The following is a 72,089-nucleotide window of genomic DNA, read 5'->3' as shown; positions in this document are numbered from 1 at the left end:
ATCACATCCATGAAAAGTAGACCGACTCCTGCCTGCATCTACTACTATTACTCCACACATCGACCGCTATCCAGCATGCATCTAGTGTATTAAGTTAACGAGAACGGAGTAACGCCTTAAGCAACATGACATGATGTAGAGGGATAGATCCAATCAATATGAAGAAATCCCACCTTTTTATACTTAATGACAACAATACAAATACGTGCCATGTCCCCTTCTGCCACTGGGAATAAGCACCGCAAGATTGAACCCATTACAAAGCACCTCCCCCATGTCAAGAAAAATCAATCTAGTTGGCCAAACCAAATCAATAGATCGGACATAAATACAAAGCTATCTTAATCACGCATAAAAGAGTTCAGAGAAGACTCAAATAATATTCATAGATAATCTGATCATAAATCCACAATTCATCGGATCTCAACAAACGCACCGCAAAAGAAGATTACATCGAATAGATCTTCAAGAACATCGAGGAGAACATTGTATTGAAGATCAAAGATAGAGAAGAAGCCATCTAGCTACTAGCTATGGACCTGTAGGTCTGTGGTAAACTACTCACACGTCATCGGAAGGGAAGCAAGGTTGATGTAGAAGCCCTCCGTGATCGAATCCCCCTCCGGCGGAGTACCGAAAAAGGACCCAACATGGGATCTCACGAGGACAGAAGCTTGCAGCGGCGGAAAAATATTTTTGGTGTGCCCTCTAGTATATGGGGAATATTTGGATATTTATAGAACAAAGATTAGGGCTAGAGGAGCACCAGGGGCCCACAAAGCTTGGGGGTGCGCCACCCCCCTAGGGCATGCCCTCCGAGCTTGTCGCCAACTGGTGCCCCCTCTGACCTCCTCCCGAAGGTTCCTGGGTGTCTTCTGGTCCAAGAAAAATCCTCAAAAAGTTTCATTCCGTTTGGACTCCGTTTGATATTGATTTTCTGTAGAAGACAAAAACAAGGAAAAAAACAGCAATTGGCACTTGGCACTAGGTTAATAGGTTAGTCCCAAAAAATGATATAAAATAGCATAATAATGCATATAAAACATCCAAGATGGATACTATAATAGCATGGAACAATAAAAAATTATAGATACGTTGGAGACGTATCAATCATCGGCAAGCCTACCACCCTAAGGTAGACCGCCGGAGGCTACTCCTTCCTTCTTTCCCTCAGGAGAGCCTTCTTATTCTTCTGAAATTAGACTGACCCAAATTGTAAATTCATGCGACTTACATATATATAGCTATTGTGATTTACTATACACGCATACCACTATTTTATTGAGAAAAGCTAACAATGCAGTTAGAGCATCTCCAACACGGACCATCGAATAAACCGCAAACATCCAGACTAAGTTGTCCGGACGTACTTTCTCATCCAATTAGGATCCCTATTTGTCCGCGAACGTGTCCACACATTCATTTTCCCGCAAACTGGCGGAGGTTTGCACATGTCGGGACTGCCGCCACGTACACGTCCGACAATGTGGCCCACCCAAAACCACCTCGTGCGCTGCACCCTCTCCGGCACGATCGCACCTCGACTCCCCTCACTGCATTAATGCCGGCCCATAGGGGATGCGACCGTTCAGTCGAGTCAGCATTGAATCTGCCAACCGTCCGAGAGCATCGCCCGCGCCACATACCAGTCTCCGCACCAGTTTAATGCAAGAATAACATGACTAGACGGGGCAATGGGACGACTAGCTACCACATTAAAGCTAGTTGACCATCTATCCGCCGGCCGGCATTAAACATGCGCGGCAGCTGAGAAACCCACTCTGGTGTCTGCATTGAAATAACCCGCCGCTTGGCCTGGCTCGCGCCCACTATTTACACGTGACCAAACATGGCATGATCCGCGTCGCACCCTGTCTGCCTCCCTTCCTCCTTTGTGCACCACTTCCTCCATGAGGACGAGCTCTAGCACGTTGTGGGGGAGCCTTTCAATGGAGCGGAAGCATGAGTTGGTCGGCCTTGCGGCCGGCAGGAAGGCTCGTCGTGCACGACGGATAGAGCCCGGCTTGTTGGTGAGCTCGTCGAAGGTGAGAAACAACGACCGATAATGGAGGAGGCATCTGAGAATGAGCCAATGCCCAAGCCCGTGCTAGTCCTTGCCGGCTTCACTGTGGAGTATGCGCAGGCGCACTTCAACACCGTCATGGTGGAGGTGCAGCCGACATCGCCAGTGTCTGCGTTTCGGCTGGCACAGGAGGACCAATGCTACAACCTCAATCTCCGGCGCATCACCGGCGGGTGGAGGGGAAAATCTATGAAGAGTTCGCAAGCGAGGAGGTCGTGGAGGCCATGGTCGCGGAGGACCCAAACTTCGTCAACATGCAACAGACGCTCTATGAGGCTGCGCGCAGCGCTCGTGCTGGCTGCAACGCGATCGTGACTGAGGTAGACGTGGAGGTGGTCGACTCTGGTGAAAGGGTTTTTCCTCCCTAAGTGATTTTGGTGTTGATGACAACGCAATTTGTGGTCTAACTGTGTGCTAGAGGTACACAGGAATATTGGAAAGTGGCATATGACGGTTAGGTTCCGCTCTGAAAGGAAAAGAGCAAAGACAGTGTTCTGGCGATTTTACTTTCTTTAAATCATTGGAAATCGTACTATTAAGAGGGGTCCGCATTGGAAGGGATGGATGGAATCAAAACACATACACGAAAACAAATTTCCACCCATGATACGTTCCCATTCTTTCGAGGAGATCCTCAATCTAATTCTAAAGTTCCTGTTTTCACTACCCCATTGTATTGTGGTAGCAAGTGGTAGTGCTGCTCCCCTAGCGAGAGCAGTACTGCTGCTAACTGCCCCAGGCCGATAGTACTGTCCGACACACCAAAAGTATCGCCCCCTATGGATGCAGTACTACCAGACCAACTGCATGACCGACTACCACATGGGGTGAATCCCCTTAGTTTTGCGAGTAGTACTAGGGCGGTACTACTACGACAGTACCACCTATTTTAATTCAGTCGGTACTATCGGACACCTGAGTGGTTGTACGGCTCAGACGTTGTAGTGCTACCCTAAAGGGGGATGTTGTAGTGCCACTCTGAGGAGTAGTACTACTACCTAGGCATTTTAGTGCAACCAGACTACGGTAGTACAGCTCTCCGGAGCGGTAGTACCGCTTAGTGCGAAAATTGTGTAACGATTGGATTTTTGAGGGGACTATAAATAGTAGATCTTCTTCCCCAAGTTGAGTTACCCCTTTGCTCTCTGTCCTCCATTGTTTCCCAAAGTTTAAACTTTATCGATCTCCCTCCCTAGCCACTCAAACTTGTTGATCTTCTAGGATTTGAGGGAGGCGACCTAGATCTACATTCCACCAAAGGAAATTTGATTCACCCCTACTTTCTCTTGTAAATCCTGTTACTCCTGGATGTTTGGGCACCCTAGACATAAGATGTCATCTAGAAGCTTAAATCACTGTTATGGAGCCTTTGTGGTGTTGTTGGGAGCCTCCAATTAAGTTGCTGAGATTGCCCCAACCTTGTTTGTGAAGGTTTAGGTTGTCGCCTCCAAGGGCACCTCATAGTGGAATCGTGGTACCTTGCATTGCACGAGGGAACGAGAAGAATAAGGTGACCCATTGTGGTGCTTGGTGAGCATCATGCTGCCGCACCTCTCCAATGGAGACGTACCTCCCCAAAAGGAGGGAATTCCGGGAACTGCACCATCGTCTCCACTTGCGGTTACTTCTTTCCCCCCACTTACTTGTTGCAAGCTAGCTTTATTGTTTATCATTTCAAGCTTGTTGTTTGTTGCGAGCTTGGAATATAGGTTGTCCATTTAGTTTCACATGTAGATAACCTATATTCTTGTTGTATCCCTTAAAATTGAAAAATATATTAAAGATTGTTAATCACTTATTCACCCCACTTTAGTAAACCATACTGATCCTTTCATTGGTATCAAAGACTCGTCTCATTATTAAGGGTTTTACCTCCTAAAGAGTATGGCCGATGAGGAGGGCGACGACAGTGAAATCCTTGTCATTGTGGCTAGTACTTTGGCTACTAGAGATGAGTTAAATGAAGTCATGAATTTACTTAAAACATTTGTGGTTGATGAAGTACAAGCCATGTTGGATAAATTCTTGAAATGTGTTACTAAAACCAACACCATTCTCGAGGTAATAATGAAAGTTCTTAACTCCAAAACACTCAAAGAAAGAGAGCTAATGGGTTGTCACCTAATCCTCCCAAGGGACGAATGGGTTTGGTGCCAATTCCGCGGTACCTCCACCTATGACTTTTGGTCCTCCCACCTTCCCCACGCCTCATATTAAGCATTGTGGCCCTCCTCCCTTGATAGATACTTCTAATTTTACTAAATGGATGTTTCTTATGAAGTCTCACATTAGTATCTTTTTGACTCAATTGTAGAGAATCATTGAAGAAGGGTTCAACCCCTATGGTCCAAGAAACTTGACACCCAGATAACTGGTAGACGAGCAACTCAATACGTCCACTTTGTTCGTCAGTGAAAAGTCCTCGTCTCCTGAGCACCTTCCTCACATCCGTCCCTTGGGATCATCTCAACACTTTGTTCAAGGGCAGCTCGAGCCTTCATTGTTCCAACTTTGACGTTGTTTAAGATGAAGACGACGAGTTTGTCATGCACGAAGAAGAGACCCCTAAAGAGCTCTACTGTAGATTGATGACCCTCGCGGTTCCATTGTGGGGCCATGGGAGTAAGGATTTGGATGACAGTTGGAGCACTTCTTCCGTGATTCGCCAAAGACCGGATTTTCACTCCATGTTCTCTAGTCATGTGTTGTATGACTTTATCGCCACGGGAATATCGAGCAAGACCACCAACAATGCTCTTGATCATGCTCCTGGGGTGGAAGAACCCAACCTTGCATTGAAGGCCAAAGTGGTGCATGTTGAAGATACCAGAGAAGAAGAAAAAGAGGAGTGTTGCCCTGAAGAGACTAAATATGCTCTCAATGAGCACATGGCCCTAGCTTCAAGAGCTTTTTGGGGAAACAAGAGGAACCTCAATTCCAACAACTCAAAGGAAAACTCAAGTTGTTTCAAGCCAAACGGTCAAAGTGTTAGGAGTTGTTGCAATTAGACTTAGCTACTTGAATAATTAGAATGGGGTTTTTCATCTCCTGAATGGATCTATATGTTTCCCAACACTTCAGTAAAACACTTAGCTCGTCCAAGTTCTGATCATGTGCCATGTGTTCTTTCTATTGAAATTGTAATTCTTGGATGTAATCTATTTAGATTTGAAAGTTTTTGGCCATCCCACCCGGGCTTTATGCAAACAGTTCAAAATTCCTGGAATACTCCAATGAAAGCATCATCTAGTGCCACTCTCATGCCAGCTGAATTTAAAAGGCTTAGGCATGCCCTGAAGAAATGGAGTAAATCGATTTATGAACTCAGTTTGCTCCTGGATAACAACAACAGAGTACTTCTTCAGTTGGATGGGTTAGAAGAACTACGTCAGTTAACTATACTAGAGTCTAACTTCTGAAGGATCCTCAAATCCCATATTCTGAGACTTTCAAAATATTAAAATGAATATTGGAAAAAAAACTTTGCATTTTTAGATGGGAAGTTAAAGGGGAGGAAAATACAAACTATTTTCATGCATGAGCAACGGAACGGTACCGGCGTAATTCTATTCCTAGCCTCAATAATTCTCTGATCATGTTGATTCCCAAGAAGCTCATTCCAGAGAGAGTGAATGATTTCCGTTCTATTTTTCTTTCGAATTGTGTGCTTAAAGTGCTTACTAAAATCCTTGGTAAGAGACTTTAGAGTTGGATTTGAAAACTTGTTCAATGCAATCAGTACGGTTTTATCAAGACTCGCACTATACATGAATGTTTAGGATGTGCATTTGAATATCTATATCAGTGTAACAGTTTGGAAATAAGATTGTCATTCTCAAGTTAGATTTTCAGAAAGGCATTCAATAAATGGAGCACTCTTTCATCCTAGAAATGCTTAAATTGAAAAGATTTGATGATTGTTGATGCATGTGGATCAAAATGCTCCTACATTCCAGTTCCTCCCATGTACTGCTAAATGGAATTCCTAGAAAAGAATTTAAATCTTGGTGAGGTGTTTGTCAGGGTGATCCCCTGTCACCACTCTTGTTCATGTTGGCAGCAGATTTGTTGCAATCCTTGGTGAATAAGACATGGTTGGAAGGTCACATCATCCTTCCCATCGATCAGCCTGCTTTGGAATACTTTCTAGTTATCCAATACGCTGATGACACACTTCTGATTCTGCCGACCGATCAAGTGGAGCTTCATACGATCAAGTCTCTTTTGGATTCCTATGACAAAGCTGTGGGTCTAAAAATTAACTTCTCTAAGTTTTAGCTGATGCCCATTAACTTGAATATTGAGCGCTCTCAAGATCTGGCTTTGGTTCTTGGGTTCCAGGTCGGTATTATGTCGTTTACATACTTAGGGATACCATTGGGGACCACACGTCAAACAGTTTCGTGAGATAATGCTGTTGGTTGATCACATTGAGAGACATCTAACATAACTGTTGTCTGGTTATCCTATGGGGCAAGAGTTCAATTGGTTAATTCAGCGTTATCTTCTTTGCTATCTTTCGCTATGTTTGTACTTAAACTTCCACTCAAGTTTATCAAGATCTTTTATTGTGCAAGGAGGCATTGCAATTGGAGGAAAGTGGCCGGTTAGGATGCCATAACTCACTCACTTGCAGCCTGGGACTTCATATGTAGACCGGAGAAGAAAGGGTGCTCGAAATCATGGGCATAAAGGTGCTAAATAAGGCATTACTGCTAAAATATTTACATAAATTCATTCATAAGGAAAAGGTGCCTTGTGCATGTTAATTTGGAATGCTTATTACGATGCCACACCACCACATGCAAAACCCATTTGTGATTCTTTATGGTGGCGTGATATCCTCTCTCCTTGATGGACATCTACAGAATCACTATGTGTATGCCTATGGTTGGGGACACTAATCTTCTTTGAATGAATGTGTGGCATAACAGTGAACCTATCATGCACTCCAATCAATACTTGTTTTCTTTTGCTCTACATGAAGATGTGTCGTTGGCCTAGTTCCATGAAGACACAAATCCAGGAACACATTTTTCTCTGCTCTGCCAGTGGAAGTTAGATGATTTGTACCAGTTGGTGAGTGCCATGCATCTTGACCCTCTTGCGAAAGATGATTGGATCCCGTGTTGGGGAGAGGTCAAGTGTAAACCTAGAAAATTCTACAAGTTCTACTTCAGAAATGTGACTACACCAAATACATCACTATTATCTAGAGATCCAAGTGCATTTTGAGACATGAGGTTTCTGCATGGCTGATGTTGATGGATACAGTTAATACAAAGTACACGCCCCTCGGGCGTCAGTTTTATGGTGATGACCACACCTGCTTCTTGTGTGCTTCTGGGGATCTTAATACCAACATATATTTATATTTTGAGTGTGAGTTTAGCTCTAACTGTTGATGCATCTTGGGGATTCAATAGAACACGTCTCTCTACATGCAATACATGATCGACCAAGCAGTTATCACATGGCCCATCCTCTGTTCAAATAATGCATGATCTTGTCAGCATGGAACCTTTGGAAATAGAGAAACAAATGCTACTTCGATGGAGCCACTACCTCCCAACAGGATTGGTTGAGAATGTTGAAGGCAGAGGTTGAGATTCTCAAATTAAGAGTTAAACCTAGACTGTCATCCTTCTTAGAAAATTTTATCCATTCTCTTTCAGTTTTGCAATCAGTTGCATTCCCGTGGTAATTTCTTGCTTGGTGGGGTCAGTAATGGCAGAAAGTTTCATCATGTTTGGACTTTGTTTGGTATGGATTTTCTGAAAAACCAAAAACATGCGGAAAATAACAACTAGCACTGGGCATTAGGTTAATAGGTTAGTTCCCAAAAATGATATAAATGATATAAAAAGCATACAAATTGATAATATAATATCATGAAACTAATAAAAATGATAGATACGTTGGAGATGTATCACTCCTCCATTTGGATCTCTTTGGTCCTCCAACCTATGATAGTCTTGGTGGGAGAAAATATTGCTTGGTTATTGTTGATGATTATTCAAGATATACTTGGGTGTATTTCTTTAAAAATAAAAGTGAGACTCGCTAAATCGTGATAGATTTTGCCAACAAAGTTCAACGTCAACACAATGCAAAGATATTGCCAATAAAAAGTGACGATGGCACTGAGGTCAAGAACTATACCTTGGATGTGTTTCTTAGTGATGAGAGGATCAAACATCAATATTCCAATGCGAGGCGTAAAGTGCAAGATAAACTGGAATATTGTGTGCCATCCCATGGATCTCGATGGCGTTGGCGTCCTCAACCTGGAAAAGTTTGCCAGTTGTTAGGGCCATTTCTTTTGGTAGATTTTTTGGGCTTCTAGAATAAGCTAACCATACCCAACTTGTTCTAGAAGCCCAATCAAATTTATTTATTTTAGAAGTCTACTGATTAAATAATTAGCAGGCTTCTAAAATAAATAAATTTGGTTGGGCTTCTAGAATAAGCTAGGTAGGGGCATATTATTCCAGCTTATTCTAGAAGCTAGCAAAAGAACTAGCCCTAAGATTGAGACAAACTTGGTATGAGTGGAAAGTGACGTCCAAGATGTGGGTGGGCATGGGACCCTTATAAAACGAATGCCATGGACTTGTTCTACGTGTTGACAACTATCACATTGGAAACGAAGCATGTGCACCGTTCTTTGAGTCCCCATGGTTCCACGGGAAGAAACATATGAATACCCCCCTCCCCCCCCTCCCCCGTCCACCTAATTTTTGCGGCCTCAAAAGGGAAGATTTGGAAGGTGAAAGAGGTAATGCACGGCGACGCTTCAATATCAAAACTCAAGGTGCCACATGACTTCACCATGGCCCACATTCAACACTTTATCACACTTTGGAAAATCTTCGGGATGTTAATAAGTATGATACATTAGAGGATGACAATTCTTTGGAAGCACACAAGCAGTGGCGAATATTCCGCTACTTCAAAGATGCAGTTCCTCAATGCAACTTACACGTCTATGGACAAGACCATGCGGAGGACATGCACCCTCCCCTCCCCGCCCCCAAGGAAGTTGGTTGGTTGGCTATCCAGAATAGGATATGGGTCGTCGGCCGTTTGGCCAAGCTTGGGTGCGACAGTTGTGGGCTATGTCCATCATCCAAGCAAGACCAAGAGTCGGCGGTGCATCCTAGCTACAAGTGTCACAACGCACTGAGGTTATGGAGGATGGGCAAGGGGTGGTTACATCTTGATAGTATTGATACCTACAGATGGGTGATAGAGAGAACAATGAAGAATTGGTGGATTAACATGTCTAGAGAGATGAAGCCAAATAGAAAGGTGATAGCATCTATCACCATGCTCACCAACTGGACCATATGGAGTGAAAGACAGATTTTTCGTAACTAAAGCCCTTCACCTCCGACACTACTACAAGCTATCAAGAAGGAAGCAAGCCTCGGGATCATCATGTGTGCAATGCGTTTGGAAAGAATCATGCCAGGAGAGTAATGACACTGTTGTAACATTTTTTTTCCTTCTACTCAAACTCTCGTCTTCTTACTTAAATAATGGATACGACGCGCCTAACGACTTACTCTCGTTACCCCTTATCCCTAGGCAGCTAGGACAAACTTTCCCCTGCAGGCTTCACCGGCGAGTCCGTGGATTCGCCTCCCCTTCGCCTACCACCCCGGCGGTCGGTGACGGTGACGGGAATCCCGGTGCTTCTGCTCTAGTTGGTAGTTTAGGTTAGGGTTTTTTAGTCCCAGCGAGTGCGGTGCTCGGGGAAATAGTGACGCTTCTTCTTCGATTTTGTCTTCGGACTTCGATCCTCCCCGAGTTCGTCTGTCTGGCTGTGGTCAACGGAACTTCTGCGTAGATTCCTGCCATCTCCTTGGAGCGGCGGTGTTATGATTTCTCGTCATGTGGCGAGATTTGCTGTCAGATGCTTTAGATTTATGCAAGGGTTCAAAGGCGACGACACGGCTCCAGGCGCTGGTTCTTAGGGGCACGTGCACAAAGACTTCCTGCCTGTCATTGAAAAGGTCAAGCCGACTCCGGTAGAGGAGCGGCGACAACGGCACGTCGGCAGTTCGTTCTGGCAGCAGTAGCGGTCGTTCAGTGGTTTTGGAATCTCAATGTAATTTTTATTATGTTTAAGATGCTTTGTACTTCCGGTGAACTTTTATAAAAGATTTGATCCTTTGCGAAAAAAAGTAAAACTTAATTAATGGATGAGGTAAATATTTTGGCCCTGTTTGGGAAAGAAAGAGTCGGTCACAATGAACTAAACAGACATTAGACCAACATCAGACAAAAGTAATGATAAGAATATCAGATGGACAGGGTGTATAATTCACAGCAATGATTTTAGAAGAATCTCAGAAGCTCACTCTGTAAATTCGTAAGCATATCATCTTGGGTTCTGATTTAACTCTTCAAGTTTTATGAAAGGTCAGCCGAAAGCACAAATGAACCAGCGATGCCCAAACGAGTCGAGTGCGGAGAGTTTCATACTTGTGGGAATGAAAGTGAGAACAATAGCAACAATCCTAATGGCAACATACAGATCGAACAGAATCACTATCTCTATCCCTAGAGCTGTGCTTCCTCAGCCTGTACAGAGTTCCAAAATTCCCAGTGGTATTCACAACCACTGAGTTTTCCCAGGATCCACCCCCACCATAATAATCCAACCCATGCCTCAAAATGCCGAGGAAACAGCCCGAAAAGAGCTACGAAAGAGAAAGAACAGGATCCCACCTTAGTCACCTAACTATATCACTTATTTTACCACCGATGAATGGCCGCGAAAATTCATGCTGTCAGCTTGCATAAACCCCAGTGCTGCCCTTGGGGAATATACCTTGGCCTGGCCCGAGGATGGACAGCGGGTCAAACCGGTTTTTGCGCTCCACGAACCGCTCCCAACGCGGGCCAAAGTGTTGGTGCCAGCCAGCCGGAGTTGGATGGTGAGCCAAGTACTGTTTTGCGCCGATGCGCACTCCGGCGGTGTCAGCTATGTGGCGATGACGGCGGAGAAGCTCTTGCAGGCAGTGGTGGGAGCATCCTTCATCAGGGTTTGCAGAACGGAGAATGCCAACCACGTACATCACCTGCTCCGTGGACCCGGAATCCGGTAGCACAACGGATGTGTTAGTGCCCCACCTGCAAGATTAACAGAGTAACAGTTAAATGATATATCTCAGCAACTGCCAGATCATGACCTGGATAAGAACACAAGGAGAAGAAAATTATATAGTTGACATCCTGCAGTTCGGTGTATCCTGACTCAGAAATGTCTCTGTTTAAATGTTTATAGAGACAAGTCTACACTGGGCCTATTAAACTAGTTCAGTACATTGAACATGAACCGTAGGTCACAAGCTAGATCTTTTGCTAAGGCTCAATCAGCTAATAGTTGACTTGTTTTGAAAGCCATCTTGCAGGTAAACTAGTATAAACTTCTTGGTAGAAGTGACACCTTGCAAATACTTGAATGTGAGGTCAATGAATCTTAAAACATACAGAATGTGTGACTTGTGAACAACGTTATGCATCAAAGCAAATAAATTTGTAGCTAGTCAAATATTAGTTTTATCCCAATTAAAAGAGCTTACATGCTGATGTTTGACCTGGATGGCAGTTATTGTTTATAATGCATTGCGATAAGCTTATCTTATCTGAGCGTAAATAAACCAAATTGCATTTTTTTAACTTCAGGACAAATCTCAGTTTCTTTTCTTTTAAGGAGAGAGCAAGTATCTTTGCTTACATATCTCCCTGTAATTAACAAAGGTTTGATCAAATAAAGAAGATGCCACTCATTGAGCCAAAGCTATAGTTTGAGTTAAATCATACAATGCTGGCGACAGATGTCATTCTATTTGAAGGACCCACAAAACATGAAACAATCATTCACAAGCATGCAACAATCGACCAACAAAGGCACTGTAGGTGTGGACTTTCTACCAGAAATATTGTAGACATACATAGAACTTTCCAATAAGAAGAGTTCGCAGCATTAAACAACCGACCGATCTAATATTCTCATTTTTGTGTGTGTGTGTGTTGTGTCCAATGTTAGTACAAAGCAGGGCTGCAACTTTTCTGCCCTCTATACCCACTCCATAGTAAAGGCGAGTGAGCATTTTTTATTTCTTATGAAAAGAAGAGTGTTGGGACCAAGATGCCTGTATACTAATGAAGACCCTAAGTAGGCGGCTAGGCGCACAGAAGGATACATCACACATCATTTATCAAAGATAATACGTTCTCTTCCAGACCTTTACAATATACTGTACAAGAGAACACACCCAAATCATGAATGCTATGCATGAAAACCACAGCAGGTGCTACCAAAGAAGAGCAGAATGGTGCCCCACGTAGAAATATGGAATAAATGATATGTTCTCAGGCCTGTACTGCCTGCTATATCAGTATAGATGGTAGAAAATGGGGCAGCATGCGAATGCCAAAAGGGACTATCTCATGCCCGGTGAGCAGAGCTGATTAATTTCTCAGCACTTTGGTTATACAGAAAAGAACTCGTTACTAGACGAAAATGATGCGGAGAAAGGCTTGTCCAACTTGGACTGCTTGGAAGCTAACGCAGCGGTCACAAACAAGGTTAGTTAAAGAATCGGTAGATAATATTTTCTTCTATAAACAATGCTTCCACGTATTGATGTGCCCCCCAGCCCCAAGTTGCGATATCTTAATGTAATGTCTACAATACATTGCGTTGATTAGGAGCACACACAGCTTACTTGTCTCTGAGGAGTGGATAGATGAGGATGAGCCCCTCAAAGTTATCCGGTGAGATGTTGTCCATGAGAAGGTCCCTCAGGTCCCTGATCCCGGCCTTGGGCACGAACATGTTGAGCCACGGGTGGTGCACCTCCCAGAGCCCGCTGCTCCTCAGGCTCATCTCCTCCATCCTCACCCTGTTGAGGAAATCAAAGTAGGACACCTCCACACTGTACAGGTGGGACGCTATGTGGCTCATCTGCACTGAGATGGCTTCCACCACCTGAAAATAAACACATGCACACACACTCGATCATTCATTCCCAAGCCTTGACAAGTACACAGAAAAAGAAAAAAAACTTACCTGTTCCACATTGGTATTCTTGCGCTGGTAATCATGAACCGCAAACTCTATGCAGTAGTAGATCTTAGGACTGCCCTTGGTGCCAAAATCTGGGCTGAAGTCCATATTTGCAGGGAAGGCGATGGAGGAGCTGTGAAGCGACTGTTCATTCAAGACGATGAAACCTTCTACGTAGTCCACCATATCCGGCATCGACACCAGCAGCTCCTGGTCTTTGGTGAAGGTGCCGAAATCGTCGTAGAAGGCCCTCACCCACTTCACCTGAATGAAGTCGATCCAAAACCCGATTAATCATCTATGCATGGCACAGGCTTACAATACACTAATGAGAACAAGACGGGTGTAACGCTGCATACATACTTTCTGTGGAGCTTCCTGCAGCAGGATCCTTGCCCTAGTTATGATGCCAAACTGGCCAAGGCCTCCCAGAACAGCGCTGAACAGCTCTGCGTTCTTGGTGGGCGAGCATGTCACGGTCTCTCCCCTGCCTGTTAACCAAAGAGGAGCACAAAATCTACTGCCCGTCAGCAACCAAGATGTTGTTGGCCAAGGGAGACAGAGCCAAAAGCCAAATAAGAAGATCTTGTCCTTTTTTTTGCCCCCTCAGCATGCATCTCTTATCGTACCTGTGACTACCTCCAGCTGTAGAACATTGCTAATCTGAGGCCCGTGCTTGAATGTCTGCCCGCTGATGCCGGCATTGGACAGAGTCCCACCAATGGTGATGTAGAGGTAATCAGTCCAGGACCTTGGAGCCAGCCCAGCCTTCAAGCTCTGCTCCAGGAGCTCTATCCACATGGCTCCACCGCTCACATCAGCATAGGAAACATCTCCTTCTCCTCCTTTGTGCAGCTCTATCTCAGCAGGCAAGGAGCGCATCTCCACCACAATGCCATCTAGGGCCTGGGCCTGTCCATGAATGGAGTGACCCGCACCCCTGGCCGCCACTGTCACCTTGCCTAGAGACGAGGCGGAGAGGAAGCTAAGAAGCAGAGAGATGTCCCTTGGGGACTGGGGCTTCAACACAGCGGACGGGGAGTGGAAGAGGATCCTACCGAAGTCACTGGACGCAGCGATGGTGGTGGGGAGCAGGTTCAAGGGGCCAAAGTCCATGGGGCTCTGGATGAACTTGTATGGCGAGCAGAGGGAGAGGATGAGGATGAGGAGGTTAACTCTTGTGCATACCATGGCAATCTCCATGGCGCGCAGTGAGTGACTGATTCTTGGACGCTGGTAAAAGAAGAAAGGCGTGTGCGTGTGTATCACCGCGAGGTGTATTGCTATTGTGGAGGCTGGCTAGAAGAAGGGATCAGCAGCGCATTATATGGCTTTTGGGCAAAGGCGAGAGAGAGAGAGAGAGAGGGTGAATGAAGAAGAAAGGGATGAGCAGGGAAGAGGGAGGGGTCTTAAAGGAGTATGAGAAGGAAGGAACTCACTCACTCAACAGCTGATGAGGTTTTGAAAGGGGTTTCCCTTGATGAGGAGATAAAAGGAAGCACTAAAAGACTAAAGGGAGAAGCTGTCACATACCCAAAAAAAGGCCACCATGTGCCCCCTCAGCAGTCTCTCTCTCTCACACACACTCACACACGCGCGCGCGCGGAAGCAGCTGAAACAAACCAGCACAATATAAATGAGGGAAGAGTGCACTCCTGTCAAAAGGAAGGACAAAGACAATGTAGATCACACTGACTGCACCCCTTTTCTGTTTCGGAATCATACTTAAGTCAGCTCCATGTGATTCTATTTCATCGGCTCCCACTTTTCTCCCCCTCAATTTTCAAGTGCTGTCAAGCATGCAATTTTTTGTAGATTACCATGCGTCCGTTAACTAATAAGATCGATGACATGCAAGTAGACTAAAGGGACAAGTCCATTTGTACAAAATCTTCACCAAAACCAAATGCTTACTGCCTTAACAATGGACAAGGGCTTCTAATATATATTTAAAAAAAGAGCTTGCAGGACACCTTTAAGAAACACACACACATGGCTCAGGACCAAAAAAATGGTTGACTTCTGGTTATCTACCATTCTTAAGAAGTTGCTCCCCACTACTCCCTATTCTTTCACCATGCATACTGTCCACATCACCGATGTGCCACGTCATCCCTGTTATAGTATTTCTCTTACATGCACATTATCCACATCAGCAGCCCATGCATGTACGTATAATCTCAGGAAGTCTATTCTCTCGGGCCGTTGGCTGCATGGGAGGTGAATAAACGGACAATATTTACGCGAGTTAATAGTTGGGTAATTTTAAGCATTATATGGAGAGTCTATTCCTCCCAGCCCGGGTTGCATGGGGAGGACAATAAACCGGGCAATAATTATGGGAGTTAGTTGACTGATTTCACGCATCAAGGGAAAGTCCATTCCTCTCATCCCGTTGGCTTCATGGGGAGGTGAATAAACTAAGCAACATGAAGGGTGAGTAACCGGGCACTTGAATAATTCTCTCGGGCCGTTGGCAGCATGGGAGGTGAATAAACGGGCAATATTTACGCGAGTTAATAGTTGGGTAATTTTAAGCATTATATGGAGAGTCTATTCCTCCCAGCCCAGGCTGCATGGGAAGGACAATAAACCGGGCAATAATTATGGGAGTTAGTTGACTGATTTCACGCATCAAGGGAAGGTCCATTCCTCTCATCCCGTTGGCTTCATGGGGAGGTGAATAAACTAAGCAACATGAAGGGTGAGTAACCGGGCACTTGAATAATTCTCTCGGGCCGTTGGCAGCATGGGAGGTGAATAAACGGGCAATATTTACGCGAGTTAATAGTTGGGTAATTTTAAGCATTATATGGAGAGTCTATTCCTCCCAGCCCAGGCTGCATGGGGAGGACAATAAACCGGGCAATAATTATGGGAGTTAGTTGACTGATTTCACGCATGGGAGAGTCCATTCCTCTCAGCCCGTTGGCTTCATGGGGAGGTGAATAAACTAAGCAACATGAAGGGTGAGTAACTGGGCACTTGAATAATTCGGAAGACAGACGAACAGGTTGGCCTCCTTCACAGATTGAGGGTGTCTTCTCCCCTTCCATTCTCGACCCACTTCCCTTCCATGTATATATATGTTCAATTTCTCTCCACGTCCCTCCCATGCCTCCTCCCTCACAAGATCACATATCATTGCCTCCATTCCTGCCATTGTTGTTGTCTCATCATGATTGTAGGCAGGCCAGAGCTCTTTCTATCCTCCCTGTGTTGGCGTTCGTCTCGGATCCATTCCATAGTTTCCGTGGGAAGGAGCAATCGATGCCGCCAATCATCATGGATTCATCTATGATGTTGTAGGCCAAACCCCATCGATATTGCCCCTTTCGCCTCCCTCCACCATGGCAGCAGATGTTTCTTCTCCATCAATACCCATCTATGTGCAGCGCATATGGCTCCTTCGTATGCTTTTTTCCCTCTTTTTGACATTATATTCCATATGCATGCTACATGCGGGTCTGTCAATGAAGAAAAATCAAACAAAGGTTGTGTGTGTGCTTTTTTTTACATCAAGGTTGTGCATGTGCTTAATTACACTAACCTCCCGTGTTTTGTTTTGAAAACTTAGCAGCCGATGCGTTCAGTTGTACAATTTTATTTTATTCAACCAGCAATACTGCCTGCTAATGAGATGCTTGCAGAATGCCTCAACAACCTAAGAAATTTCTTAGGAAGTAGTAAGATTTATATGTTGCTCCCTTCCCTAGAATGTTATATGAGTTAGCTATTAGCTATTGCTATTTGGTAGAGTTTGAACCTGCCTCATATAACAATATGTCACCCGCAAAAAAAAGGAATATGTGACCGCGAATAAACCACGGTGACCACAATTATCAGAAATTGAACATGCTTTGCCTCCCAAGCAAATTTTTGCGGTTGGCTACTTATGGCTGATACCGGTGGTATGGATGGAAAAAATATCTCTATTTAAGTGGTTCACATCTTCTTTTTTTGCATATTGCTTCTACCCTAATCAATAAACCACATTAGTCATTACCTAGGATACTACCTAACATGACCCAAAAAATGCCCCCTAATTGGGAAAACATGCATACTATGCAGAAATTGATGTGAATTAAATCCCTCATCGATTTTTATCTTTAACCTATCATATTGTTAGTCGAACTACTCTTATTCACTACATGTAAATTGATCCTATGTATTCCCGCAGCAACGCGCGGGGATTTATCTAGTTCAACAAACAAGGGGTTGCTAATCTTCTGGCAATGGGATGATGTGTCCAACTTAATTGACTCGACTAAGTGCAATATTTATCTCCTATTTTCATCCTTCCCCAATGTGTACTGAGCAGAGGCCACTTGCTGCTACTACTACTACTATATATATGAATGGGTTCCCTAAACATTAGATACAGTAAATACGGCTACAGAGGTAACTAGATCTTTTCTTCTGATACTCTTTCACATAGTTTGCTATCCTTATTGCTCTTCCTCTGTGATTTACACAAATGTGTATCGTGTGTTTAGCCTTGTGTTCATCTAACGCAAACTGCTGCCTAAATGTGAAGAGAATATAATCTAGTTAGATTTCTCCAAAAAAAAAAGTCAGGTCATTTGCATGTCAAGAATAGAATCCTGGAATAGTGTCAAATAGTTGAAACTGTCTGTCCACAGATGGATGCAAGGTCTTTCAGAAAAAAACGATAAATACAGAATCGGCAGAGATTTCTTCCAATATGCTCCCTAGCTCACCACCACAGCCTTCCAATCATCATATCACATATGAACGTGTAGTCAATATCTAGCACAACTGCTCCTCTACAGCATTAAAGTTCCCTTTATAAAATCCCAAGATAGAAGTGCTCGATCAGCAGTGACCGAAATTCTTTTCGGAAAAAAAGCAGTGACCGAAATTATACTTTGATAAAGGCATCTCCAGTAAAGTTTTGTCATGAAAGAACAAGTTATGGCATGACCTCTACGTTGAAACATACTCTAGTTGTCTACCAAGTGGCACGAAATAAGTTCCATTACTCACATAATAAAGCAATAAAAGCTCCATTGATAATCGTATTGTGATCTACCTTAGACCTTGCAAACGAACAACAAAGCATGTCACACCACAAATACTATTTTTCTAGAGGGAGGCAAGAATAAGTGGTTTCACCTTGCAAACGAACAACGAATAAAGAAGCATGTCACACCAAGTGGTTTTAAATGACATTGGAGAGCGAGAAGTCACCCCCCTTCCCACGTCACTCCCGCGAGCAACGAGGGGAAACCCTAGCCGCCGCACCTTCTAGCCCCCACCTCCCCTCCCCTCGGGAGGGGGGGGGGGGGGGGGGTCCTCTCCTCTTCGTGCGGTGGTGGGCGGTGCGGGATGTCTACTACGTGCGGGGGCACATCGCTTTGGGGGCGAGGCAGTGCCGGCGGCAGGACCTCGGCGTGGAGGGCTTCATGGTGACTGCGAGGGCACATGCCCGTGCTGGCGGAGGTGGAGCGTGCCCAGCGGCGGCGGCCCTGGCCAGGATCCAAATCTGGCAGGCGTTTGATGACGGGAGTCGCGGGGGCTGGCTGCATCCTGGTGGGGCTGTGGCTCTGGCCGTGGACCGCGGTGGCTCGCCGGCAGCTGCTGCAGAGTGCGGTGGCTGCCAGTCAGATCCGCTCGGGCAGGCCCATGGTTGCTGGCGGGCGGCTCAGGGTCGACCCTCGGGGTCCCGGCGCAAATGTGGGCTCCCACGACGTGGTGGTGGCCCATGGCGGTGGTCTGGGTCGTTTCATGGCGGCGGCTAGGCATCTCCTACGTTGGTCCGTTGGTGAGCGGCTCGTGAGGTGGTTCCCCTCCATCCCCAAGCTGTGTTTGTGCAAGAGGCGTCGATGGGCTGGACTTTTCCCAACTTTGTTCACCGTCAAGGGACGCTCCGGCGCCAGGGGGCCACGGTGGCATCCTTGCCTCCCGTCTTGTGGAAGCATGCCACCGGGGAGCTCGGGTGGGGCAAGGCGGGGCGGTGTAGGTCAGAGGCGGGGCATGGACCTGGGGGCTGTTCGGAGGTTCGAAAGGAGGGACCTTCCTGACCGTATCCTCTATCGTCTTGGTTACGAGCCTGGGGCAGGGATGGAGTGGATGCCATGGATGCCGGGGCGGCGGCCTTGGTGGCGGGAGCCGCGGCGCTCGGGGGCGGAACACGCGGCTCAGGCGCTGTCTGGCGACCATGGTTGTGCGGGTGGCATGGTTCCCAGGGTGTGACGTCCGATGCCGGTGGTGCGGTCGACCGTGCCTCATTGGGTGACGGTGAGCGTTGGCCGGGGTGAAAACCCGTTCTGACTTGTCAGGTCGGCGGTGGCGGCGTTCTAACGTCGTCCCCTTCTTGGAGGCGTCATCGCCGGTACTCGCCATTCACTGTGGTGCTCCAAGGGAAACCCTGACCTACGGATTGGGCGGTGGCGGTGCTCCGGTGTCGCTCCCTTTCTGAAGACGCCGCCTTGGAGCCCATGGGTCGTCATGCTCGGCTTCGTCTCTTCACGGTGGCTTGTCCACGGTTGAGGACCCCGGCGACTCCATAGTGATGCTTATTTTACCGAAAAAGGCTTGCGTCCCGCTTTATAAATAAAGCAAACCACCGAGCACAAAGTCAACAAGGTACCATCCGAACAACACGCACACACAACGCCACCGCAGGCAAGGTCCAACACACACGCACACAAACACTACACAAGGTTCAGCTGTGGGCACAACACAACAAGCCCAACACAGAAATGAGGCACTCACAACACATAAACGGCGGTGGCGGCGAGGTAGAGAATATCTAATCCGGCTCTGGTGGTGGTGGGGAAGTGGAGGAGCCATCCGGAGAGGATGCTTATTGTTCATCTGTTGTTGTCTTGGGAGTTGTTTGGGATAGTGTGGCTGCTCTCAGCGTCTTTGTATCATGCCTTGGGTGTGTGTGGATGGTGGCATCTGTCTGTATCGGTGTGTTTGGTCGGTTGGCTCGATGATGAGTGTTTTATATATATAAAGCCAGGGGAAACCCTATTTGGTAAAGGGAGGCAAGAATAAGCTTGAAGCAACAGAGAAAATAAGAGCCACTCGAGTTGGTTAGCTGTACAGTTTTGGCTTTGGGTATTAGTTTCCTCTTTCTTTTGTAGTTATATAGCTGGCTCTTGGTTTCATGTTTTGCTGGTCGTTTTGGTTGCAAGACTTGTAGTCACTAATTAAGACGAAATGACACACATTTCTTTGGGAGAGAGGGGGAAATGTATTCCTGGTGACCACTTCACCATAGACCAACCCGATCTCCTGAAGCAGGGGCAGAGTCAGGATGGCATCATGCAAGTAACAAAATGCCGCATTGCCGGCTGAGTGAGTGGAGAGTACACAATGTGTGATCTTCCCCAAGATCTGAGACCATTTCAGATAACTTTGGGCTCTCCAATCCACGAGCTAGGTGCCTGCTAGCTCGTCCTCGTGGAGAAAACAAAAGGCGGGCCACCAAGTCCTGCCTAGATCTCCCTTTTTCACCCCACTTGCGGCCTGGTGAGACGAGATCCCCCTCGGCCATTGATGAACACAAATGTGTATGGAAAAGAGCAGGCATACCCTTTCCACTCAGGCCCCTCCCCCCTTTAGTTTTTGGAACTACTCTACTTGGTATTGGGAGGATGGAAAGGCACGGTGTGGTGTGGCCGGGGCCCAAGGAGATTTGGGCTTTATAGCCTCACCAAGCGCATCGTCTTGCATATGTCCGGCTGGTAGAGGAGTACAATGGTGGTCCTGACCTACTCCTACTACGGCTGGCTCAAGTTTTTCCATGCCAACAAAGAACGACCCACGCCGTCCTTTTCTCCCCTTCCGTGGTGTCAAGTACTATCACCTGACCCAGTACACCAATGGAATTCGGTGGTGCTAACCGACAAAGATATTAAGTGGGAGGAGACGTTCGGGTCGACCATGAGGCGCCTGTGGTGACTTCATCAATCTTAAGATGTGATGCCGACTCAGTATCCCGGAGGTGCTCATAGGGTAGGGTGTGCATGTGAGCATGCGTTCATAGCGGTGATTGTATGTGCATGTATGTGGGCATCTGCGATTGTACTGTGTTAAAAAAAAGTATTTAGCCTACCACATTATTATAGTAATATATGTTGTTTCTTGTTGAAGGAATAATTATGAAAGACATAATATATAGTTCTACCACTTTATTTATTAAAAAAGAACTTTCCGAGCATAACGGCAGAATGCAAGTACAATATTCTTCAGGGACAAGAAAACATGTCATGTGGTACCAAAACGTATGAGTCTGCAGAGTGAATTAAATTATCTTCTGTACCTGCGTTCGTTCTTGCAAGCTTCCAAGTGCAGCAGCATCTCCCTGTCAGCAGCGGAAAACTCCACAGGGATGCTTATTTCAGAGCGCATGCTAGCAAAAAGAAAATCCCTGACAAAGATATGCCGATGATGTCAGAGAAACGTTGGTATACAATTTCTCAAATTTAGTCATATACAAGGTAATGGGACCATCATACAGCTACTCAGAATAACAGAAAGGAGAAGATAAAGTTGAGATGAGGTTCCTTTTCTTGTGATAATGCACTTGACCAGCATAGAAATCTTACAGACAGCTCAGTTGGCAAAGTTCAGTTCTAACGGTGATTGTTTTTTGTTAAAAAGTTGCAGCTCATACAACACGTACATTATATAATAATATAATCATTAACAATTATATAATACCTTATGTATCCATTTTTTAGGGAATCCATTATAAGTATTCTGAAACAGTAGATAGGCCAAATCTATTCCCATGCAAGCAAGCGTACAAGTGGAGTAGGGTGAGTGCATGTTAAGGGGGACAACAACTAGAGATTATGGTGCGTATTTCCCAAATGGTCATGCTTCTTTTGGTGACATGTCCACCAGTTGCATGATTGAAACAACAAAGGCTGTCATGTTCGCTCATATACTTCATCAGCAGCTGGTCCTATCCTCCTATTATCTTTTGCTTTATTTGTTTAGATTAGTTGGTGTCTTCTATCAGGCTTTGTTGTCCCTTTTACTCCTTTTCACTTTTGGACATTTTTCAGCAAAACCAATTTGGCCAGGGCCAGGGTTAGCAACAGCTCTAATCTGACGGGAAATGAGCCAGCCAGTCTTTACCAATCAAGCTAGAGCCACCCTTGTTTCTTGCGTGCTGTTCTCTCAATAGATAACTCGCATTTGCTCACCTCCCTCTGAACTGAAAGGCCAGTCTTTCGATGTCAGCATCAAGCCGCCCTTAATAATGCACACTTGAATATTCCGTTGCTAATGCCCAATGGTGATGATAGTTAAACTGATCACAGGATGCATGTTGTTCTCAAGCATGCAGGCTGCCTGGTGTACTACAGTGTATTGCTTACGCGGATGTGTACGAGAAACTAATTGTTAGACATACTTGTGGTCTTTTCCCTCTTCTAAAGCGCACCAAGTACAGGAAAGAGAAGACGGACAAAATCCTGTCTCCTGATGGGCATAATAAAACAGCTGTTTTTAACCACATCCTGGAACTGCCAGGGCAAAGAAAGACAATCTTTTTCTTTGCCCCCACCCCTGCAAGTACGGAACACAAATCGGTTGTTATCTGTCTACCAAAGTACTATTACTACTAAACAATGCCCTGAAGAGGCAACCCGTATTATGCTTTAGGTACACAAGTTTCTGCATTCATTCTAAACAGGTACATTTGTGGCTGTACTTGCCTGAATTATGATGGCAGCTTGCCCCTTTGCATGCTTGCAGGGACATACCAAGCTGTTCTCGTATCATCTTTCTAGATAAAAATATTGCAAAAAAAGATGGCTCCTAAAAAACAAGCTTAAGATGCAAAAGCACTCTTTTCTTCATTGCTAACAAGGGGAATGCCCCATTCCAGGATAAAGCAAACAACAGAAATGTCAAAAAACTCAAAATTCTAACATGAAAGACTAAACCCAAATAACAGCCTGTAAGTAACAACAACAAACTAACTTCTAAAAGAGTAGCCAAGGGGTGTACCTTTAATTAGGAGAGCCATTTTCTTATACTTCAACAGTTTACCATATCATTCCGCCCAAAAAAAAAGAGAAAACAGTTTACCATATCATAGGGAGGGTGCTTTAAATATACAACTGTGTTAGTTTACCTCCTTTCTATGTTCACATTATTTATTTATTTATTTATTTATTGCGAAGGTTCTATGTTCACGTTGTTGATGATCCTGTGAGCATCTCAGCCAAGTTACATCAGCATGATAGTGCTAGCCCAGGCCCCAGCTTAGTCACCTCAAATTATTGAACACTGAAATGTGCAAATCTCCCTGTGCCACATGAGTATGACAACGTCAGGAACACACGTTGAGAATCTGCATTGTCAGGATATGTATGTAAACTAAGAACGGAACCTGTGCCGGAGAATTACTACGCTGTCTTATGACTTCTTTGATTCAAAGGATTCTCATAGGATTTTCTTTCCTATGTTGGTTGTTTGATTTATAGGTTTGGATCCTGTAGGGGTTTTCCCTAAGTAATCATTTGTACTACATTCCATAGGAATTTTGGCATCCACTCAAACCTCTTGAAAAGAATCCTATGCTTTTCCTGTGATGCAATCAAACAAACCAGATTCCTGTAGAATTCTTCAATTGGACATGACATGATAATCCTATATTTTTCCTATTCCTGTGTTTTTTAAACCTGCAAATCAAAGAGGCCCTTAGGTGATTTGAGGACAAAATCTCAAGCAAGTTTGAGGACGAAGATATGTACAGAATCTGTACCATGGAAATACATATGTAGTAATTCTGGTAACCACACTATTTTCCTCTTGAAGAAAAGAAACAATATTTCAAAGTTGTACATGCTTTTGAACATATCGCTGCCAAAGATGAAGTAACTCGACATGTGGGGATTTCTATCTGTACGAGTTCAAAAGTATAATTGATAATAAAGGGAATTTCGATTTTGTACAAGTAACTCCAAATCTAAGGATGAATTTGGCAGTCTTTGTGTGCTAGAATTCTGAAATCAAGTATAATAATTATTATTATTGCACAGCTTGGGTCCCTCTCCGTCTTGGTACCACATGAGACATGACCTACAACCGTGATTTTGGATTCTATACTTAAATAATTTTTGTACATCTTGCAGGTTGGGGGACCACAGCAGTAATCACTTGGGAAGATACTAGATTTTTAGAATGTATAGATGAAAAATTTGATGCAGGCAAGTTATGTACTCCCTCTATCCATATTAATTGTCATTGCTTTAGTACAACTTTATACTAGAGAGTACCATTTTATGCCCATTTAGGGCATCTCCATCCGGACCCCTAAAACGGACACGGTATTTGCCTAAGGACGCGTCCGTGGATAGTGATACGGGAGCCGGCCATCCAACAGTGCCCGCATACATTTCAAGGGGAATTTGAACCAACCGGATGATTTTTCATGAAAGCACGACAAAATTCACTTAAGTTCGGATATAATTTACATAAAATGGAAGATATTTCATCCATTCAACTAAAACCTAAAAAGGGACTAAACTAGCTAGGATGGTCACCTCGTTCGTGTGGCCGGCCTGACTAGCGGCATCGTCGTTGCAACCCGTGCCATCGTTTTCGTCGAAGTGGTCCTTCCGGCGGCGGAAGGGCGCGGGGGCCCTGCCCGGCCGCCTAGCGCTCTCGGAGGAGCCGCTCCACTTCCTCTTGCGTCGTGCGGAGGGCCGCCGCGGCCAACGCCGACCCTGGCCAGGGAGCCTTGCCCTTCCTTGCCCCTGCCAGCGGCGGCGGCGGTCTCGCTGAGAGACCACTCCTCGCCGATCTTGGCGAGCTCCCCGTCGAGGCGGCGCAGCCGCTGCGCGGCCGTCTTCGCAGTGGTCACCGACTTGTCACGGGCCCAGGCCTCCACGAGGTCAGGGTCCGCGCGGACCCATACCGACACCTCGGCAGACTTGGTGAACACCGAGCAACGTGCCACGTTGCGCTATTCCCGCCGTGCGACGACGAGGAGCCACCGTGGTCACCGAGGTAGTGGAGGAGGTGCTCGCGCGCCTTTGCAATCACCGGCAGCACCACCTCCTCCTTCACGGCCTTGCCGCGCTAGTCGCGCCGCGCTGAAGACGATGGCTTCTCCTTCACGGGGCACCCGATTTGGACGCCGCGGGTTTCGCGGGTAGGACGCTGGCTTCGCCTTCATGCGGCTGAGAGGCGGTGAGGCAAGGTCCTTCACGCGGACTGGCGGCGGCGAGGGCGGTGCCGGAACATGGTCCCAGAGCGACTGCTCCATCATAAGCTCCATGTGCCGCACGTACTCATCGTCCATGACCGCCACCTCCGCGTACATGCGCAGCAGCTACTACGGCTGATCCCCCACGTCGCCAGAGGAGATGAAGATCTCCTACTTCTCGGAGAAGCCGACGGCCATGCAGGTCGAGGGCCCCATAGAGCGACGGCGGCGCGCCAAGATCCGGAGGAAGATCTAGATCCGCCGCCGCTTGCCAACGGGGAGAACCATGATTTTAGCATGGTGCGGACACGGTGGTCTGGACGGCGCTCGAGCGGAGAGGATCGGAGAGGGTGCGGGAGGAGAGGAAGAGGAGTGGTGCTGTGAGGTGTTGACGGCCCCGGAGACCTGCTTAAATAGGCACGGCAAGGCCAGGCAAAGGGACGGGAAACCACAGCAGGCTGACTTCAATGCATCTGCTGGAGTAGGTTTCTCGGTTGCCGCGTCGGCATTGAAGCAGCACGACCCGCTCATCCAATCGCGTCGCTCTGACCGACATCAATGATTTGGAGTCACATCCACTCTGAAGCAGCACCGCCCGCTAGTCCAATCGCATCGCTCTGACTGACATCAATGCTTTGGAGTCACATCCACTCTGAAGCGGCGCTGACCGGCATTAATGCGCGGCAACCGCTTCGCACGGAGAGGGTTTTTCGGGTGGAGAGGGTTTTGGTTGGGACCGGGCTGGCGGACGGGTACATGGCAGTGGTCCGGACACTCGCAAAGCCCCCATGGTTTGCATCCAGTTTGCGGGATTTCGAACTTCCGGACCGTCCGCGGACCGATGGGGTAACGCGTTCGATGGCAAACTGAGTCCGGTCGGTTTGATGGCCCGCGTTGGATACGCCCTTACCACTCTTGTAGTTTTGTGTTAGAACATAGTAACCGCGTTGGCTTATTAATGAACAAATAACTCCATCTAAGTGCATATTTTTATCTCATTAGAGAAGCAACTTTGTGTATTTCCATGGTTCCTAAGCCAAGATATCGTACATGCACAGATATATCTCTAATGGGAAACAGAGGTAGAATATAACTCTAATAACAGTTGGCTAACAGGGGAGTTGTTACAAAAGGAACCGTACAAGGAGCCAATTTAGCTTGGTGCCAAGCGGCTCGAATAGATTATCAGGGCATCTCCAACGCCGTGCATCAAAACGTCACTAAACATCCGGACAGCACGGTCCGAACACTTTCTGTCATCCAACGCCATGCATCAAAAGTCACCAGTCCGCGCGTCCTAATTCCCGCAAACTGGAGGCAAACCAGCTGGAGGTCTACGGGCGTCCGGACGTCCGCCGTGTAGGCCTCCGACAGTGTGGTCCCACCCAAAACCCTCGCCGTGCATTCACTGCCACTCAGAGCAGACTCGAACGGATGATCACCTACTTGCATTCATGCCGGTCAGACTGACTTGACCGGACGGCTGACCGACACCGCTTCATGCGAAAGCGGTGACCGAAAAGCCTAATCCGGCTGCTACGCCCGCATTGAAGAGGTGCCAGTCGGCCTGGTCCGACTATTTAAGCAGGCCGACCTCGCCGACAAACCTCATGTCTGCTCGATGCACCGCAGCCTATCCTTCCCTCTTGTCTGCACACCGTAGAGATGGGCAAGTCCGGCAGCGGCTCCGGGTGGTTCTCGGTGCCGGCAGGTGGATCCTCGGGGTCTACCGGATCGTGGTGCCGTCGCCCACAGTCTCCGGGTCCGTCGGCATCCACCACTCCGTTGGCGCCCACGGTCAAGGAGGAGGTGGTGTTCTCCGACGACGATGAGGAGCAGCAACAGTTGCGCCTCCTCGCCGAAGCCGGGCGGATGGACGAAGAGTATGCGCAGCAGATCGAGTTGTTGCTCCAGCAGTCGGTCCTCCACCGCTGTCCGGCACCGACCTCGCCGCTGCACCACCACTTCAAAGAGGTGCCACCCTCCATGCCACGCCACCGCGTCAAGGAGGAGCCGGCGCCCCCACCTCTACGACGCTCAAGATGGAGGCGCCCTCCCCGCAGCGCATCCAGTACGGGTGGCTCGTCCAGACATCATTGCCACTGTGCCGCTTCAGGCGCGGCAAGGAGATGGCCCCGCCATCCCCGCCCCGGTGGCGCGTGGCCACCGTCGAGGAGGCACCCGTCCCGCAGATTGCCAACGCGCACGGTCACCTCCTGTACTACCTCGGACGTGGCGGCGGCGCCTCCTCCTCGCACACCTGGATGGTGGCCGGCAAGGACAAGCGGCACCAATGCGGTGCGCCGTTCGGCCTTTGCGAAGTCGGACATGGTGCCGGGTGCGGGCCGACCCGAACCTCACGTTGGCCTGGGCCGAGGATCGGTCCAGGACCACCGCGCAAACGTCCTCCCACCGCCGATGCCGGATCAGCCAGCAGCTCTACAAGATCGGGCTGGCCGAGTCCGAGTGCGCCGCCCATGTCCTCGCCAGCAAGGGCAAAGGTGGCATGGGCCCTTTTCTGTATTCAAAATTTCAAATCTAGGAAGCCAAGACCAATTTCTTTTTTTTTGAATAAAAGAGGGGGCTTCTCACCCCCTCCGATTCTCATTAATGAAAACCAACAAGTTCTCGAACTACAGGACGCTAACTGAAGACGAACCAAAAGGCAGGCAGGGGGTGTGCAACAGCGAAGGCTGAAGCACCCCCTCACCCCAACAACTGGTTTTTGCAGCGCTAAGCATTCAGTACAGCCAAGTTATTACATTCATCCGTAATCTCGAACCAATCTACGAACCAAGCTGCGCAAAAGAGAGGGCTAAAACAAGCAAAGAAACAAGAAGCAACACAGTCCAGTCGTCCTCCAGGGAAGAGTTCTCCATCATTCCAGGCGCAACACATTAGTTCTCCACCCTTGAGAGGCCACGTAGACACCTCTTGCTACCCGTTCTAGCAGTCTTGCCCCCAGCTCCAGCACCTTTTTTTTGCTGCTCCCTTATCTGCAAAATAGACCAATCCACCATCCAATGTGTCATTGCTTTGATTATAGTCATAGGATCAGAGATCCTTTTGTTCTCAAAAATAACCCCGTTTCTAGCTTTCCATAAAGCCCAACAAATAGCAGAAATTCCCACCAGAACAAGTTTTTTATCCTCTTTCCCAAAAGAATTCAACCAAGATCCAAGGCATTCTTGCATTGACAGAGGAGTTCGCCTCAAACCAAAGGTACATTTTAAACTCCAAATCAAAGAAGCAGCTGAACAAGCAAAAAACAGGTGATCCGCAGATTCATCTTTTCCACAAAATACACAATTTTTATCCCCTTTCCACCCTCGTCTCAACAAAGCATCTCTAGTAAGTATACTTTTCCTGATGCTTAGCCACAGGAAAACCTTAATTTTTGCTGGAGTTTGATTTTCCACAGAAATTTCTGTGGGAATCTGAGTCCATCATCCACCATTTTTTTATAAAGTGATTTAACTGTAAATATGCCATTTGCATTAAGAGACCACATTATTTTATCCTTGCCCCCTTTCATTTCAATTTCTTCACATCTACTTTTTAAATTGTTCCAGAGCTCTAAAGTCTCCCCATGCAGGGTCCTTCTAAACCTGAAACCTTGCCATCCTTTTTGGATGGCCTCAGCAACTGTAATATTATGATCAAAACAAATACCATAAATCCTAGGATAAGCTTCTTTTAAACTTTTGTCATCAACCCATATATCTTCCCAGAATCTAGTGTTTTCTCCATTCCCCAATTCTTTTTTAACAAAACTATTAAAAAAAATCCTTGATCTTCATCAAGCTAGACCAAAACTGAGAATCTCCAGGTCTTTTTTTGCTCCTGGATAGGCATTTATCCCCCCCCCCCATATTTTCCTTTTATGACATCTTGCCATAGTCCCTCCTCAGTCTCCATTTTCCAGAACCATTTAGCAAGCAAAGCTATGTTCATTATTTCTAAATTAATGATCCCTAGCCCACCCACATCCTTGGGTAGACAGCAAGTATCCCACTTCACCAGGTGATATTTCTTATTATCTTCATCTTCCTGCCAAACTAGTCTAGCCCTGTAAAAGTCAACCTTTTTCACCACCCCTTTAGGGATTGGATAAAATGACATCATATAGAGAGGAATATTAGTTAGGCAGGCCTGCACTAAAGTGATTCTCCCAGCAATAGAACCTAACAATTTTCCTTGCCAGCATCCACATCTTTTCTCCAGTGTATATTTCTTAATCTGGTTTCAGCTACTGGTAATCCCAAGTATTTCATAGGAATTACCCCCATCTTACAAGTTAGAATCTCCTGATATAGATTTTGTTTCTCTTTTGCTTTCCCGAACAACATCAGTTCACTCTTGTGGAAGTTAATTTTGAGCCCAGACATTTGTTCAAAGGCTCCTAACACAAACTTCAGATTTTGTACACTTTCTGCTTCATCTTTAATCAAAAAGATTGTATCATCCGCATATTGGAGCATATTCACTCCTTTGTTTTCCCCATTACCCAGAACCCCCTTGATCAGGTCATTTTCCAGTGCATTATTCATCAAAATGGCTAATGCATCTGCAGCAAGATCAAACAATAAGGGGGACATGGCATCTCCCTGTCTAAGGTTTTAAAGTATGGTCCAATTTCATCATTAAATTTCACCCCAACATGTCCACCTCTCATAGTCTCCATTACACAGTCACACCATTTATCAGGGAACCCTTTGGCTTTCAACATCTGTATCACAAAGGGCCACTTGATTTTGTCATATGCTTTTTCAAAGTCTACCTTAAAAATTAGAGCATCTTGTTTTTTGCTATGAAAAGTGTTCAAAGCTTCATGTAGTATCACCACCCCCTCCATGATATATCTACCTTTAGTGAAGGCTGTTTGGGTTTTAGAAATAACAGGGGACACACACCTAGTGAGCCTGTTCATCAGCACTTTTGTAATGATTTTAAAGCTCACATTTAACAAGCAAATTGGTCTAAATTTTTGAATTTGTTTGGCATCCGCAGTTTTTGGTATTAATGTGATGATGCCATAATTCAATCTGGCAATGTTAATTTTGCCTCTAGCAAACTCTTCTATTAGAGCTTTAAGATCCCATTTCACCAGGTCCCAAAATTCCTGGTAAAAATCAGCTGGGAACCCATCTGGCCCAGGACTTTTATTCTTTTTCATCCCAAACACCACCTCCTTAATTTCTTCTAGTGAGAAAGGCTCATCAGCTTCTTTTTGTCCTCCTCACTGATTTTGCTAGTTTCCACATCTCTCATTGAGATTTGGGCTTCTTCAGGATGTCCAAACAATTTTTTTGTAAAAGTCATTTATATATTTCATCAGCTCCTCCTCTCCCTCAATCATTCCTTCTTCTTGTTCTAGGGATAGTATTCTATTTTTCCTTCTTCTACCATTTACTTTTGCATGATAATATATTGTATTCCCGTCACCTTCTATAATCTCTCTCTCCTTGTATCTTTGAATTATTTTAATTTCCTCCTGCATCATCACCCTTTTTAGTTGTTCTCTCAACTCTTTCTGTTCTTTTCTGACTTCCACAGTGATTCCCCTAATCTCAGCACTTTTATCTATTTCATCCAATCTTTTGACAATGTCAATTTTTATTTTCCTATACCAAGCATCAACATTTCTGTTCCAACCTTTTGCCTTCTTCCTCAAGTTTCTCATCCTGAGCTGCCATCTTTCTAGTATGTCTCCATAATATCTTTCATTCCAGGTTCTCTGTATTAGTTCCTTAAACCCTTCCCTCAGTGCCCATGCATTTTCATATCTAAATACATATTTGTTTTGATGGTCCTCTCCTTTATCCACATACAAGGATGTATGATCTGACACTTCCCTGGCAAAAGCCTGAAGTATAGTTAAAGGATATTTTTCTTCCCACAATGGGCACATTAAAACCCTATCTAACTTCTCTAAGGTTGGGTCTGTATTGGCCCAAGTAAATTGTCTTCCATTGAGGGGGAGCTCCCTCAATCCAGCCTGCTCAATGATTGCATTGAACATAAATGTCCATTGTTCATTGTGCATAGGCTTGTTCTTTTCCTTTTCATTTCTAATAATATTAAAATCTCCCCCAACCAGACAAGGTAATGGGTTATCATGATATACTCTGGCAAGTTCTGCCAGGAAGCTTGCTTTTCCCTCATTCTGTGCATCGCCATAAACAGTAATTAAGTTCCAATGCATTTTGACAAATTTGTCAAATAGAAACATCCTTACAAAGTAAATCCCTTTCTCAGTGTGTTCAACTTCGAACCTATCCTGATTAATCCCCATCAGAATCCCCCCTGACATTCCTCTTGGCTCATTCCAGCACCAAACAAAATTTCTTCCCCCACACAAATTATGCAGTTCATTCTTAGAAAAAAATTGTTTAATGGTTTCAGAGATCCCAATGAAATCAAGTTTATGGTCTATAATCAGTTCTCTAACATATCTCTTTTTATGATCCTGTTCCAATCCTCTCACATTCCAGAAAACACCTTTCATGTTTGCTATTTATTTGCTTTTGCCCCCTTTTTTCCTTCTGAGCACACCAATCCCAACAGATTGCTTCACACAGCTTGATGCTGGTGAGCTTTTCTTATTCTTCCCCTTTTTTCCTGAGAACATATTTCTCATTTTCATAAATTGTTGCTCTTCCAAATCTGCATCAGAATGTTCTATATCTGAACAGATTTCATCTAAGTCAACATCTCCAGTGTATATATGCACTGGTGTGCTGTGTTTTCCTTCCCCCATGTCACCACTTCTCTCCTCTTGTTTCTTAGTTTCCATTAAATTTTGGAAATACATCTCTCTTCTAGCTATCTCCATTTTTCTAATAATCTCTAAATTTTTATCTATCATTTCAATGGAGCATCCCAAATCAATCCCAACCAGTGAACTAATATGTAATAATGAGGAATTAGCACAATTTAGTTCAGAGTCCTTACCATAATTATCCCTCTCTACAGCCCTTATCTTTGCCAAATCCTCCACTTTCTGGTCTTCTTTCCCTCTGTTTCTAAGGCTCCTTTTCAATTCAACTTCTTTGTCTTCATCATTTCTCTCTATCACCTCCACTCCATGTAACTCTGCAAGTCTTTGTCCCAAAGTACCCACTGATTCTTGACTTGCATTATAGTCAGTAGGTTCATTATACTTTCCAGATCCTGTTTCCTCTTTCTTTTCTTGGTTCTCCTTTTCATAATCTTCCACTTCTAGATTGGCCAACTCCATCTCATATTGCTCTCTGTTAGCAGCCTCATGTTCCAACTTCAATATATCCTCTCTTTGTTTTTCAATCAAGCTCTCAAGATTTTTCTGTGTGTTCTCCAGGTCTCTAATTCTCTTATCAGCCTTATTTCACAAGGCACTCTGTCTAGCTTTTTCCTCTTCCAAAATCTGGATTTTTCTAAACATGATATCCATTTCTTTCTGCATCTTTCCTCTCTCAGCAGCCAAGACCAATTTCAACACAGTTTATAGTAGGCAAAACAGAACTAGAAACTCTGAAACACAAACGGCCAGAACGCCTAAGCTTAACCTAGCTAGCTAAGAACACCTTAATAACCTCGAATATAGGTCAACTATTATGGTTTTTGGTTTATCACTATCTTTTTTTTCTAGAACATCAACACGAGAGCTCATAACATAAAAATAAAACAAAAACTCGACCAGCAGGCACTAGCCCCCGTGGTTGAAACACAAACGTTCAGAACGCCTGAGCTTAACCATAGCTAAGAACAACTTACCTGAATAACCTAGAACGAAGATCAACTATTGTGGTTTTCAGTTTATCACTATCCTTTTTTACCATTATTATCAACATGAGAGCTCATAATATAAAAATAAAACAAAAACTCGACCAACAGGCACTAGCACCCGTGGCATTTCTCTTTAGAAGAACAGCCAAGCACCATCAACAGGAGAGTTCATATACAATAGTATAATGATATACTCATATAAGAGCTCTATGATACAATAATTTGCTAATACTATAGACGGGTAGTATGATAATTGAAAATCTGTCTACATCAATTACAGGATGAATTGTCTCCATCACATAATGTGAAACAATATATTGGTGTGCAACAACTTGGATGCTCACTACCTGAACGTTGTGTAGTGAAGTCAGCTTATGTGGCACACACTAAGGCAGGGGAAGCCAAAAAAGATAAGTAGACCGCTCGATAGTGCTAGACCACTGACACACACATAACAGGTTAAAATATGAATAATGTGAGTGTCAGAATTTCTTGACCAGCACATAAAGCTATTAGTACATAGATTAAGAAACACAGGATAACTATTTATCAAAAATATGATATTCAGGAGTAACCTTAATTCTGAGTTAACTAATAAATTAATGATTACCTATGTGACAGCATCAAAGAATTTTAGTAGTCAGTCTGTAGGACGACAAATCATCTCCAACTTTCTGAGCAATCCCAAATATACAATTATATTGCTGCCATGGAAAGGTTATTAGCCCATGCAGAACCAACATAAGCCTCTATATATTGGTTTCCGGTCTTCCCTCTCATTTGCACTTTGTATCAGCAACTGTTGTCGCATCCACCATAACTTATCAGATATGACATTGTTTCCAACAAAGTGCAGGGTGGTGTCACCCCTGCTAATTCAACAAAGAGGGGATGTAGTTAGGTGGAGCGTCATGTACTTTGTGTATTCTATGTGTATGAATAAATAAATAAAATTATTAGGTTTACTCAATACTTAGCTTATCAGAAAGGATGCGTGCAGAGTTCCAAGTGCTGTAGCTTACTTTGACATTCATGAAAACTGGAAAGTACAGCAAAACATTTCCCTAAGTTTGTAACCAAATTTAAGGGCTTCCTGTAGGTGTTGGCTGAGGCTTGTACGACACAACGTCTCTATCATAATTTTTTTGAAAATCAGTATGTAGAAAGGACCAGTCACTTGTTAGCACCGCCTAATTAGGGGTCAGCTAAAGTTTCTTGAACCACATGAAAGGGTACCTGTCCTCTCACACACAAAAAAGAAATGCCTGTCCTCTCACACACAAAAAAGAAGTGCTTGTCCCCAGTATGGATTTATGTCTGGTAGCTAATTTTCAGTTGTATATGCTCCCTATTTCGATTTAGATGAGTGGGTAAACCAGCATATTCTAAGGTTGTTTTACTATAGCGACCACAACTCAGAAATCAGAATTCATATTCACAGCATACGAGCTAGAATACCTTGACATCAAGGTAAATTCTTGATTGTGAAAATGCAGACCGAAGCATAGAACAAGGGACACGAAGAATGGTCTCAGATCGTCGATGTCACGCAAGCACACACTTGTAACATGCATGAGGGTCATATACTTACACGAACAAAAGAGGAATTTCAAACAATTACACTGCTCTCATATATACTGACAAGTACGCATCCACTCATTGATATGTAAAATATAGATACACAATTGTAGTTACAAATCAATCACTATCACACAAGAAAAATGCAGTCACACGCAATACAACGCCTTTTACCTGGCTGAAAACTGTGAAATAGAGACAGTGGCCCTGGATGCAGAGGATGAACTTGAGGAGGATGTTTCACCTCGCACTCTACTTGTTGAATCAATAAATGTGGGCCTTGTGGGCTTTAATTCTGAAGAATTTCTAGACAACAACAACACAACCACCTCTGACATCGTTGGCCTTGAAGCAACCGCTGATTGAGTGCACAGAAGTGCTATCTCTATTATTTTCTTTACCTCTTCTGGCTTGTATTCTTCACGATTCAACAATTCGTCCACCAAGCTAATCAAGTTCTCATTTTCATATAACTTCCATGCCTGTACAATCGACATGCATAAGAAAATATCTAATTGACTATCTCAAGATAGCATAGTGTGTGTACATAATGAAACCTCAATATAATAAGTACACAATGATCGTATGAACCATTAAAGCCTTTTTCCAAGATAAACATGGAATTCTCCAAAGTATAATCCTGATCTTTATGAAGATTTTCTGGAGAAGCATAAACAGTACTAGGCAATGCTTACTTAGAAAGAATTTTATCAATTACTGTACTTGTTAAGTCAGCAGTGCATAGAGTGAGAAAACCAGCCCAGGAATTCACATCACAAAATTAGGAAGTGGAACTAAAACTAAATACACCCACAAGGACATATCAAAGACTTGTGTAAGTGGTTATGTGAAATATGCAAGTCATATGCGGTAATTTACAGCACCAAGAAAAGACAAGTTTTCAGAAGAAAGATGGATACCGATTCAAGTAGGTACTGTGTTTCAGGCTCCAGCCTTGTATCATTGCTCTTCCGACCACTTATTATTTCCAGAATGACTACGCCAAAGCTGTATGTGTCAACCTTCTCTGATAGTTGGCCATGGATTGCGTACTCAGGAGCAGTGTAACCCCTGTTCAATAGTAAAATATAATCATCAGAAAAATAGGCTAGATGTCCAATGTAATATTTGAATGTTCAAACTTACAGTGTTCCTGCAAATTTAGTGCTGAGATGGCTATGATCATCAGGTAGGAGCCTTGCCAAACCAAAATCAGCAATCTTAGGCTGAAAGTCATCATCAAGAAGAACATTGCTAGATTTAATATCACGGTGTATGATACACACATGGAACTCTTCATGAAGATATGCAAGGCCACGAGCCATGCCAACAATGATGTTAAATCGTTGCTTCCAGTTAAGTGTTCCACGTCTCTCACCTGTTATACCAGAATGTGTGAATGTGAGGTCATTATTTAAGAGGTGCAAGTCAGCACTGTCACAAGCTAATCAACTCGGTTTGCAAGATAAACTGAGTAATTGCCTTCCCAAAAACTTAAACAACGAATATCAGACACACCATATAGGATATTTTCCCACATGTCAAGTAAATGACGAAGCAAGGATCAAAGGAGCATACCGAAGAGGAACTTGTCAAGGCTATTGTTTGCCATATATTCATAAACAAGCAGGCATTCGGAACCCTTGCGAGAACAACCAAGAAGCCTTACAAGATTTCGGTGATGAACATTGCTAATCAACTTCACCTCACTTTCAAAATCTGCTTTGGCCCTGCTGGTTTGCATTACTGTCAATCTTTTTACTGCAACAGTTTTCCCATTTTTCAGCAAACCCTGTTAGAAAGACAATTTTGAATTATCATTTTGCAATAAACTAATAAAGTACTGCAAAAGGCAACTTGGTGATCAGTGACCAGAATATTCTTATTCTGTTTTTCCGTTGTGTAGCATTGCCTTTTGTCTGCAAATCTTCGTGAGTGGATTAAACATTTGAAGATCACTATACCTTAAATACATCTCCAAAACCACCTTCTCCAAGTTTATTTTTCTCACTGAAATTATTGGTTGCAACCTTAAGATCATGATAGTAAAAACTGGTTGGACCTTGTAGTTCCGTTGCTCCAAGTATATCACCTAAAAGAACATACCGGCATATGAGGAAACACAGACGCAAACAAAGATTAATCATTCTTTTCCAATTAACTTTCCAGAAACAAATTAGTGCGCAAAATACGGCAACTTTTAAAAAAATGTAGCTAATAACACTTGCAAATGTCAAACCAATGTAAATGTTCATGGCTAAACTCCAATACATTTAATAAAGTATGCCCTTGTAAAATTAGGCAATTCCTGGAGTTTCCATAACCTGGTTGTTCTGAATAATGCTTGGACAAACAGAACCTGTCCCTACCAATCAACACTTTATGTTTACTTGAATAGTGCAACACAAATAACAGAAAAAGGAGACAATATCAAGAGAAAAGGAGAACAGAACACATACAAAATTAAAGGTCTGCAACATAACTATAAATTATGGGATAGGTACAAAGGTGCGGCCTGGAACCCAGAGCACATGCTCCTGCCTCCTGGCTAGAAAATAGTTTCAGAATGTAAAAAATTCTGAAATATGTACGTTCTCTGGTCACTTTATACTTGTAAATTCTAAATATACGACCAAATTTGTCTTGGACAAAAGAGACAAATGGTTGTAGTCACACTGTTCAAACAATAAGTTGAACACTATCCTTTTGTGAGGGTAGATTTCATTATATTTTTGCATGAATTTTGCAGGTGCTCATTTTATAACATGATGCACATCTGTAAACATTTTGAGGTCACTTGAAGATGCACAAGTAGGCAAAAACCCATATCTCAAGCACACAACCTTGCATGTACGGAATCCACTTTATATTTAATATCACCAAATCTGTCTTTGTTCCATGGTGCAAAAATGGTCGCTTTTATGAAAATTCACAGGCATATAAAGGAGCCTAACATTTGAATTTATATTTTTCCAAAATTCTTTTATGTTCTGAAATGCTTTTTCTAAAGTATACAACAAATTCTAAACACAGTTTTTAAATTTATCGTTCACTGCAGGAGGACGTGCCACCAAAAACATTTTTGTTCCTTTAGACATTATGATACAACAGAGAGGAAATCAAAGTGTGTGGGGCACAACTATGAAAACATGTCTACTTCTGCCTTTGGAAAAAATGCAACGTCAATCTTTATATCCAGGGAATTCCGTAGGATGTAAATTATCAACTGCGATTAATTACATACCTGCCTTAGTAATCAAAGGCAGTCTAGTTATATACCTGCCTTAATAATCAAAGGCAGTCTAACTATATTAGAAATGGAAGTGATTCGGATAGCACTGAAAATCTTGTGTATCATGCCGGCATCAATAGATGATTGATGACCATTGGTGATAGCTACACACTGCATGTCATCATCCTCACAGGACAATAGTGGCATGACATTGCAGATGTTCTCATGAAAGGCAACACAGAATTTACAAAATCACTTGACTACCCAAGAGACGGTTCCATGATAAATGACAGCAACTTTGACCATGTTACTAAGATTAGACTGAAAACTTGACAAGAACCAAAGAGCTTTAACTTCACAAAAACAGCATTTACCTCTCCGAGGCTTCTGCAGCTTCCTAGAACGACGGATCCACAACAAAGCTAGTAACCCTAGAAGCAACAGGAAGGCTACACCTCCCAAAATTCCTCCTATGATGGCTCCCTTCCCTCTTGATTTTCCTGAACCAAATCATGAATTGTGAGATCTGAACTGAAGACGAACTTTCAATTGGAACCTTTTTCTTCATTTATTTTTTTGTAAAATTATACAGCAATCAAATTATCATTAAAGTTCAAGCCAACCCGACGACTGGTGCAAATTAACATGCCTTTATATTACTAACAAAAATAGAGAACTTCAAGGTTCAATCTCACCCCAAACATTGGATTCCAAATGTACAAAAATATGACCCCGGAGGATCGAAAGCTGAAGTTTTAACTTATTTTCTCATGCATCACATAACTAATTCTCCATGAAGTCCTCAATCTGCTGCTTCTACACACCCCCTATACCAAAAGTTTTGCACATAATCTGGCTAATCAGTGCAGCAAATGTTTCTAATTTTTTTCCTAGATTCAAATCTCCCTGGAACAGAAGCATTATAATTGTTATCGATAACTGATCTGGTAATCATAACTATTTTTAAGAGTTATAATTCCATTTGTTACCCCCTAAGTTTCACGTTTGCAACAGCAAATACCTCATTTAGCAGATTTTTCACATTTTTACCACATTTAAGCAAACCTGTCAGAACGTTGAAAAAATAAATAAAAAGGAGTAAAATGTGGCACAAGTCTGCTTAAATGGGGTAAAAATGTGAAAAATCTATTACATTGGGTAATTGCTGCCACAAACGTGAAGCTTAGGGGTAAACAGTGAAATTAACTATATCTCTAATTTGCAACGTAGGACTAATAACTGCGGAAAAGATTAGGACAATTTTAAACAAGGATATGCTGCAGCAATGAGACTTTGGGAACTCGTCGATAAAAATCTGTACCGGTCGTGCAAGCAACAAACATGGACAGCGAGCCAAAGATGGCCTCGTTACACCGCAAAACTATAAAAAACTTCTCGAAGCTAGTAGTATGTTAACAACTCACGCAAAACACGAGGATGAACTCACCAGAGCGCAAGTATGCCGCCAGGTCTACGGTGGCATTAGCTGGGAAGAACCGCTTATCAGAGTACTTCATGAAGCATCCGGCGTCCACGGCGCGGCCGTCGGAATTGGGCGAGCAGCCGCCAATGTTCCTAGAAGCCACCTGCAGGCACTGCGCGCAGCCCCCCGCCCCGACCGTCTCCACGCACTGCGCCATCGCGTACACGCCGGCCCCCGCGGCGGCCGCGGCAAGCCTCGGGGCGCGCGGCACCGCGGCCGCGAGGTCGCCGATCAGCGCTCGCACCGCGCCGTCGAAGCCGCCGCCTGCCACGGCGGAGCCATTGCAGAGCTGCGTGTTGCCGGGGAGCGTGGACTGGTCGAAGAAAGCCGCGCTCTCGTACCGTATGACGCAGCCGTCGAGGATGGCGCGCCCGCCGTTGGCGGCGCCGCAGGAGGCGCGGATGCGCGCCGCGGCGGCGTCGAAGCAAGCGACGCAGTCCCTCCCTGTGACGTACGGGCGGCACTGCGCCAGCGCGAACGCCGGCGCGGCGGCGCGCGGCTCCGAGGCCGTGGCGAAGCCCCCGGCGGAGAGGTTGGCGCGGAGCTTGGCGAAGGTGGAATTGAGGGCGACGAGGAAGGCGGCCGTGGGCGTGGCGTTGTACTGGCTGCACCCCAGGTTGAGCAGGATGGCCTGCGGGTCGGCGACGGCGGACGGGGCCAGCGCGGAGGCGAGTGCCAGCACTAGAGCCGGCAGCAGCGGGAGGCAAGCCATGCGGTGCATCGGCACCGCCGGCTGCCGGAGGGAAGGGGGAGGAGATATCGCCGTGGCCGCTGGGTTTTGGACGAGAGCGGCGCGGCAAGGGTGGTGTGATGGGGGATGGATTGATTTGTGTTGAATGGCCGGGTCGGGAAGTGTGGAACAGCTGATTGGTTCGAGGTGGTATAAATATTGGGATGAGCGATAGTCCTGTGTCACGTCCAGCTTCGTTTTAATAATTTATTTTCAAGAAGCAATCTCACTCTCTCTTGCATTGCATGTCGCCGGATTCCGAATGCCTTTGTTTAATCAGAACTGAAAACGGCTGAGGTGTTCGGTGGCGTGAATGTGTTGACGATCGGCTGCTATTCTTGTGATTGTTGGGCACTAGCTTGGTTCCTTGCTAAAAAAATTGACCGTCTATGCGAACATACTCCAAGATTATTGGGGAAGCAGAGGGTGCAACGATTGTAATGTGAGAGCAAGTATAATACTCCCTTTGTCCTAAAATATAAAAACGTTTTTAATACTACATTAATGTCAAAAACATTCTTTCTCGCAAAAAAGAGAGTCAAAAACGTTCTTATATTATGGGACGGAGGGAGTAGATCCTACTCAGGAGGCTATAAGATGTTCCACATCAGCAAAATCCTAATTGGAGGAAAGAGAAGGCAAGAGAGAGAAGGGAGCGGGCTCTCCATGTATCCTTGGGCTACAACACAAGCTACGATGACATCGAGCCAGCATGCAGCCGGTGGCAAGACTAAAGACAGACGCTTATTTCTACAAGCCAATCAATATACGTTTCCTTTGCCCATCTTGGCATGCATGCATTGAATATTATAGCTTATCTGTAGCGAGCTTATTATATGAGTACTTTTGTAGGAAGGCTACAACAAATGTGGCACTAGCATAGAGCCGGCAACGGGCTCTTCTATTAAGCATGCTCTGAAAATAGTTGGAGTGATTTGGGAGCAACTAACCAGCGGGTGGCCCCACTCATGTTCCCAACCTTAGCTGACACCAACGGTCTCCTCCATGATGTCGTCTCGGTCCCCTCATCTCCTCCGCCTTGCGGCCTCGTCGACAGCAAAAGAAGTGGGGTCCACCCATTTTCTTTTTTTCTTTGGTATTGTTTCCCTAACGACGGACGTGTTGGGGAACGTAGTAATTTTAAAAAATTTCCTACGCACACGCAAGATCATGGTGATGCATAGCAACGAGAGGGGAGAGTGTTGTCCACGTACCCTCGTAGACCGACAGCGGAAGCGTTATCACAACGCGGTTGATGTAGTCATACGTCTTCACGATCCGACCGATCAAGTACCGAACGCACGGCACCTCCGAGTTCTACACACGTTCAGCTCGATGACGTCCCTCGAACTCCGATCCAGCCGAGTGTTGAGGGAGAGTTTCGTCAGCACGACGGCGTGGTGACGATGATGATGTACCACCGACACAGGGCTTCGCCTAAGCTCCGCAACGGTATTATCGAGGTGTAATATGGTGGAGGGGGCACCGCACACGGCTAAGAGATCTCAAGGATCAATTGTTGTGTCTCTGGGGTGCCCCCCTGCCCCCGTATATAAAAGAGCAAGGGAGGAGGAGGCCGGCCCTAGGAGGGGGCGCACCAAGTGTGGAGTCCTACTAGGACTCCCTAGTCCTAGTAGGATTCCACCTCCCATATGGAATAGGAAAAGAGGAAGGGAAAAAGAGAAGGAAGGAAGGGGGCGCCCCCCTTCCCTAGTCCAATTCGGACCAGACCAAGGGGAGGGGTGCGGCCACCCTTGAGGCCCTTTTCCTTCTTTCCCGTATGGCCCAATAAGGCCCGATACGTATTCCCGTAACTCTCCGGTACTCCAAAAAATACCCGAATCGCTCGGAACCTTTCCGAAGTCCGAATATAGTCGTCCAATATATCGATCTTTACGTCTCGACCATTTCGAGACTCCTCGTCATGTCCCCGATCTCATCCGGGACTCCGAACTCCTTTGGTACATCAACATACATAAACTCATAATAAAACTGTCATCGTAACGTTAAGCGTGCGGACCCTACGGGTTCGAGAACTACATAGACATGACCGAGGCACGTCTCCGGTCAATAACCAATAGCGGGACCTGGATGCCCATATTGGCTCCCACATATTCTACGAAGATCTTTATCGGTCAGACCGCATAACAACATACGTTGTTCCCTTTGTCATCGGTATGTTACTTGCCCGAGATTCGATCGTCGGTATCTCGATACCTAGTTCAATCTCGTTACCGGCAAGTCTCTTTACTCGTTCCGTAACACATCATCCCGCAACTAACTTATTAGTCACAATGCTTGCAAGGCTTATAGTGATGTGCATTACCGAGTGGGCCCAGAGATACCTCTCCGACAATTGGAGTGACAAATCCTAATCTCGAAATACGCCAACCCAACAAGTACCTTTGGAGACACCTGTAGAGCACCTTTATAATCACCCATTTACGTTGTGACATTTGGTAGCACACAAAGTGTTCCTCCGGTAAACGGGAGTTGCATAATCTCATAGTCATAGGAACATGTATAAGTCATGAAGAAAGCAATAGCAACATACTAAACGATCGAGTGCTAAGCTAACGGAATGGGTCAAGTCAATCACGTCATTCTCCTAATGAGGTGATCTCGTTAATCAAATGACAACTTATGTCTATGGCTAGGAAACATAACCATCTTTGATTAACGAGCTAGTCAAGTAGAGGCATACTAGTGACACTGTTTGTCTATGTATTCACACATGTATTATGTTTCCGGTTAATACAATTCTAGCATGAATAATAAACATTTATCATGATATAAGGAAATATATAATACTTTATTATTGCCTCTAGGGCATATTTCCTTCAGGACGGAGGTGGTGGCCAAGGTTGTCAGAATCACGATTCCATTGTAGGATTCTACGACTTTACGATCCAAACTAACCCCTCTGATTCTACGATTTTGATCTCTAGAATCTACGTTTCTACGATCCTGGTAGTGAAGATTCTACGATTTGCGATCCTTCCATCGGAGCTCCGATCCGATTCAGAATCACGATTCTGACAACCTTGGTGGTGGCGGCAATGGCGTGTTGGAATAAGGTTTCTTCGGTCTCTCCCTACCTCAACAGCGTCTGATTTGACGCTGATAAACGGCCTATGAGAGTTTGTATCCCCAAATTTGTTGGCTCTTTTCAGATCAAGATCTTGGTAGTTTGTTCGTCTATAAATGAGAGCAATTGGCTGGCTATTAGTGCGGTGGCTTTGACATCTTTTTGTGTCGTTCTGTGGCATGTTCCAGCTTCTCAATTCAATAGTGTGGGTTAAGTCGATGATGACCTACGGCGAAGTCGGAGTCGTTTGTTTGGTGTTTAGGGATGGCGATGACGCCTCTAGGGGAGGAGTGATGACAATGATACATGTGTGTTGTCTCGGCGAGACCCTCTTTGAAGTGGTATGAGAGGGTATCTTATGTGTGCCGCTCAGCGGTTGTGACGGTTTTTCGCCCGGTTTTCCATTATTAATTGGGCAATCTGGTTTTCCTTAATTAACCTAGCAACTCTTTTCTTCTTACTAAATGTAGGAGTCATGCCATTTCGAGAAAAAACTATCTGAAGTGGTGGCGAACTGGCGATGGATTACAAGTCTGTATTGCGTGGGGCGATTCTCCAATTGATGCTTTTTTAGCATGTGTGTTTCAAGGTCCAAGATTGCTATTGCAGTCTTAAAAGTCTTGGTTCATTGCAATTTTCGATTTTCGATGGACGCCGCACAATTGGAGGAAGAAGTTTCGATGTAATTTTATTTTTCTCTAGTTTTTATCTTTTGTTTCTATATATAAGGCAATAATACATGCCAAAAGGCAATTTTTTTTTGCAAAAAGCGTCAGATCTATTATAAAGTTCACCGGAAGTACAAAGCATCTCAAACATAATAAAAATTATATCGAGATTCCGAGACCACCAAGCAACCACTAGATTGCCGCCAGAACGAGCCACCGACGCACCGTTGCCACCACTCCCCTGTCGGAGCCGGCTTGACCTTGTCGATGACAGTAGAGAAGTCTTCGTGCACGGACCTCAGCAAGACAAAAAGACCCCCCCCCCGCTCCCACTCGACCCCGTAACCCTCGCCGCTGCCACCGCCACCTCCCCCGCCCGATCCCGGCCGGTTCCGGCGGGCCTCACTAGCGCGCAGGCCAGATCCGAGTTCTCCTCCCTCCGCTCCTCCGTTCCCTCCCTCTCATTCCCCCCGTGTCGCCTCCCCAAGCGAGGCGACCGGGGGGCTCCTCTCGCCGCCCCCAGCTTCCCCCCTCCCCTAGCGCTCCTCCCGCCGCCGCCGGCCTGCGCCACCGGGCCCTGCCTGCGTGGTGCCGGCGGCGGCGGCGACCTCGTCCTTCCCCGTGCGCGGTGCCCTCGCTCGGGTGAGGGTGACCCGCGGCGGTGCTCCTCGGTCTCCAGAGGTTCCGGCGGCGGCTGCTCTGGCGGCATGGCTCCGGGTGACCAGGGGGCGGCGACGCGGCCTCTTGGTGGCGGGCTAGCCCGGTGGATGGTGGCGACGCCCTCCCGGCCCAGATCTGGCCCCCTTTTTGGGCTCCATCTAGGTCTGGGGGGGCCTGGCTCGATCTCGTGTGCGGCGGCTCCGGCGGGGGCAGAGGAGGTGCGGCTTATGCAGGGGGTTGTGGAGACGGCGGTGCGCCTACTGCAGCGCGGCAACGAGCGCTTCACGGGCCCCTTTTGGGCTCGGCCGGGCCTCGAGGGTCCGGATGCTCCTCTTGTCGCGTCCGGTCGGTGACCGCCGATGGCGGTGGAGGTTGTCTCCTCCCGCGTGGTTGCTGTCGCTGCCGCTCCTCGTTCCCGGCTGCTCCCTTTCGACCTCGTCGGTCTCGCTTCGTTGACCATGGTGAGGCGGCGGTGATGATGGCAAGACCATGGTGGCGCATGTTGGTGGGCGGCATGAGTGGTGGAGCGCATTGGACCATTCGGGGATGTGGGTGATTGGTGGAGGGGAGAAATCCCTGTCGGCACCGACTCGATGACGCCTGTAGGCGCCACCGATCCTTCCTGAAGGGCGTCGGGTATTCCCCTTCCCCACGCCCCTCCGTGTACCGGGGGAAACCCTAGGACTTGTCCGGGCAGCAGCGTCGTTGTCGTCGTGTTCCTTCCTGAAGGTGTTGCTTGGTATGCGGAGGTTTGAGATGCTAGGTGCGAGGTGGTAAATCTCCGGTGGGCGCAGCGATTGCGGGTCATCATCGTTTTCGTCGATCCGACGCTGTCAATATGTTTTTCTCTCTTCTTTCCCTTTTGTTTCTTTTGGGCGTGCTTGTGATGTTTGCCCCAGCATTGGACTCTTTGTTGTATCGGGTGGTTGCTATATCTATATAGCGGGGCGAAAGCCTATTTCATAGTCTTCATGCACGTGTCCCTAAGGACCACCGCCCTGGAGCCACAGTCGTTGCCATTGAAACCTTGCACAGATCTAAAGCATCTGACACCAAATATCACCACATGACGAGAACCCCTAACCACAGCGCCCCAAGGAGATGGAAAAATCCTACATCGGAACTCTATCAACGACTACGTTTAGACAAACAAGCACGAGGAGGATTGGAGCATGGAAGACAAACTCGAAGAAGAAGTGCGGTCATCTGCTCGAGCGACGTGCCTGCGAGGACTAAGAAACCTTAATCTAAACTAGTAACCGAAGCAGAGGCATTGGGATTCCCCTGCCTGCCATCGGCCGCTGGAATGGCACGTAGAGGGTAGTCGAATCCACGGGCTCGTCGGTGAAGTCTGTAGGGGGGAGTTTACCCCAGCCGTCTAGGGTTGGTGGAGGAAAACGAGAGAACGATTAAGGTAAACATGATTAATGATGACCGTTCCCAACTAAAACAAAGTGATTCTGGGTTTATAAGTCGAACATGGGTTTTTAGATCTACTTTGAATAGGTAAACATATGTTATATTTTACAAAAAAGATTGATAGATTTGTGGTCAAATGAACTTTCTAACTCGGAATCAACCTTTGGTTGGATCGTTAGGAGGACAGTGGTATCCTCATCCCACCAGGGTTCAAGTTCTAGACTTGACGCTCGTGCTCGCATTTTCCTGGATTTATTCTAGACCTTCTGATGATGTGCGTTTAGTGGGAGGAGACGTTCTCGTCAACTATGAAGGCGTTTGTAGCGACTTAGTCACTCTTAAGATGATGTGTCGGCTTAGTCTCTCTTAGGTGCCCATAGGGGTAGGGTGCGCGTGCATGCGTTCATAGGGTTGAGTGTATGTGTGTATGTATGAGGGTATGCGTCTGTACTGTCTTAAAAAATAATTTTCTAACTATATAACTTTTATAGCATATTATAAGCACTTTATTTGTCAAAAGAATCTAAAAACTCATATCCGACTTATAAACCCAACCGGAGGAATTACTAACCTCAATCTCAGATGGTCTCCACTCACCCTAGCCTAGGGAAGTATTCAGTTGGGATGCGTTTGGCTACCTGCACAACCAGGCCCGCATGATGCAGTTTTTTTCGGGCTGTTTGGATGTCTACAAACACTATTGGGTTTGCATGGCACGGTGATTAAAGCACCACTGGGCCTGACTCGGGAGGAGCGGCCGAATCGACCGTTTCCAGTGAGTTAGACCCGAGGGATGCGAGGGATCACGCACGGGTTACGAAGGCTACATGCGCGGGGACACGCGGTAGAAGTCGCGTTGGTTCCCAAAGTGGCGCCGTAACTCCCCCACCCTCCTCATGTTGCTCACTCCTCCATTCACCCACCGCTTCACTCTCCCCTCCTCCCACTGCTCACTCTCCCTTCTGTCTCTCACAAGTGGTGACCACAAGATCTAGACGGCGAGCACCCCCCTCCGCGTCAATGGCGGTATGCCCCCTGTCCCCCTTGTTGCATCAATTTTCATGCGAGCGCATTCGATTTACCGTGGATTATAGACTGCACGTATTCGATTCAAGTTAGGCTTTCAGTTGGGACCGATTGAATCAATTCTAATTAGGGATTCGAGGGTTTCACACACACATGAGGTCGGATTCGAGGGTTTAAACAAACCCTCTAATCAATCCATTGACATTTCAGATATAGCCTAACTGTGATGGGGTTCAAGGCGCATGGCCTGGAGGCGCGCCGCATCGGGGATTTAGCCTAGGTTCAAGCTTGTAGTTGTCCACCACGAGGGGCATTGTAGAGCATCCAGGCTCTATACATGTTACTCAGCCTCCTCATCAAAGTCGTCTAGAGCGAACTTGATCATACACGTAGTACGTTCTTGATTGGAGCCCTAGTTCATATGTTTATGTTCAATGCAAATTGACAAGCTCGTCATGGGATGCAACGACAAGGCTGGCAAGGAGGCTTCCGCTGACGGCAAGGGATAACGAGATGGGCAAAGATATTGCCTCGGGCAAGAAGGGCAAAACTACCGAGGTTGCCCGAAGAGGGTTAAGAAATACAACCATTACGAGGAGAACGTCAGCCCAACACACTTCAGCAAGACTGTCTTCGGACCTAAATTGGAGGTTCAGAAGATGCCCCGTACCTTCAGCAAGTACCTCGTCCCAGAGTTGTTCAGGTTGGCAATGAACAATGACTGGACCTGGAAGGTCACCACCAGGATGATCGGTGGCAGGCTTAGCCTTGATAAGGGACCTACGTTTTGTGTAGCTCATGAGGTCATGATAGGGTGCCTTCTCACCTTCAAGCTGGTGAGTCACATGAACTTGAAGGTCATCATCTTCAACAACGAGGGCGTTGAGGTGGTGGCAAAGTGCGGGCCGCACCACAAAGCATTTGACATGGATGTTGAAGGTGGTGTTGAGGGTGTTGTGCTTAGGATGCTGCTATGGGTGCTTAGTGTGTTATGTTACGATGTTAATCTAGTCTGAAGACTATGCTAATCTAGTTTGAAGACTATGTGCTACTATTTGTACTGCTATGATGGTTATGGTTATGATGTATTCTATTTATGTTGTTGTGTGTGTCTATGCACTGGTAATCTCACCACTCTGCTTGCTCCCGCAGGAGTTGTTGGGATTCCCCCAAGTGTAAGGGTGGCAGCATCAAGTATTTTCCTCAGTTAGAGAACCAAGGTTATCAATCCAATAAGAGCTTCTCCCGACGAATAAATTAAACATCACCTGCACACAAAACACAAAATAACTTGTTCCCAACACGGCAAGAGGGTTGTCAAGCCCCTTGTGTTGCTAGTCACAAGATTAAACGCGATAAATGATAGAGATAATTGGTAGTAAAACAAAATGATAACAGTAGCAATTGTGTAAGAATTCAGTAATGGGGAATAGACCCAATGGGTCATAGGTTCACTAGTGACATCTCTCTCTCTCTCTCTCTCCCTCTCTCATACAATCAGGTGGCATGGTGAACAAATTACAATTGGGCACCGATTAATATTGCAATACTTATGACTACGGTCATTCATGGTACAATCTCATATAGGTATTACGTCTATGATAAGTAGACCATTAACCAGCTGCATCTACTGCTAATACTCCACCCCGAAACCTCTATCCAGCATGCATCTTGAGATATTAAGTTTATAAGAAACAGAGCATTGTAATAAGCATGCTGACATAACATAGACATCAAGACATCAGTTAATATGAGAAACACCGTTGTTTCATCCTTAGTGGCAACAATAAAAAGAAATGTCTTGTCCTTTATGTGACTGGGATATATAGCACCGCAAGATTGAACCCACTACAAAGCACCACTCCCTCTGAAGAAAAACCCATCAAACTTGGCCAAAGAAGATAGATAGATCGGAGAGCATGCAAAGCTACTTAATTATACAACAAGAAAACCTTAAAAATTCAATGAATAATCTGATTCACAAAGTGATAATCCATCATGTCCCAACAAAGTCACCACAAAATTACATCGAATTGATCCTGATCATGTGAGGCAGCTTACAGGAACATGGTATTGAAGATCCGAATAGAGAGAGAGAGAGAGTCACCTAGCTACTACTATGGACCCTAAGGTCCTAATGAAGTAGTCACACCGTCATGGAGGTGGCAAGGTTGATGAAGAAGCATCCCGCAATGGATTCCCCCTCTGGCAAAACTCCACAACAGGCCTCCATATTGGATCTTCGCAAATTAGGAACTTGCGGTAGCTGAAAAATTCTTCGCAAAATATGGCAGAGGGTTTCAGTATTTTAGAAATTTACAGCGGTGGAATGGACGAAAGGTGGTGCAGGTGGGCCCTTGATACGTCTCCAATGTATCTATAATTTTTTATTGTTCCATGCTATTATATTATCTGTTTTGGATGTTGTATATGCATTAGTATGCTATTTTATATTATTTTTGGGACTAACCTATTAACCTAGAGCCCAGTGCCAGTTCTTGTTTTTCCCTGTTTTTGAGTTTCGCAAAAAAGGAATACCAAACGGAGTCCAAATGGAATAAAACCTTCACAATGATTTTTCTTGGACCAGAAGACAACCAGGGGACTTGGAGATGAAGTTGGAGGAGCCACGAGGCGGTCACAAGGACGGAGGGTGCGCCCCCTCCTTGTGGGCCCCTCATGCACCTCCTGACCTAATTCTTGCGCCTATATAGGTTCAAATATCCCCAAACCACCAGAGGCATCCACGAAAACACTGTTCCACCGCCGCAACCTTCTGTACCCGTGAGATCCCATCTAGGGACCTTTTCCGGCACCCTATCGGAGGGGGATTCGATCACGGAGGGCTTCTACATCAACCCTATTGCCCTTCCGATGAAGCGTGAGTAGTTTACCATAGACCTACGGGTCTATAGCTAGTATCTAGATGGCTTCTTCTCTCTCTTTGATTCTCAATACCATGTTCTCCTCGATGTTCTTGGAGATCTATTCGATGTAATACTTTTTTTGCGGTGTCTTTGCCGAGATCCGATGAATTGTGGATTTATGATCAGCTTATCTATGAATATTATTTGAATCTTCTCCGAATTCTTTTATGCATGATTTCATATCTTTGTAATTCTCTTTGAACTATTGGTTTGGTTTGGCCAACTAGATTGGTTTTTCTTGCAATGGGAGAAGTGCTTAGCTTTGGGTTCAATCTTGCGGTGTCCTTTCCCAGTGACAGTAGGGGCAGCAAGGCACGTATTGTATTGTTGCCATTGATACGTCTCCAACGTATCTATAATTTTTTATTGTTCCATGCTGTTTTATTATCAATCTTGGATGTTTTATAATCAATTTATAGTCATTTTATATCATTTTTTGGTACTAACCTATTGACATAGTGCCAAGTGCTAGTTGCTGTTTTTTCCATGTTTTTGACATCACAGGAAATCAATACCAAACGGAGTCCAAATGCCACGAAACTCCACGATGATTTTTTATGGGCCAAAAGGAAGTAGATGGGCCCTGGTTGCACCTGGGGGGAGTCCCGAGGAGGGGACAACCCACCTCGGGTACCCCCCGGACCGCCTCTTTGCTCTATAAATACCACAATATTCCAGAAACCCTAGAGGAGTCGACGAAATATTCATCCAGCCGCCGCAGAGTCCAGAACCACCAGATCCAATCTAGAAACCATCTCGGATGGGGTTCACCACCTCCATTGGTGCCTCTGCGATGATGCGTGAGTAGTTCTTTGTAGACCTTCGGGTTCGTAGTTAGTAGCTAGATGGCTTTCTCTCTCTCTCTCAATACAAAGGTCTCTTGGAGATCCATATGATGTAACTCTTTTTGCGGTGTGTTTGTCGGGATCTGATGAACTTCGAGTTTATGATCAGTTATATATTTTTATAACCATGAAAGTTATTTGAGTTTCTTTGATCTCTTATAGCCTCGTATTTCTTCTCCAATATTTGGGTTTTGTTTGGGCAACTTGATCTATTTATCTTGCAATGGGAAGAGTTGCCTGATACGTCTCCAACGTATCTATAATTTTCGATTGTTCCATGCTATTATATTATCTGTTTTGGATGTTTAATGGGCTTTAATATGCTCTTTTATATTATTTTTGGGACTAACCTATTAACCGGAGGCCCAGTGCCAGTTGCTGCTTTTTGCCTATTTCAGTGTTTCGCAGAAAAGGAATATCAAACGGAATCCAAACGGAACAAAACCTTCGCGAGGATCTTTCTTGGAACAAACACAATCGAGGAGACTTGGAGTGGAAGTCAGAGACGCAACGGGGCAGCCACGAGGCAGGAGAGCGTGCCCAGGGGGGTAGGCGCGCCCCCACCCTCGTGGGCCCCTCGTAGCTCCACCGACCTACTTCTTTTGCCTATATATACTCTTATACCCTGAAAACATCTAGGGGAGCCATCAAACCACTTTTCCACCGCCGCAACCTTCTGTACCCGTGAGATCCCATCTTGGGGCCTTTTCCGGCGATCTGCCGGAGGGGGATTCGATCATGGAGGGCTTCTACATCAACACCATAGCCTCTCTGATGATGTGTGAGTAGTTTACCACAGACCTTCGGGTCCATAGTTACTAGCTAGATGGCTTCTTCTCTCTCTTTTGTTCTCAATACAAAGCTCTCCTCGATGTTCTTGGAGATCTATTCGATGTAATACTTTTTGCGGTGTGTTTGTCAAGATCCGATGAATTGTGGGTTTATGATCAAGATTATCTATGAACAATATTTGATTCTTCTCTGAATTCTTATATGCATGATTTGATATCTTTGCAAGTCTCTTTGAATTATCGGTTTAGTTTGGCCTACTAGATTGATATTTCTTGCAATGGGAGAAGTGCTTAGCTTTGGGTTCAATCTTGCGGTGCTCGATCCCAGTGACAGGAAGGGAACCGACACGTATTGTATTGTTTCCATCGAGGATAAAAATATGGGGTTTATATCATATTGCTTGAGTTTATCCCTCTACATCATGTCATCTTGCCTAATGCGTTACTCCGTTCTTATGAACTTAATACTCTAGATGCATGCTGGATAGCGGTCGATGTGTGGAGTAATAGTAGTAGATGCAGAATTGTTTCGGTCTACTTGACACGGACGTGATTTCTATGTTCATGATCATGCCTAGATATTCTCATAACTATGCGCTTTTCTATCAATTGCTTGGCAGTAATTTGTTCACCCACCGTAATATATGATATCATGAGAGAAGCCACTAGTGAAACCTATGGCCCCCGGGTCTACTTTACATCATATAAGTTTCCGATCTATAATTCTAGTTTACTATTTATTTTGCAATCTTTATTTTCCAATCTATACAACAAAAATACCAAAAATATTTATCTTATTATCTTTATTAGATCTCTCTTTTGCAAGTGGCCGTGAAGGGATTGACAACCCCTTTATCGCGTTGGTTGCAAGGTTCTTGATTGTTTGTGCAGGTACTAGGCGATTTGCGTGTGGTCTCCTACTGGATTGATACCTTGGTTCTCAAAAACTGAGGGAAATACTTACGCTACTTTGCTGCATCACCCTTTCCTCTTCAAGGGAAAACCAACGCATGCTCAAGAGGTAGCAAGAAGGATTTCTGGCGCCGTTGCCGGGGATATTTGCGCCAAGTCAAGTCAATATTTGATCTCCCGTCAACTAGCCATTTCTGGCGCCGTTGCCGGGGAGATCTACGCTCAAGTCAAGACATACCAAGTACCCATCACAAACTCTTCTCCCTCACATTACATTATTTGCCATTTGCCTCTCGTTTTCCTCTCCCCCACTTCACCCTTGCCGTTTTATTTGCCCTTTTTCGTTTGTCTCTTTTTGCTTGCTTCTTTTGTGCTTGTGTGTTGGATTAATTGTTTGTCAAGATGGCTCAAGATAATACTAAATTATGTGATTTTTCCAATACCAACAACAATGATTTTATTAGCACTCCGATTGTTCCTATTACCGATGCTGAATCTTGTGAAATTAATGCTGCTTTGTTGAATCTTGTCATGAAAGATCAATTTTCTGGCCTTCGTAGTGAAGATGCCGCTACCCATCTAAACAACTTCATTGATTTGTGTGATATGCAAAAGAAGAAAGATGTGGATAACGATATTGTTAAATTCAAACTATTTCTGTTTTCGCTTAGAGATCGTGCTAAAACTTGGTTCTCCTCTTTGCCTAAAAATAGTATTGATTCATGGAATAAGTGCAAAGATGCTTTTATCTCTAAGTATTTTCCTCCCGCTAAGATCATCTCTCATAGAAACGATATTATGAATTTTAAGCAACTTGATCATGAGCATGTTGCACAAGCTTGGGAGAGGATGAAATTAATGATACGTAATTGCTTACACATGGTTTGAATCTATGGATGATTATATAAAAAAATTATGCCGGATTGAATTTTGCTTCTAGAAATCTTTTAGATTCGGCCGCGGGAGGTACTTTTATGGAAATCACTTTAGGAGAAGCTACTAAGCTCCTAGATAATATTATGGTTAATTATTCTCAATGGCATACCGAAAGATCCACTAGTAAAAAGGTTCATGCGATAGATTAGATTAATGTTTTGAGTGGAAAAATAGATGAACTTATGAATTTATTTGCTAATAAGAGTGTTTCTTCTGATCCTAATGATATTCCTTTGTCCACTTTGATTGAGAATAATAATGAATCTTTGGATGTGAATTTTTTGGTAGGAACAACTTTGGTAATAACGCGTATAGAGGAAACTTTAATTCTAGGTCGTTCCCTAGTAATTCCTCTAATAATTATGGTAATTCCTACAACCACTCTTATGGAAATTTTAATAAGATGCCCTCTGATTTTGAGACTAGTGTTAAAGAATTTATGAATTCGCAAAAGAATTTCAATGCTTTGCTTGAAGAAAAATTGCCTAAGATTGATGAGTTGGCTAGGAACGTGGATAGAATTTCTCTTGATGTCTATTCTTTGAAACTTAGATCTATTCCACCTAAGCATGATATCAATGAGTCTCTCAAAGCCATGAGAATTTCCATTGATGAGTGCAAAGAAAGAACCGCTAGGATGCGTGCAAAAAAAGATTGCTTTATGAAAGCGTGTTTTTCTAGTTTTCATGATAATAATGATGAAGATCTAAAAATTATTGATGTGTCTCCTATTAAATCTTTGTTTTCCAATATGAATCTTGATAAAGATGGAACTGGAGATGAGTCAACTTTAGTTAAAAGGCGTCCCAATGATTTGGAGTTTTTAGATCTTGATGCAAAAATTAATAAAAGTGGGATTGAAGAGGTCAAAACTTTACATAGCAATGAACCCACTATTTTGGATTTCAAGGAATTTAGTTATGATAATTGCTCTTTGATAGATTGTATTTCCTTGTTGCAATCTGTGTTAAATTCTCCTCATGCTTATGATCAAAACAAAGATTTTACTAAACATATCGTTGATGCTTTAATGCAATCTTATGAAGAAAACTTGAATTAGATGTTTCTATTACTAGAAAAATTTATGATTAGTGGGAACCTACTATTAAAATTAAGATTAAAGATCATGAATGCTATGCTTTATGTGATTTGGGTGCTACTGTTTCCACGATTCCAAAAACTTTGTGTGATGTGTTAGGTTTCCGTGAATTTGATGATTGTTCTTTAAATTTGCACCTTGCGGATTCCACCATTAAGAAACCTATGGGAAGGATTAATGATGTTCTTATTGTTGCAAATAGGAATTATATGCCCGTAGATTTCATTGTTCTTGATATAGATTGCAATCCTACATGTCCTATTATTCTTGGTAGACCTTTCCTTAGGAGGCCCAGGCGCGCCCTGGTGGGTTGTGCCCACCTCGGGTGCCCCCCGGACCGCCTCTTTGTTCTATAAATACCCCAAAAATCCACAAACCCTAGGGGAGTCGACGAAATATTCATCCAGCTGCCGCAGAGTCCAGAACCACCAGATCCAATCTAGACACCATCACGGAGGGGTTCACCACTTCCATTGGTGCCTCTCCGATGATGCGTGAGTAGTTCTTTGTAGACCATCAGGGCCATAGTTAGTAGCTAGATGGCTTTCTCTCTCTCTCGCTGAATTCTCAATAAAATGGTCTCTTGGAGATCCATATGATGTAACTCTTTTTGCGGTGTGTTTGTTGGGATCTGATGAACTTCGAGTTTATGATCAGTTATATCTTTTTATATCCATGAAAGTTATTTGAGTTTCTTTGATCTCTTATATGCATGATCTCTTATAGCCTCGTATTTCTTCTCTGATATTTGGGTTTTGTTTGGCCAACTTGATCTATTTATCTTGCAATGGGAAGAGGTGCCCGGTAGTGGGTTCGATCTTACGGTGCTTGATCCCAGTGACAGAAAGGGAACCGACACATATGTATCATTGCTACTAAGGATAAAAAGATGAGATCTATATCTACTGCCATATAGATAAACGGATCTTGTCTACATCATGTCATCGTTCTTATTGCATTACTCAGTTTTTCCATGAACTTAATACACTAGATGCATGCTGGATAGCGGTCGATGTGTGGAGTAATAGTAGTAGATGCAGGCAGGAGTCGATCTACTAAAGTTGGACGTGATGCCTATGTAATGATCATTGCCTGGATATCGTCATGATTATTTGAAGTTCTATCAATTGCCCAACAGTAATTTGTTTACCCACCGTTTGCTATTTTTCTCGAGAGAAGCCACTAGTGAAACCTACGGCCCCGGGTCTTCTCTCTCATATATTTGCCTTGCGATCTATTTTTCCTTTACGTTTTTATTCAGATCTATTAAACTAAAAATACAAAATATCTTGTTGCACTTTATTTTATTTGCGATCTATTATTTCAATCTATTATATTTTTCCCGTCTTCGTGCCTTTTGGCGCCGTTACCCGAAAGGGATTGACAACCCCTTTAACACGCCGGGTTGCAAGTGGCTGTTATTTGTGTGCAGGGGTTGTTTACGTTGTGTTGCTTGGTTCTCCTACTGGTTCGATACCTTGGTTTCATTACTGAGGGAAATACCTACCGTTGTTGTGCTACATCATCCTCTCCTCTTGGGGGAAACACCGACGTAGTCTTAACAAACATCATCAATTCTTAGTAATAGTTTTGAGATATGGTGATGTGATATGTGAGTTATATATGTTGATGAGTAATTGTGCTCTAGTAAGAATATTGGTGTTAAGGTTTGTGATTCCCTATGCATTCATGAAAGTCAATAATCATGCAATGAAAATTATATCCTACTTGTGGTGCATTATTTGGTGTTAATTTTGCTTAATGCTTGCTTATGAGATTATTCGTTTCTTGGTTGGTCGCTTCTCAACCTTTTTGCTAGCCTTCATTTTGCACTAAGTATGACCTCTACTTGTGCATCCAAAATCCTTTAAACCAGTTTTGCCGCATGAGTCCACTATATCTACCTATATGCGGTATTCTTTTGCCGTTCTAAGCAAATTTGCATGTGCCATCTCTAATTTTCAAGATAAACTTCTCTTTTGTGTGTTTGTTTCGCTCGTGGAATGGTAACGGGTGGCTAATATTTTCCATGCTAGATGTGTTATTCTCAAGATGAGTGTTTATTCACTTGTCATTGCACGAGAATAAGGCAAAGGTCTTAGGGATGCCCAGCCCCGAAATGCAAAAAAATATTTACTTTATGTTGTCAAATAATAAATTCCTTGGAAAGTGTTGGTATGGAGGGCACCCGTGGATACGGCTAGCCATTAAAAGTGAAAGAATAGTGGAAAAGGGAATAAACTTTATTTTCTGTTTGGGAACCGCCTATGGCATATCTAGCATGGAAAGTATTCGTAGCTCTAAGTCGTTTTCGTTGGTGGGATGGATACACCTCCCAAAATGTTTTTATCTCAAATTTTTCACTTTGAGCTCTGGCACCTCTACAAATCCCTACTTCCCTCTGCGAAGGGCCTTTCTTTTACTTTATGCAATTTTTACTTTGAGTCTCCATCTTCTCTCATAAAAAGCACCAACTAGGAGGCAATATGATCGTGCTCAAGTATTAGGTGTAGTTAATATTCGAGTGTGTTTCACGAATGGATCAATGTTTGAGCATGATGGGGTAGGGATAACTTATTTTAGCGTTGATATTTCGAAAGACATGGTTGCTTGTTGATACGCTTGAGTATCTAAATTATTATGTCAAAACTAGACTATTGCTTTGAATCACATAAAAGTCCAAATGTCCATGCTATAAAGAAAAGAATATGATATGACTTGATGAACATCACTCCACATCAAAAATTCTGTTTTTATCACTTACCTACTCGAGGACGAGTAGGAGTTAATCTTGGGGATGCTGATACGTCTCCAATGTATCTATAATTTTTGATTGTTCCATGCTGTTTTATTATCAATCTTGGATGTTTTATAACCATTTTATATCATTTTTTGGTACTAACCTATTGACATAGTGCCAAGTGCCAGTTGCTGTTTTTCCATGTTTTTTACATCGCAGGAAATCAATACCAAACGGAGTCCAAATGCCACGAAACTCCATGATGATTTTTTATGGGCCAAAAGGAAGAAGATGGGCCCTGGTTGCACCTCGGGGGAGTTCCAAGGAGGGGATAACCCACCAGGGCGCGCCAGGAGGCCCTCGCTCGCCCTAGTGGGTTGTGCCCACCTCGGGTACCCCCCGGATTGCCTCTTTGCTCTATAAATACCACAATATTCCAGAAACCCTAGAGGAGTCGACGAAATATTCATCGAGCCGCCGCAGAGTCCAGAACCACCAGATCCAATCTAGACACCATCTCGGATGGGGTTCACCACCTCCATTGGTGCCTCTCTGATGATGCGTGAGTAGTTCTTTGTAGACCTTCGGGTCCATAGTTAGTAGCTAGATGGCTTTCTCTCTCTCGCTGAATTCTCAATACAAAGGTCTCTTGGAGATCCATATGATGTAACTCTTTTTGCGGTGTGTTTGTTGGGATCTGATGAACTTCGAGTTTATGATCAGTTATATCTTTTTATATCCATGAAAGTTATTTGAGTTTCTTTGATCTCTTATAGCCTCGTATTTCTTCTCCGATATTTGGGTTTTGTTGGCCAACTTGATCTATTTATCTTGCAATGGGAAGAGGTGCCCGGTAGTGGGTCGATCTTACGGTGCTTGATCCAAGTGACAGAAAGGGAACCGACACGTATGTATCATTGCTACTAAGGATAAAACGATGGGGTCTATCTCTACATAGATAGATCTTGTCTGCATTATGTCATCGTTCTTATTGCATTACTTCGTTTTTCCATGAACTTAATACACTAGATGTGTAGCGACCCGACCTCAGACGGTCAAGTCTCTGTGCTTAAGTGTCATCCCTGGATCAGTATGCTGACACACATAGTACTCGAGGATTTATAACAGAGGTAAATCACATGTATAAAGTAACGTAAATACTATTACCTCAATCCATAAAGCGGAAGGAACAACAAGGTTGTGGATTCCCATTAACACCAACGACAAAGTTGAGTAGACATCATAACCCTAACGTATCACTTACTCATCGTAAGATTCCTGCAACATGAGACGTTGCAGCCATGTAGGTCAGTACATTGAATGTACTGGCAAATTCACACCATAGAGCAATGCTGAATAATGGCTATCACTACATGCACATTTGGCTGGTGGAGGCTCTAAGTTTAAATTTTGCATAAAGCTAATTTTTCCCTGCAGCAAAGGAATAAATTTTATTTAACTACAAAGTTTGTCGAAAATAATTGAGAATGGTAACCCCATCTCAATCCCAAAGTTAAAAATTAATAACCCAACAAATTAATTAAGTAAAGTGATCAGATCAAATCAATAATTCAAGCACCAGATACTCAAGATGTCCATAACCGGGGACACGGCTAATCATGATTAGTTTGTACACTCTGTAGAGGTTTGTGCACTTTTCCCCACAAGACTCGATCTCCTCCGTTGTATTTCTCGCACTACATGATGTTTGAGAACGGATGACCGAGACACAGTCTTTCAGAATCATTAACTCTTTCAACGGGTAGACCGTACCACCTACATCCCCTACATCTGCTAGTCTACCACTAAAAGAGGTCACACAACATACTCATCTATGCCAGAGCCCATAATGGCTTGTGGTTGCACACGGAAGTTTCTAGCATGAATAATCTCATGATCCCTTTGAGCATGGGTGGCGAACCATAGGAAAATCACATGGATACCCCGGGATCTACTTGGACAACACTGGATTCCCCAGGTGCCCACAAACCAATCCACCTAGATGTGTATTAAAGTAGCCACCTTAAGTTACACCTTAGTTAACAATAACTCTCACATCTTTCATGAATTCTCTCAAACCAAACCACGTCTACGAGCATAGCATAGCAGTATAAGCACAATGTAGTAAAATACCCAGGGTTTGGTATATAAGACAATAGGTACTACCTCATCAACTACTTCCCAATACCCACATGTTAATCAAATCCTACTCATGCAATGTTTGAGGGTTGAACTAATGCATAAAAACTGGGTAATAAAGGGATATGATCAAAGTGTGAACTTGCCTTGTACTGTTGATGAAGATGATTCGCACTCATAACTCCTGATAGTTCTACTCGTCACACTCCGGACAATCTATCGTAAGCAAGCAATAGTAACCACACATAAGCAATCATGCGAAAGAATCGAAGAAAAGATCTCGGAAAACTTCAAAAGCAAGAAATTAACTCTTGCAACAGAAAAAAATTAACAGTACCAAAATTAGGTGGATTTGGTCTTATCAGAAAGTTTAGGTCAAGAGCTTTGATTTGCAAAAAGAATCAATCAAATCGGAGTTATAAAACTCGAGTTATGAACAAAAGAAGTTTGAATTCAAATCTGTTTCAAATCAAATTTTAAACTTTCAAAAATATGTTTAAGTTGTTTTACTGGATAGAGGGGATCATAACAAAGAAGTGGGCGTTGGCTTCGTTGGATTTGGACAAGCGAGCAAAAAGTTGTGCTAGTTTAAAGATCAGGGACTAAACTATAAGAAAACTAATTACATCTAAGTCCCTGGCCGTAAATAAAAAGAAAAATCTATCGAGCGAACGCTCGCTACCGAAACTAATCTAAAGAATCTGTTCGCTACAGAACCTAAACGAACGAATCGTTTGCTAAATAACTAGTAAACCAAGTTTTTAATAAAAAACAAAGAAAACCTAAACTCTAAAAAAACCCGGACCGGGGCGGTTTTATTACCGGTCCGGCCGGCTTTGGTGAGAAAACCGGCGGCGGCGGCGATGAACTCCGGCGACGACGGGACGGGGCGAGGCAGCGTCGTCGGCGCGGGGCGGCGCTGCGAGCGGCGGGGCGGAGTGCGGCGGCGCGGCTATTGCGGGGTCGGGGTGGCGCGGGGTGGCGGTGTGGGGTTGAGGGGCCTGGGGGGCGGCTTATAAAGGGCCGAGGAGGGAGAGGCGGCGGCGTCTTGGCTGAGCCGGACTCGGCGGCGACGTCGTCGTCCGTCGAGAATCCGGGCGCGAGGTCGGTGACGGCGGCGCTGGGCTGGGCTGGCGAGCTAGTCCGGCCCAGTACGGCGGGGAAAGTTTTTTTAACAAATTTTTACAGACAGTAAAAATAAAATAAAAATATACTATAGGCGTATAATATAACAGAATTTTTAGAAAAAGTTCTTCTACAACTTGAACATTTTTCTAACTCCAAATAAAATCCACACAATTTTAAATAAAGCAAACAGTGCTACTGTTGTAATAAAACACAATAAAAATCATTTTAAAAATGCCAAAATGATTTCAAATTTATTTCTCTCCAATTTTCTACTGTAGGGAATCATTTTACCCTAATTTCCATATGTTTTCTTTTTGGAGAAAAATAATTTGAATAAAATCCAAATAACTCCAAATAAAAAATAATAATTCCAAAGGGACTTTAAATTTAGTTCTTTTAAACTTCCAACTCATATTTCATATGTTTTGAAGAAGTCATTTTATCTTCTCTCATCAAAATAATTGAGTTGCTTAAAGTTTGTGAATTTGAACTATTTCCAAATGGAATTCAAATCTTTTCAAAACCCTTTTCATTTATTTTAAAGGGAAGAAGTCATATCATCTTCACTCCAGGGTTTTGTGATGAAACGAATTTGAATTCATGGAGATCATAAAAGCAAGATGAAAGTTTGGGAAAGTCCTTTTATTCCCTCTCATTTAACTTTCAAAAAATTTCAAATTTCACTCAATTTCGCACAAGCAAACATACAATCAATCAAAACTATGTATTTAATATAACATCCCAAAATTTAGAATTTTGGGATGTTACAAGATGCATGCTGGATAGCGGTCGATGTGGAGTAATAGTAGTAGATGCAGGCAGGAGTCGGTCTACTAATCTTGGACGTGATGCCTATGTAATGATCATTGCCTGGATATCGTCATAATTATTTGAAGTTCTATCAATTGCCCAACAATAATTTGTTTACCCACTGTTTGCTATCTTTCTCGAGAGAAGCCACTAGTGAAACCTACGGCCCCCGGGTCTTCTTTCTCATATATTTGCTTGCGATCTACTTTTCCTTTGCATTTTTATTCAGATCTATTAAACCAAAAATACAAAAATACTTTGTTGCACTTTATTTTATTTGCGATCTATTATTTTAATCTATTACCAATTTCTGGCATCGTTACCCTAAAGGGATTGACAACCCCTTTAACACGTCGGGTTGGGAGGTGTTGTTATTTGTGTGCAGGTGGTGTTTACGTTGTTTGCTTGGTTCTCTGATACGTCTCCAACGTATCTATAATTTTTGATTGTTCCATGCTATTTTATTATCAATCTTGGATGTATTATAATTCATTTTATAGTCATTTTATATCATTTTTGGTACTAACCTATTTACATAGTGCCAAGTGTCAGTTGCTGTTTTTTCCATGTTTTTTACATCGCAGGAAATCGATATCAAACGGAGTCCAAATGCCACGAAACTCCACGATGATTTTTTATGGGCCAGTGATTCGTCCATTTTGCATCATGCTTTTATATTGATATTTATTGCATTATGGGCTGTTAATACACATTATGTCACAATAATTATTCCTATTCTCTCTTATTTTACAAGGTTTACATGAAGAGGGAGAATGCCGGCAGCTGGAATTCTGGGCTGGAAAAGGAGAAAATATTAGAGACCCATTCTGCACAACTCCAAAAGTCCTGAAACTCCACAGAAGGCATTTTTGGGATTTATAAAAAATACTGAGCGAAGAAAATACCAGAGGGGGGCCCACACCCTGGCCACGAGGGTGGGGGCACGCCCTACCCCCCTGGGCGCGCCTCCCTGCCTCGTGGGCCTCCTGGCAGGCCTCCGGTGCCCATCTTCTGCTATATGAAGTCTTTTGTCCGAGAAAAAAATCATAAGCAAGCTTACGGGACGAAACTCCGCCGCCACGAGGCAGAACCTTGGCGGAACCAATCTAGGGCTCCGGCAGAGCTGTTCTGCCAGGGAAACTTCCCTCCGGGAGGGGGAAATCATCGCCATCGTCATCACCAACGATCCTCTCACCGGGAGGGGGTCAATCTCCATCAACATCTTCACCAGCACCATCTCCTCTCAAACCCTAGTTCATCTCTTGTATCCAATCTTTGTCCCAAAGCCTCAGCTTGGTACCTATGGGTTGCTAGTAGTGTTGATTACTCCTTGTAGTTGATGCTAGTTGGTTTATTTGGTGGAAGATCATATGTTCAGATCCATTATGCATATTAATAACCCTCTGATTATGAACATGAATATGCTTTGTGAGTAGTTACGTTTGTTCCTGAGGACATGGGAGAAGTCTTGCTATTAGTAGTCATGTGAATTTGGTATTCGTTCGATATTTTGATGAGATGTATGTTGTCTTTCCTCTAGTGGTGTTATGTGAACGTAGACTACATGACACTTCACCATTGTTTGGGCCTAGACGAAGGCAATGAGAAGTAATAAGTAGATGATGGGTTGCTAGAGTGACAGAAGCTTAAACCCTAGTTTATGCGTTGCTTCGTAAGGGGCTGATTTGGATCCATATGTTTCATGCTATGGTTAGGTTTACCTTAATACTTCTTTTGTAGTTGCGGATGCTTGCAATAGGAGTTAATCATAAGTGGGATGCTTGTCCAAGTAAGGACAGCACCCAAGCACTGGTTCACCCACATATCAAATTATCAAAGTACCGAACGCGAATCATATGAACGTGATGAAAACTAGCTTGACGATAATTCCCATGTGTCCTCGGGAGCGTTTTCCTTCATATAAGAAATTGTCCAGGCTTGTCCTTTGCTACAAAAAGGATTGTGCCATCTTGCTGCACTTTATTTACACTCGTTACTTGCTACCCGTTACAAATTACCTTATCACAAAAAACTATCTGTTACTGATAATTTCAGTGCTTGCAGAGAATACCTTACTGAAAACTGCTTGTCATTTCCTTCTGCTCCTCGTTGGGTTCGACACTCTTACTTATCAAAAGGACTACGATAGATCCCCTATACTTGTGGGTCATCAAGAGTCTTTTCTGGCGCCGTTGCCAGGGAGTGAAGCGCCTTTGGTAGGTGGAATTTGGTAAGGAAAAATTTATATAGTGTGCTGAAAGTTAATGTCACTTGCTACTATGGAAAGTAATCCTTTGAGGGGCTTGTTCGGGGTATCTTCACCCCGACCGGTAGAGCAAATAGTTTCTCCTCAACCTACTAAACCTACTGAAAATGTTCACTTTGAAATTCCTGCGGGTATGATAGAGAAACTGCTAGCTAATCCTTTTGCAGGAGATGGAACATTGCATCCCGATTTACACTTAATCTATGTGGATGAAGTTTGTGGATTATTTAAGCTTGCAGGTATGCCCGATGATTTTATCAAGAAGAAGGTCTTCCCTTTATCTTTGAAGGGAGATGCATTGACATGGTATAGGCTATGTGATGATATGGGATCATGGGACTACAAGCGATTGAAATTGGAATTTCATCAGAAGTTTTATCCTATGCATCTTGTTCATCGTGATCGTAATTATATATATAATTTTTGGCCTCGCGAAGGAGAAAGCATCGCTCAAGCTTGGGGGAGGCTTAAGTCAATGTTATATTCATGCCCCAACCATGAGCTCTCAAGAGAAATGATTATTCAAAATTTTTATGCTCGGCTTTCTGACAACAATCGCTCCATGCTCGATACTTCTTATACTGGTTCTTTTATGATGAAGACTATTGAATTCAAATGGGATTTATTGGAAAGAATTAAACGCAACTCTGAAGATTGGGATCTTGACGAAGGTAAGGAGTCAGGTATAACACCTAAGTTTGATTGTGTTAAATCTTTTATGGATACCGATGTTTTCCGTAAATTTAGCACTAAATATGGACTTGACTCTGAGATAGTAGCTTCTTTTTGTGAATCATTTGCTACTCATGTTGATCTTCCTAAGGAGAAGTGGTTTAAATATCATCCTCCCATAAAAGTAAAAGTAGTTGAACCTATTAAAGTTGAAGAAAAGACTATCACTTATAACGATCCTATTGTTCCTACCGCTTATGTAGAGAAACCACCTTTCCCTATTAGAATAAAGGATCATGCTAAAGCTTCAACTGTGGTTCGTAAGAGTAATACTAGAACTTATACACCTCCTAAGCAAATTAAGGTTGAACCTAATATTGCTATGGTTAAAGATCTCTTGGCTGATAATATCGATGGGCATGTTATTTACTTCTGTGAGGAAACTGCTAGAATTGCTAAGCCTGGTGCTAAAGATAAACATAGACTTGTGGTAGGCATGCCCGTTATTTCTGTTAAAATAGGAGATCATTGTTATCATGGCTTGTGTGATATGGGTGCTAGTGCTAGTGCCATACCTCATTCTTTATACGAAGAAATTATGCATGGTATTGCACCTGCTAAGATAGAAGATATCGATGTTACCATTAAGCTTGCCAATAGAGATACTATTTCACCAATTGGGATTGTTAGAGATGTTGAAGTCTTGTGTGGGAAGGCTAAATATCCTGCTGATTTTCTCGTTCTTGGTTCCCCACAAGATAGCTTTTGTCCCATTATATTTGGTAGACCCTTCTTGAACACTGTCAATGCTAGGATAGACTGCGAAAAGGATGTTGTTACTATTGGTTTGGATGATATGTCTCATGAGTTTAATTTCTCTAAATTTCGTAGACAACCCCGTGATGAGGAATTGCCTAGTAAGGATGAAATTATTGGTCTTGCTTCTATTGCCGTGCCTCCTAATGATCCTTTAGAACAATATTTGCTTGATCATGAAAATGATATGTTCATGAATGAGAGAAGGGAAATAGATGAAGTATTCTTTAAAAAAGGACCCATTCTGAAACACAACTTGCCTGTTGAAATCCTAGGGGATCCTCCTCCACCCAAGGGTGATCCCGTGTTTGAGCTTAAACCATTACCTGATACTCTTAAATATGCTTATCTTGATGAAAAGAAGATATATCCTGTTAATATTAGTGCAAAACTTTCAGAGAAGGAGGAAGAAAAATTATTGAAAACTCCGAAGAAGCACCGTGCTGCTATTGGATATACTCTTGATGATTAAGGGCATTAGTCCCACTCTATGTCAACACAAAATAAATTTGGAGAAAGATGCCAAACCAGTTATTGATCATCAACGACGGCTGAATCCTAAGATGAAAGAAGTGGTAAGAAAGGAAATACTAAAGCTCCTTGAGGCATCTATAATTTATCCTGTTGCTGATAGTCAGTGGGTAAGTCCTGTCCATTTTGTCCCTAAGAAGGGAGGTATTACTGTCGTTCCTAATGATAAAGATGAGTTGATCCCGCAAAGAATTATTACAGGATATAGGATGGTAATTGATTTCCGTAAATTAAATAAAGCTACTAAAAAGATCATTATCCTTTGCCTTTCATTGATCAAATGCTAGAAAGACTATCCAAACATACACACTTTTGCTTTCTAGATGGTTACTCTGGTTTCTCTCAAATACCTGTGTCAGCTGATGATCAAGCAAAGACCACTTTTACTTGCCCTTTCGGTACTTTTGCTTATAGACGTATGCCTTTTGGTTTGTGTAATGCACCTGCTACCTTTCAAAGATGCATGATGGCTATATTCTCTGACTTTTGTGAAAAGATTTGTGAGGTTTTCATGGATGATTTCTCCGTCTATGGATCCTCTTTCGATGCTTGCTTGAGCAACCTTGATCGAGTTTTGCAGAGATGTGAAGAAACTAATCTTGTCTTGAATTGGGAGAAGTGCCACTTTATGGTTAATGAAGGCATTGTCTTGGGGCATAAAATTTCTGAAAGAGGTATTGAAGTTGATAAAGCTAAAGTTGATGCTATTGAAAGGATGCCATGTCCCAAGGACATCAAAGGTATAAGAAGTTTCCTTGGTCGTGCCGGTTTTTATAGGAGGTTCATTAAGGACTTCTCAAAAATTTCTCGGCCTCTGACTAATCTATTACAAAAAGATATACCTTTTGTCTTTGATGATGATTGTGTAGAAGCATTTGAAATACTTAAGAAAGCTTTGATTTCTGCACCTATCGTTCAGCCACCTGATTGGAATTTACCTTTTGAAATTATGTGTGATGCTAGTGATTATGCTGTAGGTGCTGTTCTAGGACAAAGAGTTGATAAGAAATTAAATGTTATTCAATATGCTAGTAAAACTCTAGAAAATGCCTAGAGAAATTATGCTACTACTGAAAAAGAATTCTTAGTGGTTGTATTTGCTTGTGATAAGTTTAGACCTTATATTGTTGATTCTAAAGTAACTATTCACACTGATCAGGCTGCTATTAAATATCTTATGGAAAAGAAAGATGCTAAACCTAGACTTATTAGATGGGTTCTCTTGCTACAAGAATTTGATTTACATATTATTGATAGAAAGGGCGCTGAGAACCCCGTTGCAGATAACTTGTCTAGGTTAGAGAATGTTCTTGATGACCCACTACCTATTGATGATAGCTTTCCTGATGAACAATTAGCTGTCATAAATGCTTCTTGTACTGCTCCATGGTATGCTGATTATGCTAATTACATTGTTGCTAAATTTATACCACCTAGTTTCACATACCAGCAAAAGAAAAAGTTTTTCTATGATTTGAGACATTACTTCTGGGATGACCCACATCTCTATAAAGAAGGAGTAGATGGTGTTATTAGACGTTGTGTACCTGAGCATGAACAGGAACAGATCCTATGCAAGTGTCACTCCGAGGCTTATGGAGGACACCACGCTGGAGATAGAACTGCACATAAGGTATTGCAATCCGGTTTTTATTGGCCTACTCTCTTCAAGGATGCTCGTAAGTTTGTCTTATCTTGTGATGAATGTCAAAGAATTGGTAACATTAGTAGACGTCAAGAAATGCCTATGAATTATTCACTTGTTATTGAACCATTTGATGTTTGGGGCTTTGATTATATGGGACCTTTTCCTTCCTCTAATGGGTATACACATATTTTAGTTGCTGTTGATTACGTTACTAAGTGGGTAGAGGCTATTCCAACTAGTAGTGCTGATCATAACACCTCTATTAAGATGCTTAAAGAAGTTATTTTTCCGAGGTTTGGAGTCCCTAGATATTTAATGACTGATGGTGGTTCACATTTTATTCATGGTGCCTTTCGTAAAATGCTTGCTAAGTATGATGTTAATCATAGAATTGCATCTCCTTATCACCCACAGTCTAGTGGTCAAGTAGAATTGAGCAATAGAGAGCTTAAATTAATTTTGCAAAAGACTGTTAATAGATCTAGGAAGAATTGGTCCAAGAAACATGATGATGCATTATGGGCCTATAGAACTGCATATAAAAATCCTATGGGTATGTCTCCGTATAAAATGGTTTATGGAAAAGCATGTAACTTACCTCTCGAACTAGAACATAAGGCATATTGGTCTATTAAAGAGCTCAATTATGATTTCAAACTTGCCGGTGAGCAGAGGCTTTTTGACATTAGCTCACTTGATGAATGGAGAACCCAAGCCTATGAGAATGCCAAGTTGTTTAAAGAAAAAGTTAAAAGATGGCATGACAAAAGGATACAAAAGCGTGAGTTTAATGTAGGTGATTATGTGTTGCTATACAACTCTCGTTCAAGATTTTTTGCAGGAAAACTTCTCTCTAAATGGGAAGGTCCTTACGTTATCGAGGAAGTCTATCGTTCCGGTACCATAAAAATCAACAATTTCGAAGGCACAAATCCGAAGGTGGTGAATGGTCAAACAATCAAACATTATATCTCAGGTAATCCTATAAATGTTGAAACTAATGTTATTGAAACCGTAACCCCGGAGGAATACATAAGAGACACTTTCCAGAATGTTTCAGACTCCGAAAAGGAATAGGTATGTGGTACGGTAAGTAAACTGACTCCAAAACAGTTCTAATGGCAATTTTTCTCCGTTTTGGAATATTTAAGAAAATAGGAAAATAAGAAGCCATCCGAGAAGGACACGAGGCTTCCACGAGGGTGGGAGGTGCGCCCTACCCCCTGGGCGCGCTCCCTGCCTCGTGGGCACCTCGTGTGCTCTCCGGACTCCATTTTCTTGCACGATATTTCTTTTGGTCGGTAAAAATTCATTATATAATCTTCCGAAGGTTTTGACCCTCATATCATGCAAATATCCTCTGTTTTCGTTGTGAGCTGTTTTTCTGACAGATCTAGATCCCCATGACGTCTCCAAGCGCCCCCAAGGACAAGTTCTTCGAGAAGGTCATCAACCCCTACCTCGCGGAGGTGCTGCAACACCCTCAAACCATTGAGATGCTTGAGGGGGTGTTGCACATCCGCGATGTTGAGGGGCCAAGGAGGACCGGAAGCGTGGAGACAAGGCTCGAGGCAATGGAGCAACAAGTTTTCAAGTGTTAGGAGATGGTGGAGCGTGGACTCGACTCCAATCACATAATGATCACGGAGTTCACCAACAACCACAAGCTGGACGCCAAGGACATTGGGGAGGCCATCTTCAAGCTGCATGAGAAAATTGAGCACCTCCAAGCTCAGATCTATGACTTGCAAAACCAAAACTGTGAGTATGAATATAGATTCAAGAGGATGAGTTTGGCTGCAGATTTAAGGATCCCAGAGACTCGATCATCCTTCTATGATGGGCAGCCTATGCCTTGGAAGATGGACGACAAGCCTACATCATCAACAAGTCCATCTCCTTCGCCAGCAAAGGAAACATAATCACATGGGTATGGGCACTCCCCTTGGCAACTGCCAAGCTTGGGGGAGGTGCCCCGGTATCGTATCACCATCACACTCCTATCTTTACCATTTTTCGTAGTTCGATCCTTTTGGTAATATCTTGATCTAGTAGAATAAAGTTTTAGTATGATCTAGTTTTGAGTTTTGCTTTATGACCCCTCTATGTAATCGAGTCCATGAGCTATATATAATAAAGATAAGTGTTGAGTCAAGGGCTTGATTATCTTGCTATGATCTTGAGTGAATAAAAGAAAAATAAAGAATAAAAAGAAACAAAGAGATCATGTTGATCTTATGGAGAGTAATGACTTCACATATAAAGAGTATGATGATTAAAAGTTGTTGAGAGTTGAAAAGCATAGTTTTGGTCATCGTTGCAATTAATAGGAAGTAGTAAAGAAAGAGAGGTTTCACATATGAATATACTATCTTGGACATCTTTTATGATTGTGAGCACTCATTAAATATGACATGCTAAAGAGTTGATGTTGGACAAGGAAGACAACGTAATGGGTTATGTTTTCTTACATCTGAAATAAAGTATATTGTCATGGATCATCCAACATGTTGAGCTTGCCTTTCTCCCTCATGCTAGACAAATTCTTTGCACCAAGTAGAGATACTACTTGTGCTTCCAAATATCCTTAAACCCAGTTTTGCCATGAGAGTACACCATATCTACCTATGGATTGAGTAAGATCCTTCAAGTAAGTTGTCATCGGTGCAAGAAATAAAAATTGCTCTCTAAATATGTATGATTTATTAGTGTGGAGAAAATAAGCTTTATACGATGTTGTGATGTGGAAGAAATAAAAGCGACGGACTGCATAATAAAGGTCCATATCACAAGTGGCAATATAAAGTGACATTCTTTTGCATTAAGATTTCGTGCATCCAACTATGAAAGCGCATGACAACCTCTGCTTCCCTCTGCGAAGGGCCTATCTTTTACTTTTATCTCTTACCCTTATGCAAGAGTCATGGTGATCTTCACCTTTCCCTTTTTACATTTTATCCTTTGGCAAGCACATTGTGTTGGAAAGATCCTGATATATATACCCAATTGGATGTAAGTTAGCATGAACTATTATTGTTGACATTACCTTTGAGGTAAAAGGTTGGGAGGTGAAACTGCAAGCCCCTATCTTTCTCTGTGTCCGATTAAAATTCCATAACCACAAGTATTGCGTGAGAGTTAGCAATTGTGAAAGACTAAATGATAGTTGAGTATGTGGACTTGCTGAAAAGCTCTTATATTGACTCTTTCTGATGTTATGATAAATTGCAATTGCCTCAATGACTGAGATTATAGTTTGTTGGTTCTCAATGAAGTTTCTGATTCATACTTAACATTGTGAATAGATTATTACTTGAGCATAAGAAATTGTTACCTCTTGAGCACTGCGTTGGTTTTCCCTTGAAGAGGAAAGGGTGATGCAGCAAAGTAGCGTAACTATTTCCCTCAGTTTTTGAGAACCAAGGTATCAATCCAGTAGGAGGCCACACACAAGTCCCTCATACCTACACAAACAAATAAATCCTCGCAACCAACGCAATAAAGGGGTTGTCAATCCCTTCACGGTCACTTACGAGAGTGAGATCTGATAGATATGATAAGATAATATTTTTGGTATTTTTATGATAAAGATGCAAAGTAAAATAAAAGAAAAATAAAAGGCAATGGAAATAGCTTGTTGTTGGAAGATTAATATGATGGAAAATAGACCCGGGGGCCATAGGTTTCACTAGTGGCTTCTCTCATGAGCATAAGTATTACGGTGGGTGAACAAATTACTGTTGAGCAATTGACAGAATTGAGCATAGTTATGAGAATATCTAGGTATGATCATGTATATAGGCATCACGTCCGAGACAAGTAGACCGACTCCTGCCTGCATCTACTACTATTACTCCACACATCGACCGCTATCCAGCATGCATCTAGAGTATTAAGTTCATAAGAACAGAGTAACGCTTTAAGTAAGATAACATGATGTAGAGGGATAAATTCATGCAATATGATATAAACCCCATCTTGTTATCCTCGATGGCAACAATACAATACGTGCCCTGCTGCCCCTACTGTCACTGGGAAAGGACACCGCAAGATTGAACCCAAAGCTAAGCACTTCTCCCATTGCAAGAAAGATCAATCTAGTAGGCCAAACCAAACTGATAATTCGAAGAGACTTGCAAAGATAACCAATCATACATAAAAGAATTCAGAGGACAATAAAATATTGTTCATAGATAAACTTGATCATAAACCCACAATTCATCGGTCTCAACAAACACACCGCAAAAGAAGATTACATTGAATAGATCTCCACAAGAGAGGGGGAGAACATTGTATTGAGATCCAAAAAGAGAGAAGAAGCCATCTAGCTAATAACTATGGACCCGAAGGTCTGAGGTAAACTACTCACACATCATCGGAGAGGCTATGGTGTTGATGTAGAAGCCCTCTGTGATCGATGCCCCCTCCGGCGGAGCTCCGGAAAAGGCCCCAAGATGGGATCTCACGGGTACAGAAGGTTGCGGTGGTGGAATTAGGTTTTTGGCTCTGTATCTAGTAGTTTGGGGGTACGTAGGTATATATAGGAGGAAGAAGTACGTTGGTGGAGCAACGTGGGCCCCACAAGGGTGGAGGGCGCGCCCTGGGGGGGGGTAGGCGCGCCCCCTACCTCATGCCTTCCTGGTTGCTTTCTTGACGTAGAGTCCAAGTCCTCTGGATCACGTTCGTTCCGAAAATCACGTTCCCGAAGGTTTCATTCCGTTTGGACTCCGTTTGATATTATTTTTCTGCGAAACTCTGAAATAGGCAAAAAACAGCAATTCTGGGCTGGGCCTCCGGTTAATAGGTTAGT

The 72,089-nt window shown here is 43.7% G+C and overlaps 2 protein-coding genes across 4 annotated transcripts; both read right to left on the bottom strand.

Annotated features, from left to right (window-relative positions):
- Positions 1-10,453: 10,453 nt before the first annotated feature.
- On the bottom strand, positions 10,454-14,614 carry LOC109759733 (cytokinin dehydrogenase 3). Its single transcript, XM_020318574.4, has 5 exons — positions 13,796-14,614; positions 13,530-13,657; positions 13,170-13,430; positions 12,826-13,088; positions 10,454-11,224 (listed from the first exon to the last, which is right to left on the bottom strand). The coding sequence occupies exons 1-5, from the start codon at positions 14,367-14,369 to the stop codon at positions 10,882-10,884; spliced, it is 1,569 nt and encodes a 522-aa protein (XP_020174163.1). The 5' UTR covers positions 14,370-14,614; the 3' UTR covers positions 10,454-10,881.
- Positions 14,615-28,016: 13,402 nt separating this feature from the next.
- LOC109759737 (cysteine-rich receptor-like protein kinase 2) lies at positions 28,017-40,277 on the bottom strand. Of its 3 annotated transcripts, XR_002232177.4 has the most exons (9): positions 39,393-40,277; positions 38,320-38,445; positions 36,678-36,805; positions 36,292-36,505; positions 35,860-36,091; positions 35,634-35,784; positions 34,888-35,195; positions 33,746-34,004; positions 28,017-28,364 (listed from the first exon to the last, which is right to left on the bottom strand). XR_002232177.4 is itself a non-coding variant. In XM_020318577.4 (8 exons), the coding sequence occupies exons 1-8, from the start codon at positions 40,147-40,149 to the stop codon at positions 28,361-28,363; spliced, it is 1,920 nt and encodes a 639-aa protein (XP_020174166.3). In that variant the 5' UTR covers positions 40,150-40,277; the 3' UTR covers positions 28,017-28,360. The 3 variants fall into 3 exon arrangements, 2 of the variants coding, with proteins under 2 accessions (XP_020174166.3, XP_020174165.3); XM_020318577.4 differs by lacking the exon at positions 33,746-34,004; XM_020318576.4 differs by lacking the exons at positions 28,017-28,364; positions 33,746-34,004 and having other exon boundaries at positions 34,771-35,195.
- Between the last annotated feature and the right edge of the window lie 31,812 nt (positions 40,278-72,089).

This window comes from Aegilops tauschii, chromosome 1 (genome assembly GCF_002575655.3).
Source record: "Aegilops tauschii subsp. strangulata cultivar AL8/78 chromosome 1, Aet v6.0, whole genome shotgun sequence".
Lineage (NCBI taxonomy): Eukaryota > Viridiplantae > Streptophyta > Magnoliopsida > Poales > Poaceae > Aegilops > Aegilops tauschii.
The sequence above is the reverse complement of the archived record's forward strand: the minus strand, read 5'-3'. Positions and strand labels throughout refer to the sequence as shown.

Coding starts and splice junctions, on each gene's coding strand:
- LOC109759733 (XM_020318574.4), bottom strand. CDS start 14,369: ATGGAGATTGCCATGGTATGCACAAGAGTTAACCTCCTCATCCTCATC. Junction 13,431..13,529: donor TGCAGGAAGCTCCACAGAAA/GTATGTATGCAG, acceptor GACTTCATTCAG/GTGAAGTGGGTGAGGGCCTT. Junction 13,089..13,169: donor AGAATACCAATGTGGAACAG/GTAAGTTTTTTT, acceptor GTTTATTTTCAG/GTGGTGGAAGCCATCTCAGT.
- LOC109759737 (XM_020318577.4), bottom strand. CDS start 40,149: ATGCACCGCATGGCTTGCCTCCCGCTGCTGCCGGCTCTAGTGCTGGCA. Junction 38,446..39,392: donor GGCGGCATACTTGCGCTCTG/GTGAGTTCATCC, acceptor GATTTGGTTCAG/GAAAATCAAGAGGGAAGGGA. Junction 36,506..36,677: donor GTTTTGGAGATGTATTTAAG/GTATAGTGATCT, acceptor TCTTTCTAACAG/GGTTTGCTGAAAAATGGGAA.